This window comes from Hyla sarda, chromosome 10 (assembly GCF_029499605.1).
Source record: "Hyla sarda isolate aHylSar1 chromosome 10, aHylSar1.hap1, whole genome shotgun sequence".
NCBI lineage: Eukaryota > Metazoa > Chordata > Amphibia > Anura > Hylidae > Hyla > Hyla sarda.
In genome coordinates, this window is record NC_079198.1 from 101,049,300 (window position 1) to 101,121,388 (window position 72,089).

Here is a 72,089-nt window from a genome sequence, read left to right on the forward strand (position 1 = left end):
CACTGCTATTGGCGCTGTCTCCAGGAACCCCTGTTTCACTACCTCCTTGAATGGTAGCTTGCCGCAAAGCAGGTGGTCTCCCCCTGGCACGTTTGGCTCCTGAATTTCCACTACTGCCACCACCACGCTGATTGCCAACCGCGCTGCCTCATAGACAAAGAGCAAATCCCTTCTCCTGATGATGATGAAGCCCTGGCTTCTGCACCCGGCTCCCAATTGCGATCGGCTTCATCATCATCAAAACATGTGTGCACGTCACTGATGTCCTCCTCGTGTTCCACAACAGTGTCTGCCTCAGTACCCTGAACAATTGAAACACCGCCTCCCATGTCACTCTCCGCATCACTACTTGCCCGCCTTGCGGAGCAAGCGACGCATGTCTCCTCACATTCTTGGCAGCCCATTAGCTGCTGACTGTCCTCTATCGGATCGTCCTCAGTAAATAGTGGAGCTGAACCCAAAGCATGAGATACTTCTTTGGGAGAGGGAACAGCATAGGACAAAGGCAATGGAATTACGGGGACTGCTCCCGGGCCATGCAAACTGAGGGTTGTGTCTGAGGAACCCACCGACTGTTGACTAGGGTTGTCACATGTCGCTTGTGATGATTGGGATGAGTGTGCAAACCAATTGACGAGGAGAGATGGGTCGACGACACGACCGCCGGGTGTTAACGGGAGCTCAGGCCTATTGCTGCGACTCCTGCGGCCACTCGCCCCAAGTCTGCTGCCAATTCTGCCTGACGTATGTAGGCCTCTGCCCCTTCTCTGTGCACGTCCTGGCACTTCCCTGCCTGACATACTTAGTGCATTTATGAGGGTATAGAACAGCAGCAGGCGATTACTTACAGCTGTCCTTTCAAAGTATATAGGCCCTAGACAGAATAACAGTTACTAAATAGTACACTCCTTTGTTGTATGTATGCCCTTTCCAATGATGAGCGCACTGGTATGCGTATTTCTACGCAGAAAAAACACTTTTTTTTTAAAATACACCAGCAGGTGTATACTAATGTGTGGAATAGCATTGAATTTAGCACAGAGACAGAATAACAGGTAGTAAATAGTACACTACTTGGTTGTATGTATGCCCTTTGCAATGATAAGGCCACTGTTAAGCGTATTTGTACGCAGGAAAAACTTTATTTTTCTTTAATACACTGGCAGGTGTATAACGTGTGGTATAACACTGAATTTAGCACAGAGACAGAAAAAAAGGTGGTATATGGTACGCTATTTGCTTGTATTTAGGCCCTTTGCAATAAGGCCACTGTTAAGCGTATTTGTACGCAGGAAAAACTTTTTTTTTCTTTAATACACCGGCAGGTGTATAACGTGTGGTATAACACTGAATTTAGCACAGAGACAGAGTAACAGGTGAAAAATGGTAAAAAGGCACTAAAGTCCACACTAATATGACTTATTTCTGAACAGCAGCAGGACCCAACCGTGCAGCACCACAAAAAAAAAATCCAGGGATTAAACCCTAAATTGCACTCTGTCACACAATTCTGAGCAGCAGAAGATTTGTGGAGTAAAAAAAACTCAATTGGGCTGAAAAATGAGGAGATAAGATGCTTCAGAGAGTTCAGGCAGCTTGGAGATCTGTATGAGGCAGCTGACAGCTATCTGCCCCTCTCTGCTGCAATGCTCAATAACGTAAATAGGAGGTTTAGCGATCAATGATCCTTCTCAGTGTAACAGCACAGCACTCTGCACTCCTGCCTTTCCCTAATGCTGATGTGAGTAGCAGTTGCAGTGTAACACTGTGGTATGAGATATTCACACACACGCAGTCCTGTCCTCTTCATCTGAGTGCATAGATGAAATGAAGAGAGGCAAGATGGCCGCCAATTATATAGGGGCTGTGACATCACAGGGGTCAGTGAACACTGATAGGCTGCATCTCACATGTGATTCAGGGTCAGCCCGCCTACCTTCATTCCCGCCGCTGTTTCCCGCCCTCCCATAATACCCTGCCCCATGTACTCACATGTGGATCCGCCATCTTAGCTCTCCAATAGTCTGGAACGGTGTAAAATGGAGTTTAATGAAGCGATTCGCACTATAGAATCACGGCGATATTCGTATTCGTTGCAAATCGAATTTTTCATGAAATTCGTAACGAATTCGGGTTCGTCAACTTCGATTCGCTCATCTCTAATGTTAATGTGTATGTGCCAGTATAAGTCATTTTGTACACATTAATGCACCTTCTGATATTTACATAAAAAATACTGAAAAAGCATTTTAGAGAAATTGTAGCTTATTGCCTATTATCAAATGTCATATTGTATATCACAGACAATCAAGAAGAAAAGTGTCTGTGGTTGCCTGGGAAACCAGCATGTGACATTTAAACTTTTGCGGCTCAAAAATAAATAATATATCCTTAGTTATTTGTAACTGTTCAATACTAACTGCAGACATCATTGAGGAAAACAATGCATTCATCTATATATATAAAACTCAATGGCCCTCATTTACTATTCTAAACCCGACCTCTTTTGTCGGGTTTTTTTGGCGCATCTTTGTCTGCGCCATGTCGCAGACATCGTGCGCCAGTCTGCGACACTATGCAACATTTTTTCCCGACGGACCCGATGTGGATTCTCCCAAACCCAAAAAAGGGGCGTAACCCGACATTTCTGAGCTTTCCCACGTATTTATTAAGGTTTCCAACCCGAATTTGTTGAATTGTTGTGGATTTTTTCCCGACAGCTCAGAGGAGTTGGAAACCAAAACCTACAAAACCCACGTGCGACAAACAGGATGCGACATAATAATAAATACCAGGGGAAAAAAGCAGTCGGGTAAGAAAGCAACATAGACTTACAACCCGATTTTCTTAGTAAATGAGGGCCAATGTGTGTATGTGTGTATGTTCCACAATCACGTCCAAACGGCTAAAGATATTAACATGAAACTTGGCCACATGTTACTTATATGTCAACAACAAACATAGGATAGGTGAGTTAACCCTTACTCACCCCCATTTGCCAGGGGCGGGGTTTTTGTTTAAAGTCCCATACAAGTCAATGGGAAATATATGTTACTGCATAACTTCCAAACGGCTGGAGATATTTAGATAATACTTGATCACATGTTGCTTATATGTCCACTTAAAATATAGGATAGTTAATTTAACCCTTAACTACCCCGATATGTGAGTTTTTTTTTTTGCAAGTCCCATGCAAATCAATGGGAAATGTATGTTCCCACATAACTTCCGTACGGCTGGAGATATTTCAATACCTGGTACACATATTACGGGTCGGGATAAGAGGACAGGATGGGAGGTAGGGATAGGAGGTCGAGATAGGAGGTCAAGATATGTCGGGATAGGAGGTCGGGATAGGAGGTCGGGATAGGAGGTCGGGATAGGAGGATGGGATAGGAGGTCGAGATATGAGGACGGGATAGGAGGTCGGGATAGGAGGACAGGATAGGAGGTCGAGATAGGAGGACAGGATAGAAGGATGGGATAGGAGGACGGAATAGGAGGACGGGATAGGAGGACGGGATATAAGGACGGGATAGGAGGTCGAGATAGGAGGACGGTATAGGAGGAAGGGATAGGAGGACGGGATAGGAGGTCGAGATGGGAGGACGGGATAGGAGGACGGGATAGGAGGACGGAATAGGAGGACGGGATAGGAGGACGGGATATAAGGACGGGATAGGAGGTCGAGATAGGAGGACGGTATAGGAGGACGGGATAGGAGGACGGGATAGGAGGTCGGGATAGGAGGACGGGATAGGAGGTCGAGGTAGGAGGTCGGGATAGGAGGACGGGATAGGAGGACGGGATTGGAGGTCGGGATAAGAGGTCGGGGTATAAGGATGGGATATGGGGTTGGGATATGACAACAATATATGAGGATGGGATATGAAGTCAAAAGCTTCCTCTGTTGATTTTCCTCCACAACATGGATTAGGAAGGAAAAACCGGGCAACGCCGGGTACTAAGCTAGTTATCTATATAACCAAATCCTCCTAAGGCCATACTCCTATGCAGGGCTGGCCTTTGGGGTGTGCGAGCTGTGCGGCCGCACAGGGGGCCATAGCAACAGGGGCACCGGGCAGCTGACACAGCTCGCAGTATAACAGGCCGGCCGAAGATGGGGAGAAGCGAGCTGCAGTCTGATTAAGGGGGACTGGTGAAGGGGGAGGATCTGATTAAGGGGTGAAGGGGGGGGAGATGGTCTGATTATGAGTGACAGGGGACTGAGTAATAAGAACATAGGACTGCTGAAGGGGGGGTCTGAGTCTGCTTAAGGGGGACTGGTGAAGGGTGAGGGCCTGATTAAGGGGGTCTGCATCTGATTAAGGGGGGAAGGGGACTGGTGAAGGGGGACATGGGACTAATTAAGGTGGCAGGGGACTGATTAAGGGGGCATGGGACTGATTAAAGGGGCAGGGGACTGATTAAAGGGACAGAGGACTGAATAAGGGGGACAGGGGACTGGTGAAGGGGGGCAGGGGACTGATTAAGGGGGACAGGGGACTGATTAAAGTGGACAGGGGACTGATTAAGGGGAGGCAAATGTTTTATTGAACGGGTGGCCAAGGGTTTTGGTGATGGGAATGAAGGTGGCATATTGTATGCTTCAAATTGTCTAGAGGGTGCCAAACAAAAACATTGGTTGAAGAAATGTGGGAGAGTCTATGCATGCTTAGTGTTTTAAAATAGTTAGATATAGTGTTCTGACAATATAGCTCTTGTTTCTACAATACATAAACTTATGTATAACTTATGTATACATTGATATACATGATTGTTACCAGTCAATCCAGTTATTTATTATTGTACTTGTTTGCACTTGCACTTAAATTATCTGTAATTAAAAAAAATATATGTTTGTTACAAAGATTTTGTTATAGCCTGGGGGATTAGGATATATGGGAGTGTAGCTGTGCGGTTACTAAGGGTGCTTGCTTAACCCTTTCTATTCGTGAGGGTTTCTATTCGCCAGGGTGAGAGCTATTCTCTGCATGCTTGTCCTACCGCCACCCTTCCCAAAAGCGATAGGGAGATAGGAAATAATTTATTGTCCACAACCGAAGTTTTGTCAGAAAGTTTTGCAGAAACTTGTCGGAACTTTTACTGAAGATTTTAGGCAATAATGAACAGGAACAGTCCATACAACAGAGTCTATTAGAGCTTGATAAGTGGTTGGGACCTCGTGGGTCTATTGAGCTTAGGAAGATAATTATTGCAGTGATCTACTGGATTTAGCGGTTTAGATTCGGTCCAGTAATCACGCTAGCTTTAGCGGGGATTGAGATTTTAACTCACGGTTTAGTTTAGGCTGAGGCCGGCAGGTTTCCGGCCTAGCTCGTCTTTGAAAGTTGCGCAGATCCGTCCTGCTAGTCCGGCATCCACGAGAGCAGCAACCCAAGAGAGTGATAACTGGCTACAGCTCCCTTATATGGGCAGGGGCTGGACTTAAGCTCACTGGTCCATACAACTGTCAATCTTCTGTACAGAGAGTTATAGGTAAACATGTGACCCAAGGACCTCCAAAGGTCCTCCAACATACCATAGAGGAATCAACATGGTCACATGACCGAAGGTCCAAGGTAAGTAGACTAATATACACTATATTAAGTATGCACATTATTAACCCCTTAAGGACGCAGGGTTTTTCCGTTTTTGCATTTTCATTTTTTCCTCATCACCTTCTAAAAATCATAACACTTTCAATTTTGCACATAAAATTCCATATGATGGCTTATTTTTTGCACCACCAATTCTTATTTGCAGTGACATTAGTCATTTTACCCAAAAATCCACGGCGAAACGTAAAAAAAAATTCATTGTGCGACAAAATTGAAGAAAAAATTAAATTTTGTAACTTTTGGGGGCTTCCGTTTCTACGCAGTGCATTTTTCGGTAAAAATAACACCTTATCTTTATTCTCTAGGTCCATACGGTTAAAATTATACCCTACTTATATAGGTTAGATATTGTCATACTACAGAAAAAAATCATAACTACATGCAGGAAAATGTATGTTAAAAATTCTCATCTTCTAACCCCTATAACTTTTTTTTATTTTTCTGTGTACGGGCCGATATGAGGACTCATTTTTTGTGCCGTGTTCTGAAAATTTTATCGGTACCATTTTTGTATTGATTGGACTTTTTGATCGCTTTTTATTCATTTTTTCATGAAATAAAAATGACCAAAAATACACTATTTTTGACTTTGGAATTTTTTTGCGGGCACGCCATTGACCGTGTGATTTAATTAATAATATATTTTTATAGTTAGGACATTTTCGCACGCAGTGATACCGCATATGTTTATTTTTATTTACACAGTTTTTTTTTTATTTGAAAAGGGGGGTGATTCAAACTTTTATTAGGGAAGGGGTTAAACTTTTTTTTTCACTTTTTTTTTGCAGTGCTATAGCTCCCATAGCACTGCACACACTGATCTCCTATGCTGATCCCTGCAAAGCCATAGCTTTGCACGGATCAGTCAAATAGGGGCTTGATTGCTCAAGCATGTAGCCCAGGCTTGGAGCAATCAATCGACGATCGGACGCCGCGGAGTCAGGTAAGGAGACCTCCGCCTACGTCCCAGCTGATCGGAACATCAGGATTTTATCGCGATGTCCCGATCAGCCCGACTGAGCTGCCAGGAAGTGTTTACTTTCGTTAACAGTGCGCGGCACAACAATCGATGCCGCGCGCTGTTAGCCCAGGGCCCCGGCTATGATTAGCAGCCGGGACCGACCCGGTGTGATGCGGGGTCACGGTGTGACCCCGTTTTAAACACTGGGACCGGGCGTAGGGCGTACAGGTATGCCTTATTTCCTTAAGGAGTTAAATATATACATAATAGCATTATCAAACCAGAGAAAGAGGCGACCAGGGACTGTCCCACCTGGGGGATCCTACCTGAACATAGTAACTCTGGCTTTGGGGACCACCATACAAGGTACGGTTTGCAACACGGTACCATGACACCACAAACCCCCTTACTTAAAATATGTCGGCCTCGACGTCTGTCCCCTAAGACAGAGGGACGAAGTGAAGGTTGCTTTATAACAGTCCTGGGCATAACTTTTGAAATGTCCATTAGTCAGGCTGTATAAACACTGTAAGGTTATTTAACTTTTTAAGGTACATAAATATGCATGGGTAAACTCATGAACAGGATCACTTGGTTCATGAATTTAGTAACAGGATGATATTATTTACATAAGATACATCCTACTTGACATTTTTTTTTATCTCACTAGACATTTTTGAATCTCACTAGACATTTTTGCCACACTAGTTACCTGTTTAGTACACTGAGGGTTTTACTGGCTTGCCTGAGGCTATCTACCAATAAACTAGCTACTAGGGTCCATTGGCTACACGCTCTTATGCCTAGAACACAACAGATAAATCTTACCTAGGTTACCTTTTTGATTACGTGTATTATTTTAGCTCCTAAGAGCACCTACTGTCCGGGCAAGGCATCTCGCACACGTAAGTTAAAGAAGAGAACAGTTAGTGTACAAAACAGTGGCAGGAATTGGAAAATGGCATAGGCTACAATTCCTAAAGCGTTTATTTGAGTGTGAGATATTTTTTGTTGTTTGGTGTACTAAGTTTAAGTGAGGTAAGTACACTTGAGTAATTAGTTTGAGGTACTATGTGTACAGTACTACTTGAGAGGTCAGTCTTGGTACCTTAAGGGTAGTTTTCCCTGTGTAGACCTTTGAGAATGTATTAGTGATGGGTGACAGAAATGTTACTCCCAGAGGAGCTGAGAGAGCCACATACTAGCAACTACTACAACACCTATTATTTACATTTTTTTTCTCTTTGTGTACACGTGCATAAAGCAAAAAAAAATTTTTTTCGTGTACAATAACCATTTACATTTAGTTACCTTAGCATAAACAGTTATTAGACACTCCAACAGGGTTCAGGTGCATTCACCTGATAAGTGCAATTTGAGCAAAAGAATATTAAGCTACTGTTGAGGTATTTACACGTAAGCAGACATGCAAGGATCATCAGTCCACCTGCACTAAGAGTCCACAGATCTCGGCTATCACTGGTTAGCCGGGCCCACACTAACGAATCTCCTACAGCTAGGAGTCTCTTGGTCTAAGGACAAGGCACAAAAGCTTAATGGTTACAGTTTCAACTGGAACAGTCTTAGCATAGTCCTGCTAGGCACACTTCTTAAACGTTGCAGAAAAGTCTGTGAAGACAAAACTTTAGAAAAACATGAATGTCACACGTCAGAAGAAACACTTGCAGTGTCGCCTTGCTCCTCTTCTGGAACCTCTACCCCTCTCCACATCAGAACCAGGCAAAGAATTTATGTGGCTTTCCCACACCACATTAATGAGGGTAGAGTGTGACACTGTAGGGTTAAGATTAATAGTTGGTGCTGGTTGAGTTGGCCCCACCTCCCCGTCGGTAGTGGGCCGCAGCACTTTCGTTGGTACCTGGTGGGCAGGCCAAACCTCTGCGCCGGGAGTAGGCCTAGGTACTGTGGTTGGTGCCCGCAGTTGTGGCCAAACCTCCTTGGTAGGAGTAGGCCAGGGCACTTTGCAGGAAACAGAAGGAAGTGACTGCTGCTGTAGAAACTCCTCCTCAGGATTGTAGGTGGAGGCATCAGGAGCAGGCCATTTCAGCCTCAGCTGGAAGGGGTCCGCCTCCCAATCAGTGGATGGAAAATACTTGAAAGGAAGCTGGGTTGGAGCTGCTGGTCAGGCGACTGCGGAAGCCCACTCTCCTGAACGGGTGTGTATTCCACTATCTCACCCACCTCCAGGGAATGGAACTTTTTGTTGATGTATGGCCTCTATACAGCTCACCGGTTTACAAGAATGCTATAGCCGGTGTGGCTATCAATGAGGGTACCGTAACCTCTGACCTTGTCAAACTTGGCCACTGTTGCTCTGCGACATTCCAAGGGCTTCTCCCCTTCTCAGGGATAGTCCCACATGCAAATGTAGAGTTCCTCAATTTCTTTGGTGTTTTCTTGGTAGTGGATCCTCTCCTCATGAGGCAGATGAGCATGCTTGGGGGCATAAAGTTCTCGGTGTCTGGCCTTTAGCTTTTCCATCAAGTCAGCCATTTCGGCCTCATGACGGACCCTTTCCCTCTGTGCCTTAGGAACCGGTGGAAGGGACTTCCCAGGCAGGGGTTGGAGAACATCAGCATGTATGCATAGGCATAGCACTGATCAGTATTATCAGCAATCTTCTGTTCTGGCGGAAGGCAGATCAGAGCAGAAGACCCTGGGAGAGCTGCGAGGGGGACCTCTTGCCGCCATCTTAGCTGATCTGATCCCCGCGGTCGTGTCGCAGGTGATCAGAACAGCCATTACAGTAGCTGCACTGCTGCAGATGGGGCATCTGTATTGATCTTGGCATCTGAGGGGTTAATGGTGGACATCAGCATGATCACTGATAGCAGCCAAGACCTGCCGTGCATGACGGGAGCACTGCTCGGGTGATTACAGGACATAAATGTACGTCCTGGTGCGCAAAGTACCAGCGCATCAGGATGTATATTTACATAAATTTTCAGTAAGGGGTTAAAACACTGAAGTCTGAATAGTCCTGTTATTTTAAAAAAAATAAAAACTGAGAGAAAGTGGAATTAATCCAGAAGTCTATAATTTATTTACTCCTAAAACATTGCCCCTTAACACCTTATTTTACACCTACACAATAATGGTTTTATTTTACACACAACCCATAAGTATATAACTCTATAGACTGCATAAATACGAACCGGCGCGGTCTGGAGACTTTCTCACTTGTATAAACTAAACATTAAAGTCTGATAGTTTAGCAGGTGTGAGGCCGGTTTTCCAAAGAGCTAAGCAATTCATGGTCCATCAAAGTCAAATATTATAGCTTGGACCAATTAAAATCAACACAAGCAACACAGCTGTCTCAACATTATTTCTGTGGCAACATTGTATGGTGATTGTTTTTAGGTATAGAATGTAAAATGCAGAGGGGAAAAACTAAGCACAAAACACATTAAACATTTGAGTCACTCCATATTGGCGCCTTAATGACGACATACTGTAAATGTGCCTATCACATTTTTTTTATCCATGTTATCAGCTTGAGGTCTACATGTTCAATATTTTAATACCATAAGAATGTGACCTCATCTGACATGACCATTAATGCTACTAGTGTAGACAGCTGCTGTAGCTGACATGGCCAACCATGAGAACTACTAAATATCTACACATAGCCTTGATTTTAGGGCAACCCCTTTACTGGCCATTTAGAATTTACTAATGTTTGCTACAATCTTAGTTCATACAATAAACATTTAAAAACAAGTTCAGAATGGCAGAGAATAGATAAAAATCCACCAAAATTTTTGGGCACCCCAAAGTTTGGGCACCCCAGGTAAAAATGTGTATTAATGTGCATAAAGAAGCCAAAGGAAGATGGAAAAATCTCCAAAAGGCATCAAACTACAGATTAGACATTCTTATAATATGTCAACAAAGGTTACATTTTATTTCCATCATTTACACTTTCAAAATAACAGAAAACAAAAAAAATGGCTTCTACAAAAGTTTGGGCACCCTGCAGAATTTCTAGCATGCACTGCCCCTTTGCAAAGCTGAGACCTGCCAGTGTCATGGATTGTTCTCAATCATCATCTGGGAAGACCAGGTGATGTCAATCTCAAAGGCTTTAAATGCCCAGACTCATCTGACCTTGCCCCAACAATCAGCACCATGGGTTCTTCTAAGCAGTTGTCTAGAAATCTGAAACTGAAAATAGTTGTCACTCACAAAGCTGGAGAAAGCTATAAGAAGATAGCAAAACATTTTCAGATGTCAATATCCTCTGTTCGGAATGTAATTAAGAAATGGCAGTCATCAGGAACAGTGGAAGTTAAAGCAAGATCTGGAAGACCAAGAAAAATATCAGACAGAACAGCTCGCAGGATTGTGAGAAAAACAATTCAAAACCCACGTTTGACTGCACAATCCCTCCAGAAAAATCTGACAGACACTGGAGTTGTGGTACACTATTGCACTATAAAGAGAAACTTGTACAAATATGGTCTTCATGGAAGAGTCATCAGAAGAAAACCTCTTCTATGTCCTCACCACAAAAATCAGCATTTGAATTTTGCAAATGAACATGTAGACAAGCCTGATGCATTTTGGAAACATGTTCTGTGGAACGATGAGGTTAAAATTTAACTTTTTGGCCAGAATGAGCAAAGGTACGTTTGTAGAAGAAGGGGAACAGAATTTAGTGAAAAGAACCTCTGTCCAACTGTTAAGCATGGGGGTGGATCAATCATGCTTTGGGGTTGTATTACAGCCAGTGGCACAGGGAACATCTCACGAGTAGAAGGAAAAATGGATTCAATAACATTTCAGCAAATTTTGGATGCTAACTTGATGCCATCTGTGAAAAAGCTGAAGTTAAAGAGAGGATGGCTTCTACAAATGGACAATGATCCTAAACACAGCTCGAAATCCACGGGGGATTACATCAAGAGGCGTAAACTGAAGGTTTTGCCATGGCCTTCACAATCTCCTGACCTCAACATAATTGAAAATCTATGGATAGACCTTAAAAGAGCAGTGCGTGACAGACAGCCCAGAAATCTCAAAGAACTGGAAGACTTTTGTAAGGAAGAATGGGCAAAGATACCTCCAACAAGAATTGAAAGACTCTTGGCTGGCTACAAAAAGCGTTTACAAGCTGTGATACTTGCCAAAGGGGGCAGTGCAAGATATTAACTCTGCAGGGTGCCAAAACTTTTGCAGACGCCATTTTTCTGTTTTCTGTTATTTTGAAAGTGTAAATGATGGAAATAAGATCTAACTTTTGTTGCCATATAATAAGAATGTCTAATCTGTAATTTGATGCTTTTTGGAGATTTTTCCATCTTTCCTTGGCTTCTTTATGCACATTAATACAAATTTTTACCTGGGGTGCCCAAACTTTTGATCACCACTGTAGTTAAAAAATATTGAAAAACAAGGGGGCTGCAAGCCAAAGAAAACACTCTAACGTTTTTTCTAATTTAAAGACATTGGGGGAGATTTATCAATATTGGTCTTGGCTAGAACATTTTTGTGGTTTGTCTAAATGCGTTTTTTTGGGCGGTGCTGCTCCAAATGTATCATATTGTCACAGTGACCATGATAAATTATGCGCAGATCTGCACCTAGATCATTTTCTACCCTGCTTTCAGATCATGTCTATCCTGCTTCTAAGGCTAGGATTCCACTTTTTTTCCCCCGGCATTTATTCACTGATAAAAAAAATCCCGAAAAAAACGCCAGTTTTTGCATTTGAGTGGAAATTGCATTTTTGGGTACAAAAAAAAAAAGAATGCAGTAGGGATGGGGAAACGTTTATTTAACAAAATTTTTATTTTTTATAATTACATTTTTAAATTTTTTTTAATAAAGTGTGTTTGTGTTTCACTTTTTTTTCTCTCTATTTTTTACATTTTTTTAGGTAGTACTACTACTCCCTGCATGGAACAGACTGTTCCATGATGGGAGTAGTAGTATCTGAGCTAATAGATGGATCGCCCCGGGCGCAGTGACACCCATAATATAGCAGAGATGCAGAGCGGAGAGATATATAGCAGAGATGCGGAGCTCACTCTGCTCCATGCTGGATTAATAGACAGATCGCAGAAGCTGTAACTTGAGACATCTGTTGCGATCTGTCTATTAATGCAGTACTACAGCCCCCAGCATAGAGCTGAGTGTTCTCCATGTTGGGAGTAGTAGTACCTGCAGTTAAGGAAAGATCACAGTGGATGTCACTCCTGACACCCGCTGTGATCCTCCTGTATAATGTATATATGCGGCCGTCCTCTCTTCTATGGTCCCCTGCACTGACGTATATATACATCTATTCCTATTTCCCACAGAGAGCTGTGGTTGGCTGGAACCATCTGGCCAATCACAGCTCGTATACACCATGAATAGGTGTATATATATATATATATCAGTGCAGGGGACCATAGAAGAGCAGCCGGCCGCATCTATACATTATACAAAAGGATCGCAACGGGTGTCAGAAGGGTGACACGGGCGATCTGTCAATTAGTTCAGGTAATACTACTCCCATCAGGGAACAGTGTGTTCCATGCTGGGAGTAGTAGTACTACCTAAAAAAATGTAAACATTTTTAAAAACATACACACACTACATTTTCAATATTGTCGGCTACATTTTTAGTGCCCGCCCGCACACATAAATTGATCCCTGTTTAAAATGTAATAAAAATTTCGTTATAAAAAAGCTAAATTTCATTAAATACAATTTTTCCATCACTACTCTATCTTTTTTATTATTATTTTTTTTTAATGGTACCCTAAGAAATGTTATTAAGAAAGGAAATTTTGCACAAAAATTAAAAACACGCAGATAATAAATACATTACCACTGCATCCGTCACTTCAAAAACTGGTCTAGCAGAACAAAAAGGTCAAAATGACAGAATTCAGAACTTGTAAAAAAAAATATATATATTAGCACGAAAGTAAAGAAAATTTGCAGATTTAGACCAAAAAAAATTAATAGAACACAATGAAAAATAACCCCCATTGTTCCTCAGAATGTCATCATGTTCAAAATATACACTGAATGGCCATTTTATTAAATTCATTTAATTTATTTAATCTAGTATTAAGTTGGACCTCATGTGGCCTTCCAAACCACAGCAATTCAAGGTGACATAACTTCTACTAGGGGCCAAAATTGTTCTGTAGGAATAATGGCCCATGCAGACAGGGCCACTTCCCACAGATGCCCCAACTTAGATTATGCTATTGATGTCCATGTTCTCAGATCTCAGGACTGTGATTACTGGGGAATGAATGATAACTCACTGCCATGTTGTCTTTGACAATCCTTGTGACATGGTACAATGTCCTGCTCATAGCGCCATTCTACCATAGGGTTAATAGTTCAATAGAAGGGATATACATGGTCAGCCACAATGCTTTGATAAGTCCTGCTGTCCAAACCTCCATTCACTGGTATCAGAGGACCCAGTATGTTACAGAAAACACTCTCCACACCATTACACCACCTCCACAAGCTTGAACTATGCCATGTTCTGACCATCTGTTAAGCGTAGGGCAACAGAAATGTGGGTCTGTCTGACTATGCAATGCTCTACCACTGCTCAGTGATTCAAGTTGACATCTTTCTCTGACCCCTTTTGTTGACATGTTGTTCTCATCCATTGGAACTCTTCTTATTGCATGTTTTTCCTCATGACACTATTATTTTTATACTCTCCACACTGTTACATAAGAAAACTCCACAAAGTTGGCAATTGACAGAAGATACAAAGGCCACTCTACAGGCCACCGGGACGACCAGTCTGCTGCTGCAACTTGTCCCTCCTTGGGCTCCCCTAGCTATACCCTTCAATTGGAAGAAGAATTTGCATATAACTTGTTCTTGCTGCATACTATGCCCCTGCTTTTTTATAGTGCAAGTCCAGCATTGCTCACCTACCTCTTCTGGAAAGGTCTATGTGGCGATGTGAAGAAGCAACAGTACTGATGTCCAGTGAGTTCTGTGCATGAGCCTTTTTGTAATCATTAGGACTCGTGCACAGAACTCTCTGAGCAATGGTATGGTTGCCTAACTGTACCTCCCAGCATATGCACAGCCATGCTGGACTTAATCTTTAAATAATGACATCCTGAATAAGCAAGGACTTAACGCTGGGTGTTCAGGGTCATCTTGAAGTTCACTTGAAGGGTACATTTACACAAGTGGACATTTACACAAGTTTCCAGCTGCAGGTTTTAGGCTGAGGTGGGTTTTTTTTCAATGAAAAATCTGCAGCAGATGACTTTGACTTCAATGAAGTCTGCTTCACAGTAGGAAAATCTGCCCATGTGAACATACCCAAAGGGGTTGTCCAGAACGAAAAAAGAAGCATAGCGGCTTTCTTCCAAAAACAGTGCAAGACCTATGCTCAGGTTGTGTTTGCTATTAAAACTCTGCTTCATTCACTTCAATGGAATTGACCTGCACTACCAAACGCAAACTGTGAACAAGAGGGGTGCTGTTTCTGGAAGAAAACAGCTATGTTTATTCTATTCCTGGACAACTCCTTTAAGCCTCTATCATACATAGGTGAAATGAAATGATTATATAAGGGTTTTACTATGTAAAAACTATCGATATCACAGTAGGCAAACATCCAGTCTTGAGGCGCTGGGTTCCCAAGGGTCTATACACGTCAGTGGGAGCTGTTTATAAAATTTATTAATGGAGGTCGTATTCCTTAGAGTACATGAGATGGAGTTTCCATGTGAAGCTCAGATTATTAAACAGTCCTTATTTGTCTAAAACTAAGAAGAAAGTGTATTCTAGGTTATAATTTAGCTCTGGCTTTTGGAATCTGGGGAGAATAAGCCTCTTGTATGCGCCTCACAACTATTTTTAACTGTTTGATTTAAAAATAAAGAAAAAAATGTTAACATGCTCCTTAGTTTGGCTCCATCCAGTCTTGTATCTATTTTAGTGGGAAGAGACACATTGAGTGAAGTGAATAAGGATAATATTTTCCTAGTACTTTTATGCTAGTTAATTTTTTTTTAATCTGAGTTCATTGAGTTAACCTATATACATAATTTATATACTATATGTGATACTTCAATTTTAGGGGGAAATATATATATATATATATATATATATATATATATATATATATACATATATATATATATATATATATATATATGAAAATGTGTTTGTGTATGTTTATATGTTCCAGCATTACTTCCAAATGGCTAAATATATTTTGATGATATATGGTATACATGTTATTTATACGTCAACTAAATATACAGGAGAGTTAAATTAACCCTAATCCATATTTGCGAGGATCGGGGTTTTTTGTTTACGTCTAAAATCCTATGCAAGTCTATTGCACTTCCAGTCCCTTACTCTACAAGCTCTGCATCTCCTGGTGAGTGTGTTGGTCTAGCTTGCAAGCCACGTCCCTCCCATCACAGCTCAGCCCCACCTGAGGATGGGATATGAGGATGGGATATGAGGCCTTGATATGAGGACGGGATATGAGGATGAGATACGAGGACGGGATATGAGGAGAGGATATGAGGTCAGGATATGAGGACGGGATATGAGGACGGGATTGAGCATAGGATATGAGGACGGGATATGAGGGTGGGATTGAGGATGGGATATGAGGACGGGATTGAGGATGGGATATGAGTACGGGATATGAGGGTAATATTGAGGATGGGATATGAGGGTGGGATTGAGGATGGGATATGAGGATGGGATATGAGGGTGGGATATGAGGATGGGATATGAGGATGGGATATGAGGGTGGGATTGAGGATGGGATATGAGGATGGGATATGAGGATAGGATTGAGGATGGGATATGAGGATGGGATATGAGTGTGGGATTGAGCATGGGATATGAGGTGGGATTGAGGATGGGATATGAGGACGGGATATAAGGGCGGGATTGAGGATGGGATATGAGGATGAGATATGAGGATGGGATTGAGGAGGGGATATGAGGATGGGATATGAGGACGGGATTGAGGATGGGATATGAGGACAGGATATGAGGACAGGATATGAGGATGGGATATGAGGACGGGATATGAGGGTGAATTGAGGATGGGATATAAGGGCGGGATTGAGGATGGGATATGAGGGTGGGATTGAGGATGGGATATGAGGATGGGATATGAGGACAGGATACGAGGACGGGATTAAGGATGGGATATGAGGACGGGACACGAGGACGGGATTGAGGATGGGATACGAGGACGGGATATGAGGGTGAGATTGAGGATGGGATATGAGGGTTGGATTGAGGATGGGATATAAGGGCGGGATTGAGGATGGGATATGAGGACGGGATTGAGGATGGGATAGGAGGACAGGATATGAGGGCAGGATTGAGGATGGGATATGAGGTCAGGATATAAAGATGAGAAAGGAGGTTGGGACATGAGTACGGCATATGAGGTTGTGAGGACGGCATATGAGGTTGTGACATTGTTGCTTTTCCTCTCCCACAAGGTTTAGGTTGAAAGACCGGGAACACCGGATACTCTGCTAGTGTCAGACATATTATGACAGAAGTTACTGCGCTAAGTGTCATTAGACTTCCCCAACCAGATCTGAAGTTTATATACAAGGCTGCCATCAGAAATTTTTGGGCCCCTTGCATGACTCAAGACCTGGGCCCCCCTCCCGTGGCCCACCACCAAGTCTGCCCCCCAGTGCCCGCCTGCTATTTCATCGTCTATGAATTATTATTTTTTTAAACACAGGACAAGAAAAACAAGAGCCCTTTAGAAGCTGTCCAAATAGAAGCAGCCCCTCTATATATAAAATCCTTATTAGGGAGTCCTTAATCGGATTTGAGGTCTGAAAGGGCCGGACACCGTGCTCATCTAGGACATGCTTGGAGTGGGTAACCCCCTGCAGTTGCCAACTGCGCAGATCCAAATTTGGAATGCTTGATTGGACGAAAGAGGCAAGTCCTGAGGAACCCTTGACAGTGGTAAGGAGGGATATGTCTTCCAGGCACGGTATAAGGCCCTAACCAGAGGATGAGGTAAGTGAGGATCTGGCAGGAGCATCATATCTTTTGGTGAAAGAGGCTGGATGGAACAACTTTCCAGGTGCACCCAAGGGGAGTCCCTAGGCGGAGACCATCAACTTTTCAATAGGGATACTAAAGTCGCTTGGTAGTAGCTCTTAATGTCCGGGGTACCAAGGCCACCTGCATCAGTGGATTTGACAAGTATGGAGCTAGTAAGTGCAAGCAAAGAAACAGTTTATCTGGCACTGCATACAATTAGCCTGACTAGGCTTTACTATCTTACAGCCTCAAGTGAACTTGTGGGAGTCATGCAATTAAGGGCAGGTGGTGCTCTCTCCTATGCAGCACAAATTGCTTCCATACAATGATTCCAAAAGGATGGCACTCACCACTCTTCTATAATCATTGCTCTTTATTATCAAACTGTACAAAGTACAGGGTGTAGCTGGATCTGCAGCGGGCGGCAGTGCCAGGACCTATCTCCAGACCGGTGTGACAGCTGTTTCGTAGCTCGGCGCAACTTCATCAGACCACACCTCCTGGCCACGTCAGTGTTGGTTAGACACCTGTCTTACCTGACGTCACCAGGTAGGTGTGTTACACAAAAAGTGCCAGTGACTTTAAAATGGTTAAAAAACATACCAATTCAATCTCGTACATAACTGTAGAATGCAGTACTTTATCATAGAAATATACTCAAATCCAACTTATCATTCAAACCGAGGTTTCCTGTGCGTTCATGCGCAGGATCCACCTGGCTTCCGTACTGAGAAGGATTTTCTTCCTGTCCGTGCCTGCTTTGAATGGAATGCGCTGGATACCAAAGAACTTCATTGCTGCTGGATTATCTTCATGTATTTCATTAAAATGTTGCATGACTCTTGGGGAACCCTTTCCTGATTTTAAAGAATATACGTGTTCCCTAAAACGTGTGTGCATAGGTCGAGTGGTGCTCCCCACATAAAAACGACCACATTCACGTTAGTGCATAAATCACAAAATTGGTACGGCAGCACATGAAGTCTTTGATTTTTATAAAGTGACCTCCAATTTTTATATTTTTCCTGGTATTAGATTGTAGCACCAATTGCAACCTTTACATCTAAAGTTCCCTGTTGTGGTTGTGCTATTTAACCAATCCGGTTTCTCTGTAAGGAACCTACTGTGAGTGATGACATCACCTATCTTGGGCACATGTTTAAATGTTATAAGGGGCTTGTTTTGGGTAAATTGACCTAGAATAGGATCTTTTTGTACCAAGTACCAATTCTTCTGTATAGCTTTTTTATTTGGTCTGCCATGGGGCTGAATTGAAATGCAAAACAGAAATGCTGAATGTTGTTCTCTTTTTTGTTATCCTCTTAATTTTTATTTTTACTAGATGAACTCCTTAGCATACTGTTCCTATTCATCCTATTTGCTTTATTATTAGATTTTTCAAGGACCTGCTTAGGGTGTCCGTGAAGAGGTCACCTGCTTGAGTTTCGAAACTTTGTTGTGAACTATTAATCCTTTTTATTCTCAAAAATTGGCTATAGGTTACTGATGACTTAACGTGTGATGGGTGGTAGCTGTCGTGGTGCAGCAGTGAATTACCTGCTGTGGGCTTCCTGTAGCCCTCCGTATGCAGAATTCCATCCCGCACCACGACCTTCACATCCAGGAATTCTAGTTCCTTTGGGCTAGTCTTGTATGTACATTTTCAATTCATATTGTTAGTAATGTTAATGTAATCCACAAACTTAGTGAACTCTGCCTTTGATCCTGTCCACACGTCAAAACTAATCTGACACAATTTTTTATGTATTTCAAAAACCTATTACTGACGGAAAAAAGGAATTTTTGTTCTAATGCAGCTACATAAATATTGGCTAGGGAACATGCTACAGGTGTCCCCATAGCCACGCAGCTCTTTTGGATATAAAATAAATGATTAAACTGGAAATAATTGTTGGACAGGATCAGAAGCAATATATCACAAACAAAAGTAACAAACGTTTGACTTTTCTCTTTTTTTTTTTGTAAAAGTTCTCATATACAATCAATACACTTCTTGAATAATGCTTGTGAACAAACTCTCAATATCCAGAGAGGCTAGAATGCATCCTTCATGCCAATTAATTTATTTTACTATACTCAAAAACTAATTTGTATCCTTTATCATAGTTGGTATTTCTTTCAAAAGAGGACAAAGTAGCCAGTCTGCATACTGAGAGACGGGTTCCGTTAGAGACCCAACCCATGAGACAATAGGTCGCCCGGGTGGGTTCTCCAATGTCTTGTGGACGTTTGGACCTAACGGAACTTTTGTTTGTGATATCTTGCTTCTGATCCAGTCCAACAATTATTTCCAGTTTAATAATTTATTTTATAGCCAAAAGAGCGTCGTGGCTATGGGGACACCTGTAGCATGTTCCCTAGCTAATATTTATGTAGCCGCATTAGAACAAAAATTCCTTTTTTCCGTCAGCAATAGGTTTTTGAAATACATTAAAAATGATGTCAGATTCGTTTTGACGTTTTGATAGTGTGGACAGGATCAGAGGCAGAGTTCACTAACTTTGTGGATTACATTAACATTACTAACAATATGAACTTAAAATGTACATACAAGACTAGCCCAAAGGAACTAGAATTTGTGAATGGATGTGAAGATTGTGGTGCGTATGGAACTTGCGATATGGAGTGGGTAATAGTCCACACTGTAACCAGAAGACATAGGCCAGTGACATAAGGCCTTCGTCACCAGGACAGCAACAGATCAGATACTGCCTTGTCATCAAGCTGTCGAGCATTCTTAAGGAATCCTCGGGATAGGTGCCGTAGGAATGTGAACTTCTGAGGGGAGGGCAAGTCCTTCATTCACTGAACATATCACATGTAGGTTATTGTCCTTGCGGATCAACAGTCTCATTGAGAATCCCCATCTGTAGGGAATTCGCAAAACTTGAGTAATCGGTTGTAGGGTACTCCGCACTTGCAGGGTAGCTGCAGATAGGTCTGCATAGATAGTAACCATATGGTATGGAGCAGGCAGGCCTCCATTCTTTCTAGAATACTCCATTACTCTCTCCTTAATGGTGAAAAAATGTATCCTAGCTAGAACATCTCTGGGGACCGTGTCGTCCAAGTGTCTCGGGCGAGGCACCCTGTGGGCTCTGTCCACTTCAAATTCATGTGGAGTACAGGAGGGGAGCACCGCTTGCAACAGTGAGCGTACATAGTGTGGGATATCCTCAGGTTGCACTGACTCTGGGATACCTCGGAGCTTAACATTGTTCCTCCTGCTCCTGTCTTCCAAGTCAGCTATCTTTGCTTTTATTGCTTTTGTGTAGAGTCTATGAGGGTATTATGGGACTCTGAGAATTCCTCAAGCTTATTCTCTATATGGTCTACCCTGCCTCCCAGCTCATCCACCGCCATAGTGACCGGAGCAATCATATTGTTAATGTCCCCCAAGAACGTTTGCCTCAACGCCATAAGCATATCCTTCATAGTGACATCTGTCATCATTTGTCCTGATACAGTTATATCGTCAAGGGATGTACTCACAGGAGGGAGAGCGGTAGTGAGGTCTCCCCAGTCAGGGCACCTGAACTTACCGCTGCTGTGGATAGGCATGGTTTCTGCTTGGCCGGGCTGGAAGATGGAGAGGCTGACGGCGTGGAGGCTGCGGGGTCCGGGAGATGAGCGGAGATCTTCCGTGCTGCGAGCGGAGAAGGAAATTCGTAGACCTGAGGATCGCGGTTGCTGGAGGTGCGAGACAAGCGCAAACAGTGCCGGATTCGAATACTTAGAATGTATATGCACTTTTTATGCACTATGCACTTTTATGATTTATTTGAATGCGTACATGATGCTTCTTGTAGAGGCATTATGTATATGCATTACTTACATGTCTTCATATCTGCACCCTATTATGTCATATTTTATACCAATTTATGCACTGTATTTGTAATTGATTAATTGGTCCTGGGTGACCATATATACCCACTATGTTGTGCCATTTGTTGCTTGAGGATGGCTGGATGAGCTAGCTGAAACGTCGCCTCACGTTTGTGTGCAATAAACGTTATCATTTTTCTCACACTACTGGAGTGCTGCTGTCTTTTGGATTTGCTATTGTTGGGGGTCAGGACCGGACACAGCAGGCACCTGGGCACCTTTTCTTGTAGGAGTGCGGCCTCTTTGTAAGTGACTGTAGACAGATAGATAGATATGAGATAAATAGATAGATAGATAGATAGATAGATAGATAGATAGATAGATAGATATGAGAGATAGATAGATATGAGAGATAGATAGATATGAGAGATAGATAGATATGAGATAGATAGATAGACTGATAGATATATAGATAGATATGAGAGATAGATATGAGATTGATAGATAGATACAAAAGAACAGCACATCCGCCCATGTATCACTAGAATGAGGTCCACGCCATCATATGGTTCCTGGTTGGGAATCTAACATCAATCCATAGGAAACGATTGCAGCACACAAAAAGTTTCAATATAGTGCAGTATTTATTGCATCCTCAGCAAACAAAAGTGCGATGTTTCTGTGGCCTCATGCATGCTTGAAAAAGGCGAAGTGAGGCCGCAGAAACATCGCACTTTTGTTTGCTGAGGATGCAATAAACACTGCACTTTATTGAAACTTTTTGTGTGCTGCAATCCTTTACTATGGATAGATAGATAGATATCCAAGAAGAAGCTGCAGCACTCAAAGTTATGAGTGTAGAAAAGGTGTTTATTCCATATCAATACAAAAAGCGCAACGTTTCTGCTGCCAGTGCAGCCTTTTTCAAGCTTGAAAAAGGCTGCACTGGCAGCAGAAACGTTGCGCTTTTTGTATTGATATGGAATAAACACCTTTTCTACACTCATAACTTTGAGTGCTGCAGCTTCTTCTTGGATGTGTTACCTGCCTTGACCTAGGATCTTTCATCGCTGCTTGCACCATCTACTATCTACTTGGGCGCTGCTCTATATTTTGTTTGCTAGATAGATAGATAGATATGAGAGATAGATAGATAGATAGATATGAGAGATAGATAGATATGAGAGATAGATAGATAGATATGAGAGATAGATAGATATGAGATAGATGGATAGATAGATAAATATGAGAGAGATAGATAGATAGATATGAGATGATAGACAGATAGATATAAGATAGATAGATAGATAGATATGAGATAGATAGATAGATAGATAGATAGACAGATAGATATGAGATAGATAGATATGAGATAGATAGATAGATATGGCCCGCAGCCAGGGCCAGATTAAGGCTGCCTGGAAGACTGAGCACTTCATTATGATGGCCCCCCCAACAGTTCCCCCACATTAGGTGCAGTATAGTTCCCCCACATTAGGTTGGCAGTATAGTTCCCCCACATTAGGTGCAGTATAGTTCCCCACATTAGGTTCAGTATAAATCCCCGCACATTAGCTGTGCAGTACAGTTCCCCCACATTAGGGGTGCAGTACAGTTCTCCCACATTAGGTGTGCAGTACAGTTGCTCCACATTAGGTGCAGTACAGTTCCCCACATTAGGTGCAGTATCGTTTCCCTACATTAGGTGCAGTACAGTTCCCCCACATTAGGTGTAGTACAGTTCCCCACATTAGGTGCAGTACAGTTCCCCCACATTAGGTGCAGTATAGTTCCCCCACATTAGGTGTAGTATAGTTCCCCCACATTAGGTGCAGTACAGTTCCCCACATTAAGTGAAGTATAGCTCCCCACATTAGGTGCAGTACAGTTCCCCACATTAGGTGCAGTACAGTTCCCCCACAGACATACAGCCTTCAGCCATATACAGTGTATGGCTGAAGGATGTATGCCTGTGTACTGCCCCACTTCAGTGCTTCGACCACCGTTCTTCCGGTCCGGCCATAGCAGTAGGTCCCGGGACCAGAGGAGCAGCGGTCTGAGCACCAAAGCTGATGTGCCGCTGGTCACTTACCATGCTGGCCAGCACGCATCTTCTGCCTCCATGTTCCACTCCTCCTCGCCTCCGTTGCTATGGGCACACGCACGGGACGTCAGTGACGTCCCAGCGTGCGCTATCTCCCGGCCGGCCCCTGCATTTTTAAACTTAATGCGGGGCCGCAGAGAGTTGATGGGGGCATCCCTGTGTCCCGAAAACATCTTTCGGGACACAGGGATGTCCTTAAAGGAAATCTGTCATCAGAATCACCCGCACTAAACCTGTTACACAGGCTTGTAGTGCGGGTGATCCTGATTAAAACGCTTCTTACCTGGTTAAAAATGGTTCAGCGGTTCTTCAGATATCTTTATTTTTAGTTTTCTGTTATTCCCTGGCTTGGGACTCAGTGGGAGGTGTTATCATCTCAGACTCGGCCACACGTCATTCTAGCTGGGCGGAGCGGCCGCCCGGCTCATGAATATTCATGAACTTATCCTCATGCACCAGACCTAGAAAAGGAGTTAGACCAGGAGGATAACTTCATGAATATTCATGAGCCGGGGGGCAGCTCCGCCCAGCTAGAAAGACGTATAGCCGAGTCCGAGATAATAACACCTCCCACTGAGTCCCAAGCCAGGGAATAACAGAAAACTAAAGATATAGATATCTGAAGAACCCCTGAACCATTTTTAACCAGGTAAGAAGCGTTTTAATCAGGATCACCCGCACTACAAGCCTATGTAACAGGTTTAGTGCGGGTGATTCTGATGACAGATTTCCTTTAATAGTGATGGGGGGAATCCGATACTGCAGGGCAAGCATCGGCTCTGCTTGGGGCCCTAGGCCAGTTTGCCTGTCCTGTAGCGATGGGCCTGCTCCTGCTTCTGTGCTTGGGCTGCAGGCTGCTGCAGGGGGGTGCAGCTGGGACCCGGGACCCTTACTGGAGTATTGGCTGTACCCCCCTGATGGCGGCCCTGTTTATATAGTAATTTACACTTACTGGCCTTGTTTTCCAGACATAGAATACTATATATCTGTAACAGAAGGCAACTATGTATTAATTTTAGTCGTCCGCTAGTGGTCTTTTTTATAAGTCATGAAAAGGAGATAACATTCTTTTATGAAGTACCGGTACATTTGAAAAAGTAATGTTTTTCCAAGATGTACAACATTTAAAAAGTGTTTGATTTTGACAGTGCCCATGTAATATTGATAAACTATGCTTAAACGGGCACAGCACTCTACTGAAGAGTGTGGCTGTCCTAGTACTGCAGCTCAGTTTCCACTTACTTAATTTGCTTTTCATTGGTCCAAAGTTAGATCTCCCACCAATCAAACATTAATCCCTATCCTAAGGAGATGCCATCACAGTTTAAGTCCCAAACAACTCCTTTAATACCTTTACATTTATTCACCAATACTTTGATGTCAAATCGGAGTGATGTTATGTCATGTGAATGGGACAGCCAATCACGGTCTGCTGATGACAACCACATTTACAATAATGTGCCAAAAACATTTGAATTCAGGTTAATTATTCCCAGTGCGCTTCACTGGTGCCCATTGTAAATATCATTTAATGGCCAGAAATCCCATAGAAATAGATCTCTAATGCCTTGTTGGTGAATATTTATACGACACAGAGCTTGCTTGCATGAAAACAAGGGAGATGGGTATATTAATCTCTCTGATACAAACATACGAGTGACATTTCTGAGGATCCCAGTGGGTGGGGACAGGCAATAATTCATGATTTCCCAATGACAATTATGAATTGTTTCAATTACATGAAAATGTAGAAAACCTGGCCAATAATAAATAGTATCTGATGAAGCCACAAAGACAGAATTACCTGAATAATAGTGTCATGGCTGAATCAAATACAGTCTTTAGGGCTCATGTACAGTATTAGGCTGAATTTTGCAAAAAGTTGTAATAAGGGTTTTATAGAGGTTTATGAGCAATTCTAGAACCATGCAATCGTATACATTACATGCAAGGACAGGGCCCCATGGTAATACAGCATTGCCTGCAATTAAGATAATATAACAGAGGGCCGGTGACCTTAATGTTTCCCTATGAAAAATAACTTTTCTAACATAAAAATAAATATCACAGCACAGTTTCGGCAACCCACATTTTTTTTCATAATTTCTTCACAAAAGCAAGCTTATTCTTTATTGGTTGTACTGGACTACCAAAATGTGGACCAAGATAAGAATTCACTTCATTATGTACAAATAGTATTTGGGAAAAGTGCATTAAAGATCACATTGGAGGAAATTTGGTGTCAGAAAGTTATACAAATGTGTAAATAATTTCTATATAACAATCTTAAATAAGAGCTGTAGTGCTCAGAACTTATCCACTGGGGCCCCCCGCGATCTCCTGTATGGGGCCGCGGTAGTCTGTCAGAAGAACCGTGTTGTCCCCAGCATAAAGCCATGGCAAGCACGCACGCCCCCTCCATGTATGTCTACGGGATTCATGGTGGGGGCGTCCCGGCTGCTGCATCATGCGGGGATGGGACGCCCCCTTTCCCATACATTGCCGTGGCCCCGTACAGGTGATTGCAGGGGCCCCAGCAGTCGGACCCCCCAACGATCTATAACTTATCCCCTATCCTGCGGATAGTGGATAAGTTCTGAGCACTACAGATGTCATATAAGCCTTACGGTACTTATCAGCTGCTGTATACTACAGAGGAAATTGTGTAGTTCTTTCCAGTCTGACCACAGTGCTCTCTGCTGCCACCTCTGTCCATGTCAGTGACAGTCTGGAACAGGAGCAAATCCCCATAGCTAACCTCTCCTTCTATAGACAGTCCCTGACATGGACAGAAGTGGCAGCAGTGAGAACTGTGGTCAGACTGGAAATAACTACACAACTGTCTTTTTCAGAACTGAATTTGGCTTAAACAAAATAAAAGCATGGATCCACCCTGCCTTGTAACAACAGTTAAGGCTGATGGTATTATTAGGTGGGAGACATTTCTTGGCACACTTTGTGCCCCTTAGTACCAACTAAGCATTTTTAAATGTGTTCCCCTGAGTATTGTTGCTGACCTTGTCCATCTCTTTATGACCACAGTGGATCCATATTCCCATGGCTTCTTCCAGCAGGATAATGTTGCATGTCACATGACATCCTTTCATACATGACAATGAGGTCACTGGACTCCACTGGCCTCCACAGTCACCAGATCTCAATCCAATAAATAACCTTTGGGATGTGGTAGAATGGTAGATTCACACCATGGATGAACAGCCGACCAATTTGCGTGATGCCAATATGTCCATATGGACCAGGGCTCTTTCCATGACCTTGTAGAGAGTACACCACAAAGAATGAAGGCAAAAGGGGGCCAACCCAGAACTAGCAAGGTGTACCTAATAAAGTGGTCAGTGAGTGTAGTTTCTTTCTTCATGACTTTTAAACAGCATAAACCAAAGAGCAGATAACACTGATGCATTTCAGGCACATTTAAAACTTTTTTTCACCATATAAAGAACACTGGAATAATAATGAAAATAAATTGTATTTAAAATTGTCCATAGCCTTTAATATTTATAGCCTCTCTAATGTGTAGTTGTAAAAAAAAAAAGAAAAAAAAGAAAAGAAACATAAGCATGAGAAGAACACATAGCTGGCATGCAGAGACAACCATGTCAGATTTTGAACCCCTGACCCCTCCGCTGTCACTAAGCCACCAATGGAGAACATTCTTTCCAGTCTAAGTACATCTGTCATAATATTCCTCCATGGAGTTTACCAAAAGCTAGAGTTGTCTTTCCTTTTTTTTTTTTTCTCAGAACAATGAACTGTTTTATAATTTATTCATAGAATGTTGTGTAGCATCAACAAGCCAACGCACAAGCTAATGATGCCAAATGGTGTACATCCTGTCACCGGTCAAGTGGAAATGTGAAAAAAATCCAACCAGATTCCCATAAGCATTCTTACCCCAAGAAATGTCTCAAGCTACAACTCATCCTTAAGATAAGCAATCTTCCAATGGTCTCTTGCTTGTAATCAGAAGAACGGCGCACAGTGGGGCCTCTGCAAGCGATAAAACCCAGCTGTCTCTCCGAGGAACTTCCTCTCTCCAGATGTAACTCATCGTCTAGGCTTGTAAGAGGAGAGGAAAATTGCTTAAACCGAAAGTGTTTTTACAAAATGAACATAAAATATCTAAAGAATGTCTTCACATAAACACAGATTACTTACACAGTCAGGCTCAGATAGCAAGCTTTCTCAATACACTTTGATGTGTGTTACATTATATTAATATAAAGACAGTAGAAAGGTGTTAAGAGATAGAAGCGCTGCTGTCCGGCTACTGTAAATGTGCCAAAAAGCTTGGAATTGAAAGGCCCTGTTATTGCACACATTGGTATATACAGTCGTTTCCATTTTTCACTTTGAGATGTAAAATCTACCTTTTATTTCATTTTTCGTTTAACCCCTTCCTGCCACAGTGATTTTCGATGACAGCATTTTTTTTCAATTCCCCCCCCCCCCCCCTTTCAAGAGCTATATTTTGCCATGTGGGATCTACTAAGGCTGAACTCTGGGCGCAGAGGTCTAAGGGGAGGCAGTCATAACTAGGTTGGAAGGGGGTAAACTATTTAATGAAGCAGCCAATCTTCATCTTTGCCTTTTTGCTTTTTCCTATTCGTATTTAAGAGCCATTGCTCTTTACATTTTCCTTGTATTGGTCCAAATGAGGCCTTTTTTTACGCGGGACCAACTGTACTTTGTAATGACATCACTCATTTTGCCATAAAATCTACAGTGAAATGGAAAAAAAATTGTTAGGTGACATTTTGAAAAAATAAAACCCTAGTTTTGTTTCTACGCTGGGCATTTTATGTTAAATATGGTGTGTTATATATTGGTTTTATATGATATATATATATATATATATATATATATATTTCCATATACAGTGCCGTATGAGAGCTTATTTTTTGCGATATGATCTGTAGTTTTTTTTTTTTTTTACATTTATGCTGTTCATCATGCAGGATTGTAATTATTATGTTAGTTTGAACAATCCACATGTGACAATACCAATATTTGTGTAAACATATTGGGGGAGATTTATCAAAACCTGTGTAGAGGAAGAGTGGTGCAGTTGCCCATAGCAACCAATCAGATTGTTTCCTTCATTTTTCATAGGCCTCTTTAAAAATGAAAGTGTCACGTTGGGCAGGGATAGAGTGCAGCCCTAGTCTTGCCTACTCCCTCTTTCCCTGCCTACTTGCGTACCCATCCTAAATAACGGGTCCACAACCACAGAGATGGTCCCTTCCTAAATAAGTGAGGGACAGTCAAAGAGTCAAAATAATAAAATACAATACAGTAGGAAGTCAAAGAACAGCTGGAGGAACCAAAACTAACAGGAATAAACAAAACAAACACACAGAAAAAGTGAGGTCAGACTGGCCGTTCAGCAACTAGAAAGTACAAGGTACCAATACACAAGGCAAAGAGAGAGGTCACAAAACAGAGCCGGAATCAATACCCAAAAAATACAGAGAATAATATTACTGGTTACTGGAAGCAAACTTCTTTCACTGGCAACTAGACACTGAATGAGCTGGACTTAAGTAGCTGAGCCCAGAGGCGCAAACTAAGCTTGGAAACTACTCAAAGCCCAGATTGGCTAAGGTGTAGCCAAGCAACCAGACAAAACAAAGCTCAGGGAAGGTTAACCCTTTAAGTTTTTACAGAAAGAAGCAAATTGATTGGTTGCTATGGGCAACTGCACCACTCTTCCTCTACACAGGTTTTGATAAATTTCCCCTATTATTTGTAAAATTGAGGTAATTAGAATTTTTATTAGAGGATAGGTTTTTATATGATTTAAAAAAAATTGTTTTAATTTACTTTACACATTTCAAGGGGTTGGTCCAATATCATGCCCATATCATTGTATCATGCCTGTTCACGTCAAGCGAGAATGAGCTGCTATACCACATATTTCGCAGTGACAGATATGAAAAAAAAAACTGCAGACAATTCTATCTAATCCTGAACAACCACTTTCTAATACTGAGCTCAGAGCAGCCTCAACAATGCAGCCATTTGTTCTGTATGTTACACGATACGGCTATAACCTAGGAAAATTCATGGTGCTATAAGACATTAAAGGCAAGCATCTCCACCGGGAGAATGATAAGAACCTTACAATGAGTGGATATTGGAAGAACATTATAGAATTGTGCAAATTAAAATATTTGTCTTGGTAATTACATGTTTATGGTTCTAATGCAGAAGGGACGATCATCAGGGTCTCGTTCACACAGAGATGAGAAGAATATATCTCCAGACCTCTTAAGAAAAGGAAAAAACCTTGTTACACGATATGAAAGATTTTGCTTTCTAATAATCTAACTTTGTAAGATGAAAGGTTTATAGTTGACGCTTATACTGTAGACTCCAAATTATGTTGTGAATGTTCAACTCCCTCCTCCTCTTACATCTGTACTTGGCTTAAAGGGGTACTCCACCGGAAAACATCTTATCCCCTATCCAAAGGATGGAGGATAAGATGTCTAATCAAGGGGGTCCTGCCACTGGGGACCCCCGCAATCTCCAGGCGGGCAGCGGCAGTGGAGCTCCAGGCTTGAAGCTTCCGTGTCTGTGACGTCATACCACGCACCCTCCATTCATGTCCATGGGAGGGGGCGTGACAGCTCTGTAGTAGCCGTCACTCCCCTTCCCATAGACATGAATGGAGGGGACGTGGCGGCTGTATTCATCAGTCAACCGGCACGGGGCAGAGTTCACTCCATGCACCAGCTGACTGCGGTGCCGCAGCAGAGATCGTGGGGTTCCCAGTGGCGGGACCTCCACGATTAGACCTTATTTTATAATATATATATATATATATATATATATTTATATAAACACATTATATCATTATATATATATATATATATATATATATATATATATATATATAAATATATATATATCAAAATAAAATCTTGGCCTCTAAACCACAACTGCAAAGTGGCTTTTATTCATCTGAGACAAAGATCCAGTTTTATTATTCTAGCTTTGTATCTGAACACCCAAGGTAAAATTGCATGATGTTCCTCCTTGGCACCCAGCACCCAAGTCACATGCCCTTCTAGCTCTCCCCTAGGTACGTAACTGCTCTAGATATATTACTAAGTATTGTTGTCAAAGACATAAGATGATTTCTTAAGGGCATGAATAGGGCTAGACCAAGGTCAATGCAATTAACCTCAGTAACTCCTCCGAATAGTCCATATGTTAGTGAGAATACATTATATAGGAACCTGAATAGAATTTTACATTCCCTGTGCGGTTGACAGGTTAAATTCACAATGAATAATCTGGAGACTTATGCAGTAAATCTAAGGCTTTCGATGAGTAACACTCGCCCTTTATTTTGTTGAGCAGTCCCTTAGATACTAAGAATCTTCTATGGCTCTCATTTGTAGTTCAGCATTGTAATTATGGAAAGTACCAAGGAAGACTACAATTACCTTGTCTCTGAAATGACTAGCTTTCTATTGACAACAATGCACATTTTTTTAACTTTTTTCAAAGTACTGTATTCATTTTTCTGTTTGTAGATAGTTTGTTTATTTACAATTGACGTTTATTCTCCAGTTTCCTATAGTAATCCAAGGCCCCTTTCACATTATAAAGTTGCTCCGTTAAAAGACCCGTTATGAACTTTCGTTAGAAAAGCCTTAAAAATGGATGTTAAACAGCCATGACAAAATCCCATTAAAGTCTATGGGATTTTTTGATTATCTGTTATGACCCGTTATAGCCGTTTATGAATAAAGGACGCTATTTGTGACGGAATAAAAATCGGCACATGCACAAATTTTTCTTCCGTCACAAGAAACGGGTAAATTAACTGCTGTTAATTTTAGCATTGATGTCTATGGCAAACGGATGAGCCTTTATGTCATCTGTTCGCACCTGGTTTATAATATCCATTACTACTTCTGAGCATGCTCAGAAGAGGTGACATCAGCAGACTCCTGCAGTGCTGAGGGACTACTACTACTCCCATCATGGAACAGAGCTATGCGCTCTGATTGTGCTTGGAGCAGGGCAGCAGCGCAGAACACGTCGGGTGGTGGTGGGGAATGAATGAAGCAGCGCACAGGGGGGACAGGTCAGGTCCCGGTGGTGGCGGGGAATGGAGCGCTATAACAGTGCACAGGGGGGACAGGTCCCTGCATTCTACGCTGCTAATCTCTGTCAGATACGGAGATGAGCAGCAGGGAATGGAATGGCATGTTCCTGATGTGCGCTGTGACAGCGCTAGAAGATGAGAAAATGAACGGGCAGCAGGCAGTGGGGGAATCATACATATACACATGGGGGGAATAAAATGTATATACTTAAGGGGGAATAAGATTTTACAGTAAGGAACAATGAAGTTTAAAAACCCTACCGGGAGCCCTGAATGGCTCATCCATACTGGCCATTCAGGGCTCCCGGTGTGGAATTTAAAAATGAAAGTAAAATACATTGTACATCGCAGGGGAGCGCAGCATTCTGCTCGCTCCACTGTTTAATAACTTCTAATTGCATCAGGTGTCAGAAGTGAGACCCAGTGCGATCATTCCCTCAGAGTCTGTTCCATGAATGGGATAGTAGTACAAACACTAATGTATCCTCCCCAGCCACAGGCAGACTCCAGCAGCCAGGATACTACTACTCCCATCATGGAAACAAGTCTGTTCCATGATGGGATTAGTAGTAGTCCCGGCTGTGGGAGTCTGTAGGTAGAGGTGTTAAAACGGGCGTACATGACGGATGTTATAACATGTTTTAACGGATGAATATGGCCATTATTTTAACGGACGTTATTCAGCCGTTATTTCATCTGTTGTTATACATCCATTTTTACACAGAAAACGGATGTTTAATAACGGATGAATACTCATAGTGTGAAAGTAACCTAAGAGGTATTTCATTTGTCCAAGCAATTTACAATGAATGAAGAAAGACTTTATTGACTTGTGAAGGTATCCATTCTAAGTCAGGTACCAAGTAACCCATGGTGAGACCTTTTTTGCTTTCCAAGATTGCAAATTTGCTATTACAGTAAATCCTCCTATCATTTATAAAATATTTTATACTATAGTATAGGTTGCCTTAATGATATCTTTTCACCTAATTTCTTACAATAAAAGGCCCCAAAAGTTCTGTTCAACCCATCACATTATCTCAGGCAAGAAGAACCTATTATTTGTATCTATTGCCATTTCTCAAAAAAGAAAGGACCAATATGACTTCTTGATGAAGTTTCTTTACAGTTTTACCGCTAGTTTTAAGACATAGAACCATGTGCCTGTTAATGCATCCCATGGGGAAAGGGACTGGTATGCCTTCATGGGTCCCACTGTCATCACAGAATTCACCTTTCATGCGCTTGTATTTCTAAAAATCTCTTAGCACTTTAAATGCTGTCCACTGGCGGCACCCACCAGCGTACGGGCTATTCCGGCACTTCTCACCTCCAGGTCTCAGTCACTGCTCCATCCCCCCTCTACCAGGCTTGGGATCTCTCTTCCCATCTTCTTCTTGCTTCCTCCACCATGACCGTTCTCCGTGGTCCAGCCTGAAGGGTGTTTGCCCATGCTCTTGCTGCTACTTAAAGTGCGCACACTTCTAATGTGTCTCCTCTATTTCTACCTAGCACTGCCTACTTAAGGCTGCTCCATCTGCTCACCTGTGCCTAAGAAATAGTGAGGTTTTCCATAGCAAAGGTGTGTGGTCTTAATCTGCTATTGTGTATCTTGCCTGTGCATGTTTAGCTGTCGTTGCCAAGGCCTAACCATTGTGTACTAAACTGACCTTCCTGTGCTTGTTCCAAACTGCCGACTCTGAAATTGTGCAGCCTGCCACAGTCAAATCCATCCAAAAACGAAGGTGAGAGCGCACCATAGTGTAATTCACATTATAAGAGTAAGGAGTAGGGGAAATGCATAAAAGCTGCTCAACCTGAAAAGTTGTGTAGACACAACAATGGTAACCGCATATCAGTAGAGTTGTCTGCTGCCCTCGGGCTGGGATACAATAGTGGATAGGATCGGCTTCAATAGAAACGCCTGCTCAGCGTGGCGCTGACGAGACTCAGGTATGGACAGCAGGATAAATGAAACAAAGCTTTAATACAAGGCAGCAACGCGTTTCACAAGGAAAGGTAATGTGGATACATATAGAGGTAGGAGTTAACTCCTTCACTACAATGCAGAGTGGGTTAACCTATTATTGCCTGGCAAAAAATTACAATAAAAATACATAGAATCCATACAAATAAACCTGTGTAACAACTCAAAACTATATATCAAAAATGCATATATATACAACAACATATATATATATATATATATATATATATATATATATATATATATGAACCAGATACAGGCGCAGCACTCCAATAAAAAAAGTTATTTAATATCTCATGTCAGCATTACAACGTTTCAGCTCCTCCTGGAGCCTTTTTCAAGCATGCTTGAAAAAGGCTCCAGGAGGAGCTGAAACGTTGTAATGCTGACATGAGATATTAAATCACTTTTTTGTTGGAGTGCTGCGCCTGTATCTGGTTCTTATCTTGGATGGACTCTGATCAAGTCTTTTGGGACGCTGGCACCAATTTTTTGGTTGGACTGGATAAGTAGTGCTGCTTTATTTTGGGAATATATATATATATATATATATATATATATATAATCTTTACAATATATATTATAATAAAACCAATTTTATAAGGTTATGAGGAAAAAACGAAAGAGCAAAAATGGAAAAACCCTGCGTCCTTAAGGGGTTAAAGTGCAATTTTTTTTGTATTCTTAAATACTGACCATAGGGAACCCTCCTCAGCCAATTGGGGTAATGGGCACAGAAATTATATACTCTCTGTAGAAAAATGTAGAGTAAACCGGAGACCCCAGGTATTAGAATTAAGGGATTCAACAATTTGTTGAAGCCCTTAATTCTAATACCTGGGGTCTCCACTTTACCATAGCACGGCTGTCCGGGCATGCAGGGAGTTGAAGTTTTGCAACATCTGGAGGGCCACAGTTTGAGACCACTAATGGAAGCTTCTTTCCATTTTCCTTTATTATTTTTTGCGTTTCTTGGCTCATTCGATAAGTGTTATCTTCTCTACAACTTGGCCTCATTTCACGAAACTCCACACGTGTTCTCAGTCTTGGATCAAGCCATTTTAGCAGCGAAAGAGTTAGGCAAATTATTTGACACTAATTATTCACTTCTTTACATTATCGAGGCAGGTGGAAACTACTGTTCTGTACTCAGCCAGTTCTCAGGTTTAAAATACCTCAGGCATCAACATACAGTGTCAGCCAATTTCTTGCTTACCAATATTTTTGCTACTTGTCAAGGGTGTTTATGTTATGAAAATTCCGTCTTCACAGCAGCTTACAGCTTTGCATAAATTGAAAGGATGAGAGTTGAATGCAAACTAATGCCATAATTGCAGCAGCAAGCAGCACTTGGTGGCAATGAAAACCATGAAAATCGCAATGTTGTGGGCGACCTAAATTTGTAAAATGTGTTATGTAAAGAAAACTGCAGAAAGTATGGAGGATGGTGGAAATCAATTAGTAAAAATCTGTAAAATATGCATTTCTGCGGAGGAGCGAGGGCAAAATAAATTAATATCACTTTTCTACAGTTGTCAGAACACTTTCTTTGAATCATTTCAATCTATCTATGTCATATCTATCTCTCTATCTATCTATCTATCTATCTCATATCGATCTATCTCATATCTATCTATCTCATATCTATGTCATATCTATCTATCTCATATCTATCTCATATCTATGTCATATATATCTATCTCATATCTATCTATCTCATATCTATCTATCTCATATCTATCTATCTATCTATCTCATATCTATCTATCTATCTCATATCTATCTATCTCATATCTATCTATCTCATATCTATCTATCTATCTATCTCATATCTATCTATCTATCTCATATCTATCTATCTCATATCTATCTATCTCACATCTATCTATCTCATATCTATCTATGTCATATCTATCTATCTATCTCATATCTATCTATCTCATATCTATCTATCTCATATCTATCTATCTCATATCTATCTATCTATCTCATATCTATCTATCTATCCCATATCTATCTATTTCATATCTATCTATCTATCTCATATCTATCTATCTCATATCTATCTCATATCTATCTATCTATCTATCTCATATCTATCTATCTATCTATCTATCTCATATCTATCTATCTCATATCTATCTATCTCATATCTATCTATGTCATATCTATCTATCTCATATCTATCTATTTCATATCTATCTATCTATCTCATATCTATCTATCTCATATCTATCTATCTATCTCATATCTATCTATCTATCTATCCCATATCTATCTATTTCAAATCTATCTATCTCATATCTATCTATCTATCTCATATCTATCTATCTGATATATACCTCTCATATCCATCTATATATCTATCTATCTCATATCTATCTTAAATCTATGTATCTCATATCTATCTATCTCATATCAATCTATCTCACATCTATCTATCTCATATCTAGGAATCTCATATCTATCTATCTATCTCATATCTATCTATCGCATATCTATCTATCTATTTATCTATCATCATATCTATCTGTCTCATATCTATCTATCTCACATCTATCTATCTCATATCTAGGAATCTCATATCTATCTATCTATCTATCTATCTATCTATCTCATATCTATCGCATATCTATCTATCTATTTATCTATCATCATATCTATCTGTCTCATATCTATCTATCTCACATCTATCTATCTCATATCTAGGAATCTCATATCTATCTATCTCATATCTATCTATCGCATATCTATCTATCTATTTATATATCATCATATCTATCTGTCTCATATCTATCTATCTCATATCTATCTATCTATCTAGACAAAGAATAAGTCAGCCAGCACTTTAGTTGATACCAAACTATTATATGGACCTGGCCTGCAGGTGCACGCTACTAGGCTAAATATACAGCAACAGAAGAATGCAGAAGCACACTGCCAGCACAAGGATATAGGTGAAACATGAACATGCAGATAAAACATGGAGAGCTATACAGCTATGGTGTGATAGATGCAAATGTGAAACTATGAGATAGTAATGCACTTAGCTCACAAATTTGTCTCCGCCGGCGGTCAAATAGCTTGGACCATCCCACCGCGATAAGGTGGCCTCATTGGGACGGACCCTACACTGTGAATATGCCTCTGTGTGAACAGTTCAGTAAGCATGGCAGGATCTGGAACATCCAAGACACCATATATACACACCTGATAGAGGTGGGTGGGGTGCAAGGCCAACATGAAGGTAGCCACTCCCCCGTATGTGTAATACAGACAAAGAATAAGTCAGCCAGCACTTTAGTTGATACCAAACTATTATATGGACCTGGCCTGCAGGTGCACGCTACTAGGCTAAATATACAGCAACAAATATACACCTAATATCTTCATTTATTGCATTACAGCTGTATAGCTTTTCATGTTTTATCTATATACTCATGTTTTATCTATACACTCATGTTTAATCTATATCTTTGTGCTAGCAGTGTGCTGCTGTATTCTCCTGTTGCTGTATATTTAGCCCAGCAGCCTGCACCTGCAAGCCAGGTTTTTACAATAGTTTGGAATTAATAGTGCTGGCCAACTTATTCTTTGGTTGTATTACACATACGGGGGAGTGGCTACCTCCATGTTGGCTCCTGCACCCACCCACCTCTATTAGGTGTATTTTAGGTGCCTTGGATGTTTCAGACCTTGCAATGCCTGCTGTACTGTTCACACAGAGGCATATTCACAGTGTAGGGTCCGTCCCAGAATGAGGTCACCTTACCGTGGTGGGACAGTCCATGCTATTTGGCGCCAAATTTGCAAGCTAAGTACCTCATAATTTCATAGTTTCATATCTTTATTTATTGCATTACAGCTGTATAGCTTTTCATGTTTTATCTATATACTCATGTTTCATCTATATCTTTGTGCTAGCAGTGTGCTGCTGTGTTCTCCTGTTGCTGTATATTTAGCCCAGCAGCCTGCACCTGCAAGCCAGGTTTTTACAATAGTTTGGAATTAATAGTGCTGGCCAACTAATTCTTTGGTTGTATTACACATACGGGGGAGTGGCTACCTCCATGTTGGCTCCTGCACCCCACCCACCTCTATTAGGTGTATATTAAGTGCCTTGGATGTTTCAGACCTTGCAATGCCTGCTGTACAGTTCACACAGAGGCATATTCACAGTGTAGGATCCGTCCCAGAATGAGGTCACCTTACCGTGGTGGGACGGTCCACACTATTTGGCGCCAAATTTGCAAGCTAAGTACCTCATAATTTCATCGTTTCATATCTTCATTTATTGCATTACAGCTGTATAGCTTTTCATGTTTTATCTATATACTCATGTTTTATCTATATACTCATGTTTCATCTATATCTTTGTGCTAGCAGTGTGCTGCTGTATTCTCCTGTTGCTGTAGTGCTGGCCAACTTATTCTTTGATTGTATCTATCTATCTATCTATTGATCCAACAACATACATAGAAAAACTGAACCCCATAGCAAATATACAAATGGATCTTCTATTAAGGCATCTGATTTTGCCACCCAAGACAGATAGGTCTGCTGTTTATTTTCTCCTGCTTTCCACCACCCATTGGTCAATACCCATCTCCATTAATTTGCTGACAATGCAATTCCATTGAGAGATGAGTTTTGTACAGTTTCTTATTAATACAGAGAGGAATGGGACCAACCAGGACAAGGCCCCCTCTCTCCAAGGGTCCCATAACAGGCACAAGGTCTGCCACTATGGCAAGTTTGCTATTGTATCTATCTGCCTTGCAGATTACAGTTCACATACTGTATCTAGTACTCACTAGTTGCTATGGGGCCCCCTCTTTCCTATGTCCTGTACACCAATTCATTCTGTGACATCACAGTTAGGTTATAGATGTCAGTATAGATGGCGCACTACCTCTCTGGCTAGTCATTGGCTCAAGTCCAACCAGTGGATGCAACTGCATGTATTCGGTGGTTTCCACCAGGAACTATGGTTTTCTCCCACATAAAAAAAAAAATGTACTGAAGAGTAAGCTGCCTTTCCTTAAAACTGGCCCTAGTGTGTGTGTGACAGGGATAAATAATTAGATAATAAAGGATAGGCACTATTGTCATTAATGGGATGTATAAGAATCTCTGTACAGTCCTGAATATGTTTGCGATATATATGCAAAAAGAAAAAGTATTGAAGGATTTAAGTGGTCAAAGCATACCTGTTATATCACAGAAAAATGCTTAAATAGATTATCACAAGATCATGCACATTCTTTACTTACTTTTTATGTGTCTAGCTTCTGTATTTGGCTCACAAATCCCTCTGTTCTGCTGCTCACCCATTCTGAAATCCACTAGTTAGAAAGGAGTGAGTCCCAGGCAAGCACTGAGCTCGGCCTCACTCACCATGCATTCCCTTTCCCCTGAGTCTGCTGTGCTGTGCTGAGTCTTTTCATCCAATCACTGCAGGTTGCTCTGTTACCCCATCCTCTCTATTTTCAGACAGGAGTCTGATAGACAGGACAGGAGTGAGCACAGAGTAGAGCTAGTCCAACCTTCACTTACTGGACTTTACCTCAGCCTGTGCTTCAGCTTGGACAAAGATGATGCTGCAGCAGGGCAGGATTATGTTCTGAATGGTATGGGGACCCCAAGTGGTCATTTTTTTTAAAAGCCACGATTTCTATAAAAAGGAGATACATTTTTTTTTATTATTAAGTTAATATATAAGGTTAATGTTTTGCCAAGATGTACAACATATAAAAAGTTTTTAAAGGGTAGCTCCCACCATCCTATTTTTTTTTCTGTCCCTGCCTATTGCCAATCTATCCCTAACCCCCTACCTGCTTTTAATTTTAATTTTTACTATATTAAAAATGCCTTTTGTCTGCCTGGTAGTGTGCTCACTACCAGGCAGACTTCCCCAGCTGGCACCACGTCACTGATGCCTGCTGGGGGGGGACTTAGTTCATCTGCACAGGGTGCCTCCAGCTGTTTCACCACTACAACTCCCAGCTTGCCCTGACATCTATTGGCTGTCAGGGCATGCTGGGAGTTGCAGTATTGAAACAGCTGGAGGCACCCTGTGTAGATAAACTATTAGTTAGTTACATGCGGCGCTAGCCCGTCCCCTCCGTCTCCCTCCCCGCGTGCCATACCCCGTTCCTCCATCACAACCCCCCCCCCTGCATACCCCGTTCCCTCCATCACAAACCCCCCTCCCGCATACCCCGTTCCCTCATTACACTTACTGCAGAGTCCGGCAGCGGGCATGCAGGGATAGCGGCAGCGACGAGGCGGCGACGAGGCGGCGACAAGGTGGCGGCGGAGATGTGCGGGAGAAGTGGCCTCCCAGCCAGTGGCCGGGGAGCCAATGCGCAGGCTGAATGAAAAAGGACCGATGCCCGGCCGCATCAGTCCTTTTTCAGTTGTGATGTCACGCCAGGCTGCAGCCGGCCACTAGGAGGGAGACCCCTAGTGGCCGGTTTTCAAATGTAAATTAAAGCATTTTAATTAAAAAAATAATAATAAAAGTATATTAGAGATATGTTGTAGTACATAAGTACTACAACATATCAAAAAATAAAGTTGGTGACAGTGCCCATTTAAATCTGTCAGTGACCATTTAAAGGGGTACTCCCATGGAAAACTTTTTTTTTTAAATCAACTGGTGCCAGAAAGTTAAACAGATTTGTAAATCACTTCTATTAAAAAGTCTTAATCCTTCCAGTACTTTTTAGGGACTGTATACTACAGAGAAATCAAAAAAGAAATGCATTTCCTCTGATATCATGACCACAGTGCTCTCTGCTGACCTCTGCTGTCCATTTTAGGAACTGTCCAGAGCAGCAAATGTTTGCTATGGGGATTTTCTCCTGTTCTAAGACAGTTGCTAAAATGGACAGCAGAGGTCAGCAGAGAGCACTATGGTCATGACATCAGAGGAAATGCATTTCTTTTTTGGATTTCTCTTTAGTGTGCAGCCCCTAAAAAGTACTGGAAGGATTAAGATTTTTTAATAGAAGTCATTTACAAATCTGTTTAACTGTATGGCACCAGTTGATTTTAAAAAAAAAAGTTTTCCACAAGAGTACCCCTTTAACTTGTTTTATGCTTTCACCCATATTCAGCTATTCGGGGGGTATTCATATGGCTAAAGAAAGAGACTAGTATACATTTTAACATACATACAGTGTATATGCATCTCAGTATTTTCATATAGGCAAGGGAATTAAATCACAATTATGGAGACATTTGGAATCAATGTAAATACTCATGCCCCATTATCTGTAATACTACATTTTCTGTATGTGATGCACTATATATAGATATCCAGCCATGGGAGCCTACTGATTTAGTAGAGCCCCAGAAATTAAATACAGTATACTGCAGCATACGCCCATGTCATTCTTGCATTAAATCACAGCTGTAACTTAGTATAACTCATAAAACGGTAGACTTTGTGTAGAATTCATTGGTAATGTTAGAATATTATACAATGATACATAAGACCGCACTCAGCTGTCGGGGTTAGCAACTGTACATTTATAATTGGATCCTTGAACTTATGGGCTGCATAGAGAAATGTTTCAACACCTATGGATTTTATTTACTCTCATGCCGTCGTCTATCCCTCGTATCATTTCATCCTTAAGACGCTTTGCTCGCAACTGCGGATTTCTCAATTCCACCAAATGTAGATGCACATTGCAAAGAAGCCTTAACAATTACTAATCTATCTAAACATTACTTTAAAAGCTCTATGCCAGTGTTTCACATCCAGGGTGCCTCCAGCTGTTGCAAAACTACAACTCCCAGCATGCCCGGACAGCCGTTGGCTGTCCGGGCATGCTGGGAGTTGTAGTTATGCAACAGCTGGAGGCACCATGCTTTTGTAACACAGCTCTATGCACAAAGGAGAGCTATCGTGCACAAAAATGTATCCCCTATCCAATGGATAGGGGATAGGTTTGAGATGGTGGGGGTGGGTTTGACCGATCTCCTGCATGGGAATCAGGCTATCCCCGGAAACAGGGATTGTCGAACCCCACACGAAGCAGCGGCTGACACACCCTCTCCATGTATCTCTATGGGAGAGTCGGAGATAGCCGAACGCTGTTTATCCGGATTTCCCATCCCATGCAGGATATTGAGGGGTGTCCCAGCGGTCCGACCCCCCGCAATCTAAAACTTGTCCCCTATCCAAAGGATAAAGGATATACCAAAAGTGGCGTATGTGGTCCAAGTTTTATGCGGTGGCGGACTGTATAGAAAAGTCTGTTGGGTGACTCAAGCCCTATGGATATGTTTGACTTATACAGAAAGCTTTTGTAGAGTATTTACACCACATAGGGCTCGAAAGCAGTGTTAAAACAAACCTTTAGATATTTATAATAACTTTGTAATATTTTACCTTCTACTCATATATGCTGCTTTGATTCAAAATACAATCTTTTTTTAGGGATCTTTAGAAAGGAACCTGGGTGCTGACGATATAATCATAATAATAATGACAATAATAATAAAGCTGCTCTGATCCCCTGCACCGGCTTCCAGTCCTTTGTACTGTCAGCTTTTTTCTGCTTTCTGTACTTGTGTATCTCCGACTCTCTCATAGAGATGCATGAAGGTGGTATGTTTACCCCCACCCCATGCATGAAGAGCCGGGGCGCCATACAGGAGATCATGGGGGTCCAAGTGGCCAGACATATTCCCCTATGCTGTAAATAGGGGATAAGATTTAAAGTAGTGTAGTATCCCTTCAAATCAAAAGTACAAGTTAATATGAGAAAAATTGTAACTGACACTTTCCTGCTGATCTGTTTGTCTTTAGGCAGCTAAGCTTACTGTGGGATCAAGTTACAGCTGCCCTCAGAAGTCTATGGAGAGGGAAGGGGGAAATGGGGAGTATGGCTGAAAAGATACACACAGAGAGGCTGAAGCAGTTTCTAGTAAATGTTATATCTCACACCTTTTCTTTATTCACAGACTTCTTCTCCATGCTGTTGCTGCTTCTGAATGTGATATAGAAACATATGGAAGCAGGTCCTCCTCTTCTGTTAGCATATGGGAGATATCATAGCAGCTAGTGTTCACTTACTAGCTCAGGGATAACGGAGAATTGGAGATGAAACCTACAGAGCCTACAAGTGAAAAATAACATGTACAGGTCACATAGTAGACAGAATTAGTGTTACTCATGTATGCTGTTATGGGCTGCACTCTGGCTATTCATTCTGGTCGTGAGTGCCCACCCGCTCCTATTAACGCCTGCTCCGCGACTCGCGGTGTGGGACGCTCCCGCACGCGTGTCCCGGGCGTTGCTATGGGTAACGCCCCAGCCGTTCTGTCCTGCCGTGGGTGCTGTTCGGTTGGCTCTGGCACTCGCTATGTGGGACACGTCCGCATGCGAGCCCCGGGGATCCCCTCCCCTTTCTGGTTCCCCGGCCTGTCTTCTGCTCTGCATCGCCGGCGCACGCTTCCTCTTTCCTTAGGGCACATGCGACGGCCTTGCTAGATTTAAAGGGCCAGAATGCCCTTAATTGGTTCCTTGCTGGGCGGAACCTATATTAGTCCGGCACCTCCCTATGATGGTGCCAGATCATTTGTGCTTAGTGCCCTAGAGAAAGCATTACTGTGTGTGTGCCATATTATTGTTTCTGACCTCCAGCTTGTGACCCGACTTTGCTCCTTTGCCGCCTGCCTCCTGACCTTGTGCCTGTGACCTGACTACGCTCCTTTGCTACCTGCCTTCTGACCCGTGCTTTGTCTAACTACACTTCATTCTCTGTGCAACCTGTGTGGATGGATCGTGCCAGGGGTAGCGACCTGGGTGCCACCTGCCACAGCCCATCCCGCTTTACGGTGGGCTCTGGTGAAAACCAGTGGCACCTTAGACTACGCTCCCTGGTGTGGTTCAGCCATTGTCCACACAGGACAGCGGATCCAATTCTCAGCCGTTTACGGTAAGGTTGTTAACATATACACACAACAGATTATCCTGAAAAGTTCATTGAAATGTCAGGTACACTTTAAAGGAAATATATTTTTCCTGTAAGGATGTTCCTGAGTCTTAATTTTTCTTCTACTTCTTTAGACCATTTTTTTTTCTTGTTGAAACTTTTCTAAAGGTTGCAATAGTGAGAATTTATGGCTTTTCTCCTACCACAAATGCTCAGTTTTGGAAGATTAAATGCAGCTATTTCATTCTGCTGTTCAAAAGATGTCTCTTTCTCGTGTCATATATCACACTTAATGCTCCATTCATCCCTTTTAGCAGTCCTGTGTACATTCAATATTCAAAGACCCAGAAGACTCGAGAATATAGACCACATCTTACTTTTTTTTTTTTTAATTTTGCATTTCTGTCAAATTAGAAAAGTAATAATGGATCTTGTTTAGATGGGGAATATTTTCAATTTTAAGTATATGTTAGTGTACCTTCTGATCAAAACGTGCAAGCCCACTCACCATGTCAAGGCCATCTGATAAGAGTGGGTCCTTGAACTAAAACTGGTGTATCGCTGGGCGGCAATCACCATCGCCATGACACCAAGCCCACAGGGGGAATGAGCCAGTGGCCATTCAACCCTACTGCTGCCCAACCAAACCCAAGGCTCTGGGCCAAGTGACCACACAGACAAGCACGCAGCACAGCACCACACCAGTGTCAACACCTACCATGTGCTCCCTGCCAGAGGGCTGGGAGAATGCTATGGGGAAACCCTAATGCAAAGTTGGGGATATGTAACCGAGTTCTGTTTCGCTATTTTTAAGATACCACATTACTCTGATTCTTGATGTACTTGATGATATTGGCAATACACCTGTGAAATTAAAAAATCAAGTCTTCTTTTGTGTTTCAAGACACATTTTAGCTTTCCTTGCTTCTACCTTCTAAGTGTTAAATGGGTATTCCCATGCCCCAGGGTTCTGAACATCCTATTAAAAAGGTTGGAGCGGGTGGCCACGGTGTCACAGCCATGCCCCCTACATTCATGTCTATGGGAGGGGGCGTGACGCCCCCTCCCATAGACATGAATGGAGGGGGCATAACATCACAGGGGAGTGTGGCTGTGACATCACAACTGAAGCCACCCAATCCTAAATTCTTAACAGATGTACAGATGAAACAATGCTTTGGAATGGGCAAGGGGCTGGAATTTCTCTTAATACAGTTTGCAATGGAACCTAGGAAAGCTAAGCAAACACAAAGCCCAAGTGGGTAAATCCTACAGATGAAGGAGATGAGGAGAAGGATTCTGTCTCTCCACTGGCTCCAGAGAATGGGTGAGACTGTACTACCTATAGCTATGCCCTTTTCCACTATGGTATGTTTGCCCTGACAACTACTGTGTTGGTGTAACGCCGGTGGTTGGCATCTGCCAGCGTGCTGCGCAAGTAGCTGCTTACCTTTACCGAGCCACACATTTGGCTTCCCCGCAACGCTGCAGGCTGCAGACATCCTCCTCTCCTGAACTGTTTCACACTACGACAATCTTGCCAGAGACCAACTATATTAGGTTGTTTCTCCTATCCTCTGGTGAACCCCCCCCCCCCCAGTAAAGGCACATTTCATTCCCCAATTATGCTCATGAATCCCTAGGGGGGACTCGGCTGCTGCAGGCCCTACAGGTGACTGAGGGGAGAAATGTGTCTCTTTTGGGAGAGGAGGGGGCAGCACCTTACCAACAACAGGTGGAAGCTTCAGAAATTCACAGCGATCAGTGAAATCTTTCCCATTACTCCCCTCCACTCCCCAAAAAAGACACTGGTTTTCATAGTAAGTCCAAAGTAAGGCAGGGGAGGGAGTTAAAAAAAAAATTGTCACCCGCCTGGCCCTGCTCTAGGTACTGTCTGTCTAGTGACCTCGCCTGATGAATTATAACATCACATAAACAACATTGTATTAACCAAATCACAAACATGACATTTCCTTGACAATTCCCTTTATATATCAGTTCTTTCTTCCATAAAAATGTTTTCTGCTACCAGTTGATCTTTATCTGTTGTGCTTACTGAGGGCAAGAGCCAAGTTTATTGTACTTTTTTCCTTATTTGCTCTTTATATTCAATGCAGTTGTTAGGCAACAAAAACAGTAAAACAAAGGTTTGCTTTTGGGAGTTTGCTCCTGTTCTGGACAGTTCCTGACATGGACAGAGGTGTAAGGCTGGGTTCACATCACGTTTTTGCGATACTGTTTTCAATCCGTTTTTCTAAAGAAAACCTTATGGCAAAAAAACGGATGGAACAGTATGGAAAAAAGTAAACCGTATGCGTTTTTAAACAGTATACTGTTTTTAAAAGTGCATACAGTTCCGTCAGTTTTTATAGAAAAAAAACCCATACGTTTTTGAAAATGTTGTACATTTTTAATGGGAGGGGTCTAGGGTGGGGACTTTAGGATGCAAATGCGCATGTGCAAAGTAAAAACCGTATACGTTTTTCCCGTATGGAACCGTATACATGTGCGTTTCCCATTGACGTCCATGTTAAAAAAAACGTATGCGGTTGCAGTACGGTTTTTAAACCAGAGACAAAATCCTGGTCAACCACGGTTTTGACTCCAGTTTAAAAATCGTACTGTAACCGCATACGTTTTTTTTCAACATGGACGTCAATGGGAAACGCACATGTATACGGTTCCATACGGGAAAAACGTATACGTTTTTACTTTGCACATGCGCATTTGAATCCTAAAGTCCCCACTTAAGACGCCTCCCATTAAAAATGGACAACATTTTCTAAAACGTATGTTTTTTTTTCTATGAAAACGGACGCAACTGTATGCACTTTTAAAAACAGTATACTGTTTAAAAACGCATATGGTTTACTTTTTCCCATACTGTTCCATCCATTTTTTTGCCATACAGTTTTCCTTAGATAAATGGATTGAAAACAGTATGGCAAAAATGTGATGTGAACCCAGCCTAAGCAGAGAGCACTGTGGTCAGACTGGAAAAAACTACATAACTTCCTCTGGAACATACAGCAGCTGATAAGTAATGAAAGGCTTAAGATTTTTTACTCACACCAGTTGATTTTTTATTAACTTTTTAGTTATTGTAAATCTGGAATAACCCTTTTATCTACTTTAATACTTTTGCACTTTTCAGTTAAAATAGGTCTTAAAAGGTGAAATAGATCTGTCCACGGATTTGGCAGATAGGCTTGTGTGTGTAGAACATTAAAAGACTGTGCTAACATCCAATATTGCAGTCGACACAGTCTCTGAAAGCAGTTTAAGCCAACAAATGTCTTGTATCCTGTGCGAGAAGAAGTCCAACATTTTGGTGGTTTATGTCACATGTAACCATTAGTGTTGAGCGGCATAGGCCATATTCGAATTCGCGAATATTCGCGAATATATGGACGAATATTCGTCATATATTCGCGAGTATTCGCATATTCGTTATATACCTGTTTTATTTTCGCATATGCGAATATTCACGTATGCGAAAATTAACATATGTGAATATTCGCATATGCGAAAATTAACACATGCTAATTTTCGCATATGCGAATTGTCGCACGACAGTCTCACACAGTAGTATTACAGCCTTCTTTACACCTCACAAGCTGGAAGCAGAGAGGGATGATCACTGTGATGTGTACTGTGAAAAAAAAACAAAAGAAAAACGAATATTCGTAATTACGAATATATAGCGCTATATTCGCGAAATTCGCGAATTCGCGAATATGCGATATTCGCGAATAATATTCGAATTGCGAATATTCGTGAGCAACACTAGTAACCATGGGGCCCCATAGCAAAATCTAGAGTAAGTCCCTACTCCACAATACACAGTGATTGTCACGATGCCGGCTGGCAGGAGGTGGATCCTCTGTGCCAGAGAGGGATTGGCGTGGACCGTGCTAGTGGACCGGTTCTAAGTCACTACTGGTGTTCACCAGAGCCCGCCGCAAAGCGGGATGGTCTTGCTGCGGCGGTAGTGACCAGGTCGTATCCACTAGCAACGGCTCAACCTCTCTGACTGCTGAAGATAGGCGCGGTACAAGGGAGTAGACAGAAGCAAGGTCGGACGTAGCAGAAGGTCGGGGCAGGCAGCAAGGATCGTAGTCAGGGGCAACGGCAGGAGGTCTGGAACACTGGCTAGGAACACACAAGGAAACGCTTTCACTGGCACAATGGCAACAAGATCCGGCGAGGGAGTGCAGGGGAAGTGAGGTATACATAGGGAGTGCACAGGTGAACACACTGATTAGAACCACTGCGCCAATCAGCGGCGCAGTGGCCCTTTAAATCGCAGAGACCCGGCGCGCGCGCGCCCTAGGGAGCGGGGCCGCGCGCGCCGGGACAGGACCGACGGAGAGCGAGTCAGGTACGGGAGCCGGGGTGCGCATCGCGAGCGGGCGCCACCCGCATCGCGAATCGCATCCCGGCTGGAGGCGGTATCGCAGCGCACCCGGTCAGTGGATCTGACCGGGGCGCTGCAGTAGCGAGAGTGTAGCGAGCGCTCCGGGGAGGAGCGGGGACCCGGAGCGCTCGGCGTAACAGTACCCCCCCCCCCTTGGGTCTCCCCCTCTTTTTGGAGCCTGAGAACCTGAGGACCAGACTTTTGTCTAGGATATTGTCCTCAGGTTCCCAGGATCTCTCCTCAGGACCACAGCCCTCCCAATCGACCAAAAAAAAGGTTTTCCCTCTGACCTTCTTGGAGGCCAATATCTCCTTTACAGAGAAGATGTCCGAAGAGCCGGAAACAGGAGAGGGAGAAACGAGTTTGGGAGAGAAACGGTTGATGATGAGTGGTTTAAGAAGAGAAACGTGAAAGGCATTAGGAATACGAAGAGAAGGAGGAAGAAGAAGTTTGTAAGAGACAGGATTAATCTGGCACAAAACTTTGAAAGGACCAAGATAGCGTGGTCCCAATTTGTAGCTGGGAACACGGAAGCGGACATATTTAGCGGAGAGCCATACCTTGTCTCCGGGAGAAAAAATGGGGGGAGCTCTTCTAGGTTGGCAGAAAAAATCAGAATATCGTCCAGATACACAACAACACAGGAATATAAGAGATCACGAAAAATTTCATTAACAAAGTCTTGGAAGACGGCAGGGGCGTTGCACAGGCCAAAGGGCATGACCAGATACTCAAAGTGTCCATCTCTAGTGTTAAATGCCGTTTTCCATTCATCCCCCTCCCTGATGCGGATGAGATTATAAGCACCTCTTAAGTCCAGTTTGGTAAAGATGTGGGCACCTTGGAGGCGATCAAAGAGTTCAGAGATAAGAGGTAGGGGGTAGCGGTTTTTTACCGTGATTTTATTAAGACCGCGGTAGTCAATGCAAGGACGTAGGGAGCCATCTTTTTTGGACACAAAGAAAAATCCAGCTCCGGCAGGAGAGGAAGATTTGCGGATAAAGCCCTTTTTTAAATTTTCCTGGATGTACTCAGACATAGCAAGAGTCTCTGGGGGCGGAGAGAGTATAAATTCTGCCCCGGGGTGGAGTAGTGCCCGGGAGGAGGTCAATAGGACAGTCATAAGGCCTGTGAGGAGGTAGAGTCTCAGCTTGTTTTTTGCAAAATACGTCAGCAAAGTCCACATAGGCCTTAGGGAGGCCGGTTACAGGGGGAACCACAGGGTCACGGCAGGGAGTACTGGGAACCGGTTTAAGGCAGTCCTTGAAACAAGAGGTACCCCAGCTCTTGATCTCCCCTGTGGACCAATCCAGGGTTGGGGAATGGTGTTGAAGCCATGGTAGTCCAAGGAGAATTTCGGAAGTGCAATTAGGGAGGACCAAAAACTCAATTTTTTCGTGATGAGGTCCGATGCACATTAGGAGGGGCTCCGTGCGGTAACGTATGGTACAGTCCAATCTTTCATTGTTAACACAATTGATGTAGAGGGGTCTGGTGAGACTGGTCACCGGAATGTTGAACCTGTTGATGAGAGAGGCCAAAATAAAATTTCCTGCAGATCCGGAATCCAAGAAGGCCATAGTAGAGAAGGAGAAGGTAGAGGCAGATATCCGCACAGGCACAGTAAGACGTGGAGAAGCAGAGTTGACATCAAGGACTGTCTCACCTTTGTGCGGAGTCAGCGTACGTCTTTCCAGGCGAGGAGGACGGATAGGACAATCCTTCAGGAAGTGTTCGGTACCGGCACAGTACAGGCAGAGATTCTCCATGCGGCGTCGTGTCCTCTCTTGAGGTGTCAGGCGAGACCGGTCAACTTGCATAGCCTCCACGGCGGGAGGCACAGGAACGGATTGCAGAGGACCAGAGGAGAGAGGAGCCGGGGAGAAAAAACGCCTCGTGCGAACAAAGTCCATATCCTGGCGGAGCTCTTGACGCCTTTCGGAAAAACGCATGTCAATGCGAGTGGCTAGATGGATGAGTTCATGTAGATTAGCAGGGATTTCTCGTGCGGCCAGAACATCTTTAATGTTGCTGGATAGGCCTTTTTTAAAGGTCGCGCAGAGGGCCTCATTATTCCAGGATAGTTCTGAAGCAAGAGTACGGAATTGTACGGCGTACTCGCCAACGGAAGAATTACCCTGGACCAGGTTCAGCAGGGCAGTCTCAGCAGAAGAGGCTCGGGCAGGTTCCTCAAAGACACTTCGAATTTCCGAGAAGAAGGAGTGTACAGAGGCAGTGACAGGGTCATTGCGGTCCCAGAGCGGTGTGGCCCATGACAGAGCTTTTCCAGACAGAAGGCTGACTACGAAAGCCACCTTAGACCTTTCAGTAGGAAAGTGGTCCGACATCATCTCCAAGTGCAGGGAACATTGTGAAAGAAAGCCACGGCAAAACTTAGAGTCCCCATCAAATTTATCCGGCAAGGATAGTCGTAGGCCTGAAGCGGCCACTCGCTGCGGAGGAGGTGCAGGAGCTGGCGGAGGAGATGATTGCTGAAGCTGTGGTAGTAGCTGCTGTAGCATCACGGTCAGTTGAGACAGCTGGTGGCCTTGTTGCGCTATCTGTTGTGACTGCTGGGCGACCACCGTGGTGAGGTCGGCGACAACTGGCAGAGGAACTTCAGCGGGATCCATGGCCGGATCTACTGTCACGATGCCGGCTGGCAGGAGGTGGATCCTCTGTGCCAGAGAGGGATTGGCGTGGACCGTGCTAGTGGACCGGTTCTAAGTCACTACTGGTGTTCACCAGAGCCCGCCGCAAAGCGGGATGGTCTTGCTGCGGCGGTAGTGACCAGGTCGTATCCACTAGCAACGGCTCAACCTCTCTGACTGCTGAAGATAGGCGCGGTACAAGGGAGTAGACAGAAGCAAGGTCGGACGTAGCAGAAGGTCGGGGCAGGCAGCAAGGATCGTAGTCAGGGGCAACGGCAGGAGGTCTGGAACACTGGCTAGGAACACACAAGGAAACGCTTTCACTGGCACAATGGCAACAAGATCCGGCGAGGGAGTGCAGGGGAAGTGAGGTATAAATAGGGAGTGCACAGGTGAACACACTGATTAGAACCACTGCGCCAATCAGCGGCGCAGTGGCCCTTTAAATCGCAGAGACCCGGCGCGCGCGCGCCCTAGGGAGCGGGGCCGCGCGCGCCGGGACAGGACCAACGGAGAGCGAGTCAGGTACGGGAGCCGGGGTGCGCATCGCGAGCGGGCACCACCCGCATCGCGAATCGCATCCCGGCTGGAGGCGGTATCGCAGCGCACCCGGTCAGTGGATCTGACCGGGGCGCTGCAGTAGCGAGAGTGTAGCGAGCGCTCCGGGGAGGAGCGGGGACCCGGAGCGCTCGGCGTAACAGTGATGTTACTGTAGTGACATAATGCACACAATAATGCAGGGCTAAACAGATCAGGGTCAGGGCTTAACAGATCAGGGCAGTTACATTTTACTGATTGTCTGTGGCAGTCACGTGACACCAGAGCACTGATCAAAGATATCCGCTGCTGGACACTGGAGGCAGAACATGGGATCAGAGTGGAAACAGAGGCAGAGGTAAGTAAAACTATAAGAGGACACTTTTGACTGTAACAAACAGTAATAACTAACACACAGAAGGTAGATGAGAGGAAAATATTAAGTGTTACACACAGAGGACTGTAGGAGTCATGTGACACAAGAGCACTGATCAAAGATATCCACTGCTGAACACAGGAGGCAGAACTAGGGATCAGAGAGGGAACGGAGGCAGAGGTAAGTAAAACAAGAGGACACGTAGGGGGAGATGAGGAGACAGTAATAAGGAACACACAGGGGGGGATGAGGAGATAGTAATAAGGAACACACAGGGGGGGGGATGAGGAGACAGTAATAAGGAACTCACAAGGGGGGGATGAGGAGATAGTAATAAGGAACACACAGGGGGGAGGGGGGAGGAGACAGTAATAAGGAACACACAGGGGGGGGGGATGAGGAGACAGTAATAAGGAACACACAGGGGAGAGATGAGGAGACAGTATTGACTGATTCACAGGAAGAGATTGGGGGACAGTAATAACTGATCATATGACGTCACATAGCGTCACATTACATGACGTGCAACATCCTGGCTATGAGTGGAAATTTTGCAACACTGTTCTACACTGTTGGGCCCCCTTGGTTGTTTGGCCCTATAGCAGATGTTATAGTTCATGCTGTCACTGTAATCGTAATGGCTGCCATTGTGACTTTCATAGTAGGGATAAATATATTATATCAGTTCTGACCTCTGACTGGAGAGTCACTTAAAGGCTCCTTTATAAACTAGAATGCTATTCGAGGCACATCGAAAAAATACATCTCCTTGCCTTAAAGCCATCACTTTTTCAGAACAGTCAAGAGAATTCTGGTACAATCTATCAACAGATTATATATAACATAAGATTCTCTGACTTCGTGCAGACGTTTTTCTTGTTGGGGCACATCCAGCAACACATGGGTGATCCATTATATCAAGCGGTGGGGATTTTACAGGCTCCATACACAGCACATCAGCCAATTGTATGATACATAATGGGCTTACATGACAGTCTCTAAATGTTCAGCCGTGTTAAGTCTATCAGAATGACTTTCCAAGTACTATATTGTGGATTTGCATTGCATTACTACACTGCTCAAAAAAAATAAGGGGAACACTTAACACAATGTAACTCCAAGTCAATGACACTTCTGTGAAATCACACTGTCCACTCAGGAAGCAACACTGATTGACAATTAATTTCACATGCTGTTGTGCAAATGAAACAGACAACAGGTGGAAATTATAGGCAATTAGCAAGACATCCCAATAAAGGAGTGGTTCTGCGGGGTGGTTACCACAGACCACTTCTCAGTTCCTATGCTTACTGACTGATGTTTTGGTCACTTTTGAATGCTGGCGGTGCTTTCACTCTAGTGATAGTATGATACGGAGTCTACAACCCACACAAGTGGCACAGGTAGTGCAGCTTATCCAGGATGGCACATTAATGCGAGCTGTGGCAAGAAGGTTTGCTGTGTCTGTCAGCGTAGTGTCCAGACCATGGAGGCGCTACCAGGAGAAAGGTCAGTACATCAGGAAACGTGGAGGAGGCCGTAGGAGGGCAACAACCCAGCAGCAGGGCCACTACCTCCGCCTTTGTGCAAGGAGGAGCACTGCCAGAGCCCTGCAAAATGACCTCCAGCAGGCCACAAATGTGCATGTGTCCACTCAAACAGTCAGAAACAGACTCCATGAGGGAGGTATGAGGGCCCGACATCCACAGGTGGGGGTTGTGCTTACAGCCCAACACCGTGTAGAACGTTTGGCATTTGCCAGAGAACACCAAGATTTGCAAATTCGACACTGGCGCCCGGTGCTCTTCACAGATGAAGAGCAGGTTCACACTGAGCACATGTGACAGACGTGACAGAGTCTGGAGACGCCATGGAGAATGTTCTGCTGCCTGCAACATCCTCCATCATGACTACTGTACTGAGGTACTAAGATGAGATCCACAGACCCCTTGTGAGACCAAATGCTGGTGCGGTTGACCCTGGGTTCCTCCTAATGCAAGACAATGCTTGACCTCATGTGGCTAGAATGTGTCAGCAGTTCCTGCAAGAGGAAGGCATTGATGCTTTGGACTGGCCCGCCCAATCCTCAAACCTGAATCCGATTTAGCCCATCTCGGACATCATGTCTCGCTCCATCCACCAATGCCACATTGCACCACAGACTGTCCAGGTGTTGGCGGATGCCACCTCATCAGGAGCATGCCCAGGTGTTGTAGGGAGGTAATACGGGCACGTGGAGGCCACACACACTACTGAGCCTCATTTTGACTTGTTTTAAGGACATTACATCAAAGTTGGGTCAGCCTGTAGTGTGGATTTCCACTTTGATTTTGAGTGTGACTCCATATCCAGACCTCCATGGGTTGATAAATTTGATTTCCATTGATAATTTTTGTGTGATTTTGTTGTCAGCACATTCATCTATGTAAAGACAAAAGTATTTCATATGAATAGTTAATTCATTCACTTTTATGATTAGTTCATTCATTCACTTTTTTTGAGCAGTGTATATCATCCTGGTAATGTAGACATGTTTACCTTAAACCTTTATACTCATAATTGCAAAAGAAATGAGTGTTCCAGAAGCCCTTGTCTAATGTCTGAATTTTTGGACTGGGAAAATGGTTGATATTGAATGGAAAATTGTGAAGTGACTGGCAGCCGCATGTAAGAAGCTTAGAGTGAGAGTAAATGACTGGGATGTATGCCATGTACTGTACATGTTTATTCTGCTCTCTGATGCCAGCTATTACTAAGGAATGCTGCTACATGACAATGCATACAATAAGCTCAGGTGGCACATAGGCAGAGCTGTATGCCTGCAACAGAATTATAGCTTAGACTTTCATTGTACCTGATTTACAATGAAGACAATAGAGACATATGTATATGGTTGGGTTCATGATGTTCTATTGATCTTATTTCATGTAATGTTACAGAAATAGTGTCAAGAAGATATAAAACACATCAGTATTCACATTAACATATTAACCTCAAACATGAGTGGCAGACAATTACATTTCATTATTGCCAGTCAACCATCCATTAAAGGGGTACTTCAGGGAACTAAACCCATAGCCCATCCTTTCTGAGGTAATGACATCATCCAGCCATCCACTTTGTCTCTGTCCAAATCCCTCACTGAAAGCAGCCCCCACCCTCCTGAGACTTGTTCTCTTTAGTGCTGAGAACTGGGAGGTGTGTGCAGCCTTAGCCAATAAGACACTGTCTGAACCTTTCTATGCTACACAGAGCAGAAGGGTGAGGGCTTGCAGAGCAGAGCTGCAATGATTGCTGGGAGATGTAGGCAAAGGGAGAGAAAGATGGCAAAGAATATCAAGCAGCCAGAGAAAACAACAGAGGCCACAGGAGTCATGCATGTCAGACAGGATGGTTTACAGGGAACATATCCAGTTTGTCATGTCAAATGATGGCTGAAAATAGCCATATGCCAAACTTTTCTCCATATTGCCCAATGTCTTAAAATGACTAGATGCATTATAGAGGTAAAACTTGGAATGTTCTAGGACAACATTGTTTCAAGATTGGGGAGGCTCAGAAATGACTGAATTATTTTTGCAACAATTGGAAGGATACCCCTATTCCTATGTTTATAGTCATCGACAGATGTCATATTCACTGATATACGGTGGCCGGTCATGCACATTAGACAGTGGTCAAACCTACCAATTAAGGTATCTAATGTCAATGTGGGTCTTTAAACTTTCCCCCAATGGCAGATGTAGAAAGTACAGAAGGATTGAATATCTTGGAGTTTAATATGGTCAGTCTTTTGTTTCCAAAGTCAAATAGACGTGAATGGCAGAATCTCATTGCCTTTTTCCACCAAAAATAAGCACATGTTTGGCCAATGCTAGGATACCTTGGTGGTCTAGGTAGAGAACTTATAGTTTGTCCTCAATTATAGCTTCCACCACCTAGAATATATGTGCAGTGTCCCACTGTGGGATTTTTCATGCTATATATTTCATTCTCATGCTATATGGTGGTTGTTGGAGATGTCATCCCTATGTTTGCACATTCTGTTATATGCCTTGTTATGCTTACACCTTTACAAGTCTGCAATTTGCATTGCCAGTGTAAGCACTAGTGTCATTGGGTACTAGACGTTTAGCTGCTTCCTATTGGTAGTTTTGTGTGAAGATAAAAAGCAAGCTTTTTTCTGGCGTTTTTTTGGGAAACTGTCACTGCTGTTTTTGAGCCAAAGTCAGAAGTGGATCCAGCAGGAAGAAGACGTATAAGTCCTTACATTATATTTCCCATTCGGTTTGAATACACTTTTGGCTTTGGCTCAAATACTGCAGTGGCAGTTTAAAAAAAAAACAAAAAAAAAACACCAGAAAAAACCTGAGTGGAAACCTAGCCTCATGCACATGCTGGGTGGAAAGTCCTAGAAAGTGGAAAGAGGATTTCCAGTCCCTGAGAAAGGGTGGAGTGGAGTGAGAAGAGATAGAGGGGAGGTAAGAAGCTGTAATAGAATGGATTCTTTTAAAGGGACAGTAGAGAATACACTTTAAATGCTGACAGAAATAGTACCGTAGCTATTCAGATATTTAAAAGATCAAACTGGTATTTTTAGTGTAATAAGAAGCAGTGCAGCTGTCCTATAGTTTAGGTTAAGGTTCACCAGTTTATACCGAAAAGTGGTATCTTGTTCAGTGGGCTACAATTTTTTCTTGTCAAGCCTGTGAAGAGAAGGTATACAAGTGCCACACTGCTCTCTTGGACCTGTTTGGCATCAGGCAAGGCCTAGTCACTCCACAGCTTTGGGTATTTACCGTATTTTTTTGCCGTATAAGACGCACTTTTTCTTCCCCAAAACTGGGGGGGGGAAGTTGGTGCTTCTTATACGGCGACTACCTGCGGCCATCAATGGACGGGACCTGCCGCTAATACAGGACATCACCGGTGATGCCCTGTATTAACCCTTCAGACGCGGCGATCAAAGCTGACCGCCGCGTCTGAAGCGACCGCGTCTGCTCAGTCGGGCTGTTCGGGACCGCCGCGGTGAAATCGGGGCATCCCGAACAGCTTACAGGATACCGGGAGGGACCTTACCTGCCTCCTCTGTGTCTTCTCGGTGGATGGATCCCCTGCACTCTCCTTCGACGTCATCACGTCGTCGCGCACGTCGTCATCCAATAGGAGCGGCGTGCGTAGCGGTGTGATTACGGCGATGTGATGACGGCGACGGAGAGCGTGGATCCCGGGGCAGAAGAAGTCCGGAGCGTCGGGGACACCACGGGGATGCGTCGACAGCGATGGAGCGACATCCAGGGCACCGGTGACGGGTCCGGAGAAGCGGGGACACGTGAGTACTACCTCCTATCAGGTGGTCTTCAACCTGCGGACCTCCAGATGTTGCAAAACTACAACTCCCAGCATGCCCGGACAGCCAACGGCTGTCCGGGCATGTCGGGAGTTGTAGTTTTGCAACATCTGGAGGTCCGCAGGTTGAAGACCACTGTTGGGTTCAATATTTTAATTTTTTTAGATTTGGCACCTATAAATTGGGTGCGTCTTATACACCGGTGCGTCCTATAGGGCGAAAAATACGGTAAACGGGTACTCCACTGGAAATCATTTATTTAAAATCAACTGGTGCCAGAAAGTTAAACAGATTTGTAAAATACTTCTATTAAAAAATCTTAATTCTTCCAGTACTCATCAGCTGCTGTATGATCCACAGGAAGTGCTTTTATTTTCGAATTTCCTTTCTGTCTGACCACAGTTCTCTCTGCTGACACCTCTGTCCATTTTTGGAACTGTCCAGAGTAGGAGCAAATCCCCATAGAAAACCTATCACGCTGTGGACAGTTTCTGAAAGAGCACTGTGGTCAGACAGAAAGGACATTAAAAAAGAAAAGAACTTCCTGTGAATCATACAGCAGCTAATAAGTCCTGGAAGAATTAAATTTTTTTAATATAAGTAATTTACAAATCTGTCTAACTTTCTGGCACCAGTTGATTTAAAAAAAAAAAAAAAAAATGTTTTCCAGCGGAGTACCCTGTGTCAGGATACTAACCGGAGAAAAAGAAAACACAGAGATGGTGCTCTATAGTGCCGTTACCCTTAGCGGGTGTATAGAAGAATGTGGAACAATAGATATGCTCTCCTTTGGATGTTGTGCTGGCAGGGACAACACTGATTAAAGCATTCAACGTTGTAGCCTCCGTGGGAGCGGCTGGCCCGTGGGTATCGGATCGGTATTGGAGCCATAGAAGATGCAGAATTGTAAAAAGAGTGCAGGGGTTCCTGGCAGGGATTGCCCCTAAAAAACTAACAGGGCTGGTAACGCTTCTTCAATAAGTCTAGGATAGTGCATTGTGTGCATTAACCCCTTAAGGACCAAGGACGTATGAGTACGTCCTTGGTCCCGATCCCGTGATATAACGCGGGGTCCCACGGTGACCCCGCATCATATCCCGGCGGGCCCGGCGTCATAGTGAAGCCGGGACCCGTTGCTAATAGCGCGCGGCACTGATCGCGGTGCCGCGCGCTATTAAACCTTTAGCCGCGTGCTCAAAGCTCAAGCGGCTAAAAGTGAAAGTAAAAACTGCCGGTTAGCTCAGCGGGCTGTTTGGGATAGCCGCGGCGAAATCGCGGCATCCTGAACAGCTTACAGGACAGCCGGAGGGTCCCTACCTGCCTCCTCTGTGTCCGATCAACGAATGACTGCTCAGTGCCTGAGATCCAGGCATGAGCAGTCAAGCGGCAGAATCATCGATCACTGGTTTCCTATGAGAAACCAGTGATCAATGTAAAAGATCAGTGTGTGGCGTGTTATAGGTCCCTATGGGACCTATAACTGTGCAAAAAAAAAGTGAAAAAAAAGTGAATAAAGATCATTTAAAAGTTTGAATCACCCCCCCTTTTCCCATAATAAAAAAACACAGTGTAAATAAAAATAAAAATAAACATATATGGTATCGCCGCGTGCGGAGATGTCCGAATTATAAAAATATATCGTTAATTAAACCGCACGGTCAATGGCGTACGCGCAAAAAAATTCCAAAGTCCAAAATAGTGCATTTTTGGTCACTTTTTATATCATGAAAAAATGAATAAAAAGCGATCAATAAGTCCTATCAATGCAAAAATGGTACCGTTAAAAACTTCAGATCACGGCGCAAAAAATGAGCCCTCAAACCGCCCCATACACGCAAAAATGCGTTTTTTTTCTATTTTGTCGTACAATAATTTTTTTCCCGTTTCGCCGTAGATTTTTGGGTAAAATGACTGACGTAATTACAAAGTAGAATTGGCGGCACAAAAAATAAGCTATCATATGGATTTTTAGGCGCAAAATTGAAAGAGTTATGATTTTTTAAAGGCAAGGAGCAAAAACGGAAAAAAACCCTGTCCTTAAGGGGTTAAGCAAAGTATTTATTTGTTTATAAGTTTGAAAATGGAGTCCAAGAACTGTGACTCGTTCATTTGAAAAACTTCCTAAAAGCCCAAGAAGGTGGTTCCCTGCTCAGGACTCTTCTCTTTCAGCCATACTGGAAAGTGGAAGTAGCTTCCAGAGACTCCTACCAGACATGTATTATATAGTACTTGAACAGATGCACGATAATACTACAGTGTTCCCAGTGATGTTAGATTATCGCTGCTGGTTTATGGAAATACTTTTGTCAAAATTTTTTAGGTGAAATAATCTAGTTATGGTAAGATTTTATCCTAAACAATTTTAATGCATATCACAGCCTTAAGGAAAGAAGGAAGCAATAAAAATCTGCTTATATGGAGAGGAGGCGAAATTCAAGAATTTACGTACATCTTTATACAAAAAGCATCATTTATATCTAACACATCAGTCGACATTTCTCACATCTTCAGCCAACATATAAACTATGCTAAACCTTTATTCCTGCATTCTGTTTGAATTACTTGCTTGGCCCATTTTTCACCCTCTGAGTCATCATTTTTGGACTTTGGAAAGTCTCCTTTGTTTCTAAAAACGTTGTGCTCTTTGGTGCCAGTTTCATTTTATCAGTAAATAAAAAAAATGAAAATGAGCAGATTCGGGATACGGAATTGATATATCAGCAAGTGCATTTGTAAAACAAGAGCGAAACCTGCGATAGGTTGGACCGATGGTATGTGCTTACATCATGCCGCGGCAGATCCAGATTTCTGGGGTATCATGATATTTCCATAATTATGTTAAGTGTGTATAAATTGGCAATTTGGTCTTACAAAGTAGTGTTGCTCGCGAATATTCGCAATGCAAATTTTATTCGCGAATATCGCATATTCGCGAATTCGCGAATATTTGCGAATATAGCACTATATATTCGTAATTACGAATATTCCTTATTTTTTTTTCACAGTACACATCACAGTGATCATTAGTGTTGCTCGCGAATATTCGCAATGCGAATTTTATTCGCGAATATAGCACTAAATATTCGTAATTAAGAATATTGTTTTTTTTCTTCACAGTACACATCACAGTGATCTTCCCTCTCTGCTTCCAGCTTGTGTGGTGTAAAGAAGGCTCTAATACTACTGTGTGAGACTGGTGTGCGCATTTTCTCATATGCGAAAATTAGCATATGTTAATTTCGCATATGCTAATTTTCGCATATGCGAAAATAAAACGAGAATATGTGAATATTCGCGAATATATGACGAATATTCTTGAATTCGAATATGGCCTATGCCGCTCAACACTAGTTATCACCCCTCTCTGCTTTCAGCTTGTGTGGTGTAAAGAAGGTTCTAATACTACTGTGTGAGACTGGCGTGCGGAAATTCTCATATCCGAAAATTTGCATATGCTAATTTTCGTATATGCGAATTTCCGCTTATGCAAATTTTTTGGATATGCTAATTTTCGCATATGAGAATTTTAGCATGCGCTTATTTTCGCATATGTGAAAAATAAAATGCGAATATTACGACTATGCGAATTTAGCGAATATATAATGAATATTCGTCCATATATTTGCGAATATTGCGAATTCGAATATGGCCTATGCTGCTCAACACTATTACAAAGAAGTATTTTGAGGCTAGCGAATTCGCAATATTTCGCGAATATATGGACGAATATTCGTCATATATTCGCTAAGTTCGCATAGTCGTAATATCCCCATTTTATTTCCGCATATGCGAACAATTCGCAAATGCGAAAATTACCGTATACAAGTTTTCGCATATGCGAAAATTTGAGCACCAGTCTCACACAGTAGTATTAGAGCCTTCTTTACACCACACAAGCTGGAAGCAGAGAGGGATGATCACTGTGATGTGTACTGTGAAAAAAAATAAAAAATAAACAATATTCGGAATTACGAATATATAGTGCTATATTCGCGAATAAAAATAAAAATAAAATTCGCATTGTGAATATTCGCGAGCAACACTAGCTAGAAATAGTTAAAGTCATTTTATGTTTATAACATTAATATTGTTCACACGTTTATCATACAGGGTAAAAAAGCTATGAGAAAGTAGAGAAAGTTTCCGGCTCTATCCCTGGTCTGGATCCCAAGCAAGGAGAGGGTGTGGACCTCACCCAGAACAATGGAAATAAAGAAAGCGAACTCCAGCTCGGCTCAGGTAAGTGCGGCTTTATTCACATCAACGAGGCAACAGGTACAGGGAGGAAGTGACGCATTTCGGCCAGGTGCTGGCCTTAGTCGTACAATGATTACAAATTCCAAGTACTCTTATATATGGAACCAGGGGCGAGGGGAGGCACCCAGGGCTAATTGGCCAGGAGTGGCTCCCGTTCACACCCGGATCCACTAGCATAGAGAACAAAAAACACTTATGCACTGTTATATTAATCATATGATGCGATCGGAGTTAAAAAGAAATAAAAACAAAATCTTTATTAACTATATATAGAAAAAACAAGTGCAAATGTAATAAAAAATATAATAACTAACAATCTATGCGATCGCATACCGGCAGCCCAAGGAAAACATAGGCTGGTCCGCTGTGCATCCGCTAGAGGTATAAAAAGTTCTCCAAAGCATTGTGTGAACTGCGACATGAAAATATGTATTGTATAATAATGATTAGAGAAATATATATATAAAGACGCAAATGTCGCAATTCACACAACAGCATAGGAAGAATTGCAATACATGAGATTTTGTATAGAAAGAAGATAATATATACATAAATGTCAAAATATCTTGGACCTCATGTAGTAATAATGAATAGAAAAAATGGAGGACCTTATGCAAGTAGTAGTAGGAATATAATATTGTATAATAGTATAATAAAAAGTATATAATTATATATATATATATATATATATATATATATATATATATATATATAGTATTAATACATATATTAAGGCAAAACTAGAAAAAAAAAAAAAAAAATATATATATATATATATATATATATATATATATATATATACAAGAGCATGAAAGGGACAAACCTCTATCAATGGGCGAATATCATGAGTAGACTAATGAGACCAAAAAATGAAAAGAATGAAAAGAAGAGAAAAGGGGGAAAAATAATAATGAACCACTAATAATGGAGCACTACGTCCAACCTTTTATTAAGACCCCTAGGAAACCTAGTGTCTAGCCTAAGAATCCAGTAAATTTCTCTGTCCAAAAGTTTCTTTTTATGATCTCCTCCTCTCTTCGGGCAGAATACTTTTTCTATACCCTGCAATTTAACACCTGACCAATTACCGGAGTGGCATTCTGCAATATGTTTAGTTATCATGGAGGTGTTTCTACTGTCAAAGTGCGGAGTATCGGACAGATGTTTTCTGACCCGCACCTTTAAAGTATTAGTTGTGCACCCCACGTACTGCATATTACATGGCTCACACGTGAACAAATAAATCACGTACTTTGTATTGCAATTGATATAATGCTTTATCGGAAAGGAGTCATGATTGGTGCAGGACGTGAAGGTGGAAGAGGGTGATATAACATTACAGCATTTACATACTCTATGGCCACATTTATAGGTTCCCCTATGTTCAAGCCAAACCGGGTTCATTTGAGTTCTTTCAGAGTATAAACTGGGAGATAATTTTTGTCCCAGAGTAGGTGCTCTACGGGCCACACAACTATATCCTCCATCCAGAGCAGGCGCTACTGTGGGATCCGCTAGGAGTATGGGCATGTACTTATTAATGATTTTACAGATTTGCCCATATTGTGTGCTATATGATGTAGAAAAAACTACCTTATGTTTGACAGTGTGTGCAGGAGCACAAGGTTTGGTTCCAGTGGGGGAAATCATATGCTTCCTATTTCTGTGTAACGCTACATTGTAGGCCCTATCTACATTCCACCTGGGGTATCCTCTCTGGCTTAATCGTTCTTTTATGTTGTTGGCTTCAGATTAAAAGTGTTCCAATCTCGTACAATTCCTCCTAGCCCGTATCATTTCCCCAGCAGGGATATTTTTAATTACGTGGGCAGGATGGCACGAATGGGCATGGAGGATTGAATTTACAGCTGTATCTTTTCTATAAGTTCTAGTAACTATAGAACGAGATTGAGTATCCCCCATCAAAAATAAATCTAAAAAAGAAATTTCACTGGAATGAAATTGAATGGTAAAAATCAAACCTAACGGATTATCATTGAGATAATCAGAAAATCCCTGTATGGCCGCCACATCAGACCCCCAAATGAATAGGAGGTCATCAATATAGTGGCCATACCAGGAGATGGACTTGGCATAGGGGTTATGGGGGGCGAAGAGATTCTCCCTCTCCCACCAACAGGGAGGGGGAAAACTTCGCCCCCATCGACGCCCCAGTGATCTGCAAGTAGTACCGGTCATTGAACATGAAAAAATTATGAGATAATAGAAAATCAACAACTAGGACCAGGTACTCCCGCAGATCACTGGGGTAGGATGTAAAAATGGGAAGAAACCACCTCAAAGCCTCTAGAGCCAGACTGTGAGGAATGATGGAATATAGAGCAGTAACGTCTGCAGTGATCCACATATGACACTCTTGCCATACAAAATCATCAAAGGCTGCTAAAACATGCTGTGTATCTTTAATGTAACCGGGCATGTGGGGAACAAAAGGTTGAAGCATACTATCGGTCCAGGCGCAAAGCCTCTCATTTAGTGACCCAATGCCTGCCACGATAGGTCTCATCTGTGGTGGGAAAGAGTTTTTATGAACCTTGGGTAAAGAGTGGAATATAGCCACCACCGGACACTCAGGTACAAGATAATCTGCAATTTTTTGTGATAGTATTCCACTCTTTACCCCCAACTGTACAAGATTAATAAGGGCTTTTTTGAAAGCGGGTGTCGGATTTCCCAACAGGGGCCTGTATGTAGTGCTGTCCAACAGCATGGCGGTGTTTAACTTGCAATACAGGCCACTGTCCAGGAGAACGACACCCCCTCCTTTGTCCGCCTGACGTATAATCAAGTCATCCCATTTAACCAGTTGCATGAGAGCCTTGCGTTGCTTTTTATTAAGATTATCTTTGTGATGCATATCTTTCACTGAATGTGATAGCATAGCAAGTTTACGCTCCACCACTTCCTGGAACATGTCCAGGGATGGGGTTCGTGATGCAACTGGGTAAAATTGGGGGTTAGATGGCTCAAAGATAGGCATGTCATCTATTTTGGTGTGGACCTGTAAATCTTGTAGATTAGATAAAACAACCAAATCATCAAATAAAATGTTAGTACCACTAGAATTACTCATGCCATACAAATTTGAGTCAGATGCAACATTTTCATGCAAATTGGATATTTCATTTACTGTACTATTATCATCAAATTCAGTTGAATCATATACATGATCTCGACAGTTATGAAAATGTTTTTTTACTGTAATATTGCGGACAAATTTGTTAAGGTCCATTAATGTCTGAAAAAAATTAAAGTCACATTTGGGGGAAAAAGACAAGCCTTTAGAGAGGAGATCAAGTTGCTCATGAGAAACAATTTTGGCCAATAAATTAAAGACAGGCAAGCAGGTTACCTCTTTCTCCCATCTTTGCGAGCGCCTGCGACTTGATTGATGTTTCCGCCCTGCCCTCCGTTTTTTGAAGAGGATCTGGTGTGAACAGTGTCCCTTGTATTTGGGAGGGGTAAGGATGCTGCATTGGGTCTGCTAATCCCTGAATTCAGGGACCGGTCTTGGACTTCTGAGGTGGAAATAACCGAGTCCGTGTCCTGTGAGGTGAAGCTGACTCTTAGATCCTTCTTGTTTTTACGATGTTTATATTTATTTCTGTTGGACTTCAGAATAGATTTGGGAGTATGTACATTTCCAATACTAGACGGCCATTGATAGACGGTTCCAGTTTTGTAGTCCTGGAGATCTCTTTGAAACTTGATATGTTTAGTTTCAGTGATTGTGGACTCTGTTTTTGTCAACTTGTCCATAATAGAAGAATCCAGGGCTATAAAATCATTGTGGTTTTCAAATACAGAGGCATGAGCTTGTAGATCTTGTATCTTTTTACTGATATCCTCTAATGCCTTTTCTTCATATGACATAATAAGAGCCATACATTTCAATGAGGAGTCGGTCATCAGTGCTTCCCATTCCTGTTTAAATGTTTCACAGTATATCGTAGTGGGGAATTTGCGCAAGCGGAGACCTCTTGGAACAATTTTTTGCTCTGTGTATTTTCTGAGCGTTGCCAGATCCCACCAAACTTTAGCCTCCGAAATCAATGCATTATGCAATTCATTCATAAGAATTCTTAAATCCACTGTACCTTGTGCCTCTTGTGTTGTTGCATTAAAGATGTCTTGCATCTTGGCCGACTCTAGCGGATGCACAGCGGACCAGCCTATGTTTTCCTTGGGCTGCCGGTATGCAATCGCATAGATTGCTAGTTATTATATTTTTTTATTACATTTGCACTTGTTTTTTCTATATATAGTTAATAAAGATTTTGTTTTTATTTCTTTTTAACTCCGATCGCATCCTGGGTGCCTCCCCTCGCCCCTGGTTCCATATATAAGAGTACTTGGAATTTGTAATCATTGTACGACTAAGGCCAGCACCTGGCCAAAACGCGTCACTTCCTCCCTGTACCTGTTGCCTCGTTGATGTGAATAAAGCCGCACTTACCTGAGCCGAGCTGGAGTTCGCTTTCTTTATTTCCAGGGTAAAAAAGCTATATACAGGTTCAAAAAGGATGGTGCAAAAGTCAAGGCACCAAAGTAAAGCAAGTTAAAAGGGTACTTAGCTCACAGACATTTTATCCCCTTTCCAAAGAATAAGGGATAATATTTCTGACCGCAGGGGTCCCGCTGCTGGGACCCCCTGCGATCTCCATGCAGCACCCGGCAAGCACCCCTCCCATATACATGAATAGAGGGGGGGGGTGGCGTGACGTCATGTCCCCGTCTCGGAGGCAGCGCCCGGCACAGAATGCGGGGACTGCACCGAGATCGTGGGGGTCCCCAGCGGTGGGACCCCTGCGATCATACATCTTGTCCCCTATCCTTTGGCTAGGGGATTAGATGTATAAATCCGGAATACACCTTTAATACCTGAGGATATGCTGGCACTCGCCTGGACAAAACTGGACTACAGCCTAGTCATCTGCCGTATCACCAATGAAAATCACATTTGTAGTGTATAGATAACCTTGAACACATAGAGAGACATGTATCATTGTAGATGTAAGTGAAGCATATTTCTACACCTTTTTTGTGTGTGCTGTTAATGTGTAGGAGCACCACATTTATTAAAGGGATATTCCAGGAAAAAACTTTATTTTTTATATCAACTGGCTCCAGAAAGTTAAACAGATATGTAAATTACTTCTATTAAAAAATCTTAATCCTTTCAATAATTATCAGCTGCTGAAGTTGAGTTGTTGTTTTCTGTCTGGCAACAGTGCTCTCTGCTGACATCTCTGCTTGTCTTGGGAACGGCACAGAGTAGAAATAGGTTTGCTATGGGGATTTGTTTCTAAACAGGGCGGTTCCTGAGACACGTGTCATCAGAGACCACTTAGACAGAAAAGAACAACTCAACTTCAGCAGCTCATAAGTACTGAAAGGATTAAAGGAGTAGTCCAGTGGTGACTCAGTGGTGAGCAACTTATCACCTATCCTAAGGATAGGGGATAAGTTGCAGATCGCGGGGGGTCCGACCGTTGGGGCCCCCTGCGATCTCCTGTACGGAGCCCCGACAGCCCGCGGGAAGGGGGCGTGTCGACCTCCGCACGAGATGGCGGCCGACACGCCCCCTCAATACAACTCTATGGCAGAGCCGAAGCGCTGCCTTCGGCAATCTCCGGCTCTGCCATAGAGATGTATTGAGGGGGCGTGTCGGCTGCCGCTTCATGCTGGGGTCGACACCCGCTATCTGGGCGGATAGCCGGGGCCCCGTACAGAGAGATCGCAGGGGGCCCCAGCGGTCGGACCCCCCGCGATCTCAAACTCATCCCCTATCCTTAGGATAGGGGCTAAGTTTTTCACCACTGGACTACCCCTTTAAGATTTTTTTATAGAAGTAATTTACACATCTGTTTAACTTTCTGGAGCCAGTTGATATATATATATAAAAAAAAAAGTTTTTTCCTGGATAACCCCTTTAAATGGTTGCAGAGCATTTGATACATTTTGTGCAAGTAAACATTTTCAGAAATTTTACTCTTCACACACACCAAAAAGCTAAGCTAAATCTGGGCTGGTGTAGGTTAGAGACTTTTCAGTGGCTTTCCGCCTTTTTGACAAAAGGCGCAGTTGATAAAACCCGTCAATATCATGCGTAGACTTGAAATAAGTGGATTGTTCAAAATCAGAAGAAAGGTGCAAAAAAAGACACTAGCGCCAAAATAGCGCCAAATGTAGATGGAAAGAAAGGTGTACACACAATGATAAATGCCAGCCAAATCGCACAACAGAACCAGAGAGCCATAAATAGTTATAGATTTTATTTCAATGTGGCTAGTGCTGGCACAATCAGAAGCCCAGAGGCAATGGAAAGGATAGCACATTGGATCCAGGGAAGAAGTAAATAGCTGCCATTAGAGATGTCGCGAATTGTTCGCCGGCGAACAGTCCCCGGCGAACTTAACATGTTTGCGTTCGCATCGCCGGGTGAACATATGTGAAGTTCGATCCGCACCCTATACTTTAACATTGCAGTAAACTTTGACCCTGTGAGTCAGAGTCAGCAGACACATTACAGCCAATCAGCAGCAGTCCCTCCCTTCCAGACCCTCCTACCTCTTGCACGGACGCCATTTTAGCCTCATTCGGCATGCTGCAGGCTTAGAAAGTGGAGAGTCAGAGAAGCTGCTCCTGCTGTATAGGGAAAGCGATAGCTAGGTTGCTGCTAGGTGGTGTATTCAGGGTCCAGTTTACTTCTAAAGCACTAGTGTGACATCTGCTTTGAGGACAGCACTAGTGTTGAGCGGCATAGGCCATATTCGAATTCGCGAATATTCGCGAATATATGGACGAATATTCGTCATATATTCGCGAATATTCGCATATTCGTAATATTCTCGTTTTATTTTCGCATATGCGTAAATTCGCGTATACGAAAATACCATATGCGAAAATTAGCATATACAAAATTAGCATAAGCAAAAGATTTGCATATGCGAACATTTGCATATGCGAACATTTGCATATGCGAAAATTCGCACACCAGTCTCACACAGTAGTATTAGAGCCTTCTTTACACAACACAAGCTGGAAGCAGAGAGGGATGATCACTGTGATGTATACTGTGAAGAAAAAAAAAACGAATATTCGTAATTACGAATATATAGCGCTATATTCGCGAATATTCGCAAATTCGCGAATATTCGCAAATTCGCGAATATGCGATATTCGCGAATAAAATTCGTATTGCGAATATTCGCGAGCAACACTAGACAGCACCCAAAAAAGCCCTTTTTAGGAGGGAACCGCTGTTTAAAAGGGGTACTCCAGAATCAAACTTAAGTTTCTTCAAGCAACTAACTACTACAGTATTCAAAGGGCTGAAAGATATCAGTCCGTGTGTTTTGCAACAGCTGGAGGCACCTTGGTTGGGAGGGAAACGCTGGTTAAAAGGGGTACTCCAGTATAAAACTTAAGTTCCTTCAAGCAACTAACTACTACAGTATTCAAAGGGCTGAAATATATCAGTCCGTGTGTTTTGCAACAGCTGGAGGCACCCTGGTTGGGGACCACTGCATAAAAGGGGAACTCCGCTTGCAAGTTTTTTTCTTTAAAGCAACTAACTACTACAGTATTCAAAGGGCTGAAATATATCAGTCCGTGTGTTTTGCAAAAGCTGGAGGCACCCTGGTTGGGGACCACTGCTTAAAAGGGGAACTCCGCTGGCAAGCTTTTTTGCTCATTGTCACACTAGTGCAAGTCACATTTGGTGTGACAGTTGTGCAAATAAAAAAAAATACCTTTTTTGGCTGTTAAATAAAATCAGTCATCACTGTCAGTTCACGTCACAGTTGCCATTTTTTTTGCCTGCAGGGCAAATTGTGTCACCCTAGTGCAAATCACATTAGGTGTGACAGTTGTGCAAATAAATAAAAAATTGGCTTTTTTGGCTGTTAAATAAAATCAGTTGTCACTGTCAGTTCACGTGACAGTTGCCATTTTTTTGCCTGCAGGACAAATTGCGTCACCCTAGTGCAAATCACATTAGGTGTGACAGTTGTGCAAATTAAAACAAAAAAAATACCTTTTTTGGCTGTTAAATAAAACCAGTCGTCACTGTCAGTTCACGTCACAGTTGCCAGTTTTTTTGACTGCAGGGCAAATTATGTCACCCTAGTGCAAATCACATTAGGTGTGACACTTGTGCAAATTTAAGCAAAAAAAATCACAGGCAGAGGAAGGCCACCCCACAGGGGCCGTCGTGGTTCTGGGATTCCCTTTGGCCCTAGAATTGCCAGTGTTCAGAGGCCACGTACCCTGAACCCCAAAGTTCTGAGGACTTAGTTGACTGGCTATCACAAGACACCCAATCTACTACAGCTTCCGCTCGGAACCTTGACGCACCGTCCTTCTCCTCCTCTAGCTTAGCTTCGGGCACCTCTCATGCTACCACTTGCCCGCCTGCCACCACCACCAACACTAGCACCACAGCAGCTTTACTTGATCTGTCAGAGGAGTTATTTACACATCAGTTTGAAGACATGAGTGATGCACAACCATTATTGCCAGAGGATGTAGTTAACAGGGATATGTCTCAGTCAGGCAGCATCACACACATGGACGTACGGTGTGATGATGATGTTGTACCCGCTGCTGCTTCCTTTCTTGAGGTGTCAGATAGCGGTGAAGGTGTTGATGATGACGATGTGTCCGTGGATGCCACGTGGGTGCCCGCTAGAAGAGAAGAAGAGGGGGAAAGTTCACATGGGGAGACAGAGAGGAGGAGGAGATGAATTGGAAGCAGGGGGAGGTCGTCGCAAGGAGCTAGTGGCACAGTCAGACAGCATGCATCGGCACCCGGGGTCAGCCAGACGGGACGCTAATCAACGCATGCTGTTGCCACCACCAGAATGCCGTCATCGCAGAGCTCAGCAGTGTGGCATTTTTTTTGTGTGTCTGCCTCTGACAACAGAGAGGCTATTTGCAACCTGTTCCTAGAAGAAACTGAGTCGTGGAAGTCCAACACCCACCTAGGCACAACTGCTTTGCGAAGGCACATGATGTCACATCACAAACGCCTATGGGATCAACACATCAGTACAAGCAGCACACAAAGTCAAAGCCGAAATCCTCCTCCTGGTCCAGCATCTTCAGCCAGGTCATCCACTGCAGCCCTCCTTGCCCCCTCTCAACCATCCGCCTCTCCGTCTCTCGCCTTGCGCAGTTCCTACTCATCTGCCCACAGTCAGGTGTCTGTCAAGGAGATGTTTGAGCGCGAGAAGACAATGTCTCAAAGTCACCCCCTAGCCCGGCGTCTGACAGCTGGCTTGTCGGAACTGCTAGCCCGCCAGCTTTTACCATACAAGCTGGTGGAGTCTGAGGCCTAAAAAATTTGTAGCCATTGGGACACCGAAGTGGATTTTTTTGCACAAAAGGCAATCCCTAACCTTTACTCCATTGTGCAAAAGGAAATTATGGCATGTCTGGCACACAGTGTAGGGGCAAGGGTCCATCTGACCACTGATACCTGGTCTGCAAGGGCAGGTATATCACCTACACTGCTCATTGGGTAAACCTGGTGACGGCTGCCAAGCATGGAATGCGTGGCTCTGCAGAGGAGTTGGTGACACCACCACAACCTGCAGGCAGGCCTTCTGCCACCTCCTCTACTCCTCCTACTCCATCCTCTTCCATAAAATCCTCGGCCGAGTCCTCTTCCACTGCTGCATCTTGCTCCACATCACCACATCAACGGCACCCCCCCCCCCAGCTCCCCAGGTGCTATTCCACATCCCGGATACGGCAGTGTCACTCCATCTTGGGGTGGACTTGCCTCAAAGCGGAGAGTCACACCGCACCAGCGCTCCTGTCGGCCCTGAACACACAGGTGGACCAGTGGCTGACTCCGCACCAACTGGAGATCGGCAAGGTGGTTTGTGACAACGGAACAAATTTGTTGGCGGCATTGAGGTTGGGCAAGTGGACACATGTGCCGTGCATTGCACATGTGTGTAATCTGATTGTACAACGCTTTGCGCTCAAGTACCCAGGCTTACAGGATGTCCTGAAGCAGTCCAGGTGTGTGGCCATTTCAGGCGTTCCTACACGGCCATGGCGCACTTGTCAGATATCCAGCGGTGAAACAGCATGCCAGTGAGGCGCTTGATTTGCGACAGCCCGACACGTTGGAATTCAACACTCCTAATGTTCGATTGCCTGCTCCAACAAGAATAAGCCGTCAACGAAAATTTTTATGACTGGGGTGCTAGGACATCATCTGTGGAGCTGGGAATGTTTTTGCCACGTTACTGGAGGCTCATGCGCAATGCCTGTAGGCTCATGCGTCCTTTTGAGGAGGTGACAAACTTGTCAGTCGCACCGAAGGCACCATCAGTGACAACATACCATTTGTTTTCTTCCTGGAGCGTGCCCTGCGAACAGTGGTGGATCAGGCAGTAGATGAGTGTGAAGAGGAAGAGTTGTGGACACCATCACCACCAGAAACAGCCTTATCAGCATCGCTTGCTGGACCTGCGGCAACACTGGAAGAGGATTGTGAGGAAGAGGAGTCAGAGGAGGAATGTGGCTTTGAAGAGGAGGAGGAAGACCAACCACAGCAGGCATCCCAGGGTGCTCCTTGTCACCTATCTGGTTCCCGTGGTGTTGTAGGTGGCTGGGGGGAAGAAGATTATACCTTCCCTAAAATCACTGAGGACGAGGAACGGGAGATGAGTAGCTCGGCATCCGTCCTTGTGCAAATGGGGTCTTTCATGCTGTCGTGCCTGTTGAGGGATCCTCGTATAAAAAGGATGAAGGAGAACGACCTGTACTGGGTGTCCACGCTACTAGACCCCCG